Source organism: Tripterygium wilfordii, chromosome 9 (assembly GCF_013401445.1).
Source record: "Tripterygium wilfordii isolate XIE 37 chromosome 9, ASM1340144v1, whole genome shotgun sequence".
In the NCBI taxonomy this organism is placed as follows: Eukaryota; Viridiplantae; Streptophyta; class Magnoliopsida; order Celastrales; family Celastraceae; genus Tripterygium; species Tripterygium wilfordii.
The window spans coordinates 7,583,562-7,655,650 of NC_052240.1; positions in this window are offsets into that span (position 1 = coordinate 7,583,562).

The window sequence follows — 72,089 nt, forward strand, 5'->3', positions numbered from 1 at the left end:
AAAATTGCGCGAAAGGTGAAAAACTTGTCTACACGTGGAATTGAGCATTCCTAAGGCATCAAATTGGACTGTTATACTCTATTTAGTGTTCTTAGAAGTCTTAAGTTGCTAGTTTTGCTTTTGGACAACGTTTCGTTAGGTAAAGAAGCCAATAGACCAATTTAAGTTCAAAATTGGACCAAACGTGAAAAACTTGTCTATGCATCGAATTGAGCATTCCTAAGGCATCAAATTGGACCGTTATACTATAATTAGTGTTCTTAGAAGTCTTAACTTGCTAGTTTAGTTTTTTGACAACGTGTCGTTAGGTAAAGAAGCTAATATACCAAGTTAAGTTTAAAATTGCACGAAACGTGAAAAACTTGTCTATGCATAGAACTGAGCATTCCTAAGGCATCAAATTGGACCGTTATACTCGATTTAGCGTACTTAGAAGTCCTAACTTACTAGTTTAGCTTTTGGACAACGTTTCGTTAGGTAAAGAAGCAAATAGACCAAGTTAACTTTAAAATTGCACGGAACGAGAAAAACTTGCCTATGCATAGAACTGAGCATTCTTAAGGCATCAAATTGGACCGTTATACTCTATTTACTGTTCTTAGAATTCCTAACTTGCTAATTTAGCTTTTGGACAACGTTTCGTTAGGTAAAGAAGCCAATAGACCAAGTTAAGTTCAAAATTGCACAAAATGTGAAAAACTTGTCTATGCATAGAATTGAGCATTCCTAAGGCATCAAATTGGACGATTATACTCTATTTAGTGTTCTTTGAAGTCTTAACTTTCTAGTTTATCTATTGGACAACGTTTCGTTAGGTAAAGAAGCCAATAGACCAAGTTAAGTTCAAAATTGCACGAAACGTGAAAAACTTGTCTATGCAAAGAATTGACCATTCCTAAGGCATCAAATTGGACCATTATACTCTATTTAGTGTTCTTAGAAGTCTTAAGTTGCTAGTTTAGCTTTTGGACAACGTTTCGTTAGGTAAAGAAGCCAATAGACCAATTTAAGTTCAAAATTGCACGAAACGTGAAAAACTTGTCTATGCATCGAATTGAGCATTCCTAAGGCATCAAATTGGACCGTTATACTATAATTAGTGTTCTTAGAAGTCTTAACTTGCTAGTTTAGTTTTTTGACAACGTGTCGTTAGGTAAAGAAGCTAATATACCAAGTTAAGTTTAAAATTGCACGAAACGAGAGAAACAGATCCATGCATAGAACTGAGCATTCCTAAGGCATCAAATTGGACCGTTATACTCTATTTAGTGTTCTTAGAAGTCTTAAGTTGCTAATTTAGCTTTTGGACAACGTTTCGTTAGGTAAAGAAGCCAATAGACTATGTTAAGTTCAAAATTGCACGAAACGTGAAAAGCTTGTCTATGCATAGAATTGAGCATTCCTAAGGCAGAAAATTGGACCGTTATAATCTATTTAGTGTTCTTAGAAGTCTTAACTTGCTAGTTTACCTTTTGGACAACTTTTCGTTAGGTAAAAAAGCCAATAGACCAAGTTAAGTTCAAAATTACACGAAACGTGAAAAACTTGTCTATGCATAGAACTGAGCATTTCTAAGGCGTCAAATTGGACCGTTATACTCTATTTAGTGTTCTTAGAAGTCTTAACTTGCTATTTTAGCTTTTGGACACTGTTTCGTTAGGTAAAGTAGCCAATAGACCAAGTTAAGTTCAAAATTACACGAAACGTGAAAAACTTGTCTATGCATAGAACTGAGCATTCCTAAGGTGTCAAATTGGACCGTTATACTCTATTTCGTGTTTTTAGAAGTCTTAACTTGCTAGTTTAGCTTTTGGACAACGTTTCCTTAGGTAAAGTAGCCCATAGACCAAGTTAAGTTCAAAATTACACGAAACGTGACAAACTTGTCTATGCATAGAACTGAGCATTCCTAAGGTGTCAAATTGGACCGTTATACTCTATTTAGTGTTCTTAGAAGTCTTAACTTGGTAGTTTAGCTTTTGGACAACGTTTCGTTAGGTAAAGAAGCCAATAGACCAAGTTAAGTTGAAAATTGCACGAAACGAGAAAAACTTGTCTATGCATAGAACTGAGCATTCCTAAGGCATCAAATTGGACCATTATACTCTATTTAATGTTCTTAGAAGTCTTAACTTGCTAGTTTAGCTTTTGGACAACGTTTCGTTAGGTAAAGTAGCCAATAGACCAAGTTAAGTTCAAAATTACACGAAACGTGAAAAACTTGTCTATGCATAGAACTGAGCATTCCTAAGGTGTCAAATTGGACCGTTATACTCTATTTAGTATTTTTAGAAGTCTTAACTTGCTAGTTTAGCTTTTGGACAACGTTTCGTTAGGTAAAGTAGCCCATAGACCAAGTTAAGTTCAAAATTACACGAAACGTGACAAACTTGTCTATGCATAGAACTGAGCATTCCTAAGGTGTCAAATTGGACCGTTATACTCTATTTAGTGTTCTTAGAAGTCTTAACTTGGTAGTTTAGCTTTTGGACAACATTTCGTTAGGTAAAGAAGCTAATAGACCAAGTTAAGTTTAAAATTGCAAGAAACGAGAAAAACTTGTCTATGCATAGAACTGAGCATTCCTAAGGCGTCAAATTGGACCGTTAGACTCTCTTTAGTGTTCTTACAAGTCTTAACTTGCTAGTTTAGCTTTTGGACAACGTTTCGTTAGGTAAAGAAGCCAATAGACCAAGTTAAGTTGAAAATTGCACGAAACGAGAAAAACTTGTCTATGCATAGAACTGAGCATTCCTAAGGCATCAAATTGGACCATTATACTCTATTTAATGTTCTTAGAAGTCTTAACTTGCTAGTTTAGCTTTTGGACAACGTTTCGTTAGGTAAAGTAGCCAATACACCAAGTTAAGTTCAAAATTACACGAAACGTGAAAAACTTGTCTATGCATAGAACTGAGCATTCCTAAGGTTTCAAATTGGACCGTTATAATCTATTTAGTGTTCTTAGAAGTCTTAACTTGCTAGTTTACCTTTTGGACAACTTTTCGTTAGGTAAAAAAGCCAATAGACCAAGTTAAGTTCAAAATTGCACGAAACGTGAAAAACTTGTCTATGCATAGAACTGAGCATTTCCAAGGCGTCAAATTGGACCGTTATACTCTATTTAGTGTTCTTAGAAGTCTTAACTTGCTATTTTAGCTTTTGGACAACGTTTCGTTAGGTAAAGTAGCCAATAGACCAAGTTAAGTTCAAAATTACACGAAACGTGAAAAACTTGTCTATGCATAGAACTGAGCATTCCTAAGGTGTCAAATTGGACCGTTATACTCTATTTCGTGTTTTTTGAAGTCTTAACTTGCTAGTTTAGCTTTTGGACAACGTTTCCTTAGGTAAAGTAGCCCATAGACCAAGTTAAGTTCAAAATTACACGAAACGTGACAAACTTGTCTATGCATAGAACTGAGCATTCCTAAGGTGTCAAATTGGACCGTTATACTCTATTTAGTGTTCTTAGAAGTCTTAACTTGGTAGTTTAGCTTTTGGACAACGTTTCGTTAGGTAAAGAAGCCAATAGACCAAGTTAAGTTGAAAATTGCACGAAACGAGAAAAACTTGTCTATGCATAGAACTGAGCATTCCTAAGGCATCAAATTGGACCATTATACTCTATTTAATGTTCTTAGAAGTCTTAACTTGCTAGTTTAGCTTTTGGACAACGTTTCGTTAGGTAAAGTAGCCAATAGACCAAGTTAAGTTCAAAATTACACGAAACGTGAAAAACTTGTCTATGCATAGAACTGAGCATTCCTAAGGTGTCAAATTGGACCGTTATACTCTATTTAGTATTTTTAGAAGTCTTAACTTGCTAGTTTAGCTTTTGGACAACGTTTCGTTAGGTAAAGTAGCCCATAGACCAAGTTAAGTTCAAAATTACACGAAACGTGACAAACTTGTCTATGCATAGAACTGAGCATTCCTAAGGTGTCAAATTGGACCGTTATACTCTATTTAGTGTTCTTAGAAGTCTTAACTTGGTAGTTTAGCTTTTGGACAACATTTCGTTAGGTAAAGAAGCTAATAGACCAAGTTAAGTTTAAAATTGCAAGAAACGAGAAAAACTTGTCTATGCATAGAACTGAGCATTCCTAAGGCGTCAAATTGGACCGTTAGACTCTCTTTAGTGTTCTTACAAGTCTTAACTTGCTAGTTTAGCTTTTGGACAACGTTTCGTTAGGTAAAGAAGCCAATAGACCAAGTTAAGTTGAAAATTGCACGAAACGAGAAAAACTTGTCTATGCATAGAACTGAGCATTCCTAAGGCATCAAATTGGACCATTATACTCTATTTAATGTTCTTAGAAGTCTTAACTTGCTAGTTTAGCTTTTGGACAACGTTTCGTTAGGTAAAGTAGCCAATACACCAAGTTAAGTTCAAAATTACACGAAACGTGAAAAACTTGTCTATGCATAGAACTGAGCATTCCTAAGGTTTCAAATTGGACCGTTATAATCTATTTAGTGTTCTTAGAAGTCTTAACTTGCTAGTTTACCTTTTGGACAACTTTTCGTTAGGTAAAAAAGCCAATAGACCAAGTTAAGTTCAAAATTGCACGAAACGTGAAAAACTTGTCTATGCATAGAACTGAGCATTTCCAAGGCGTCAAATTGGACCGTTATACTCTATTTAGTGTTCTTAGAAGTCTTAACTTGCTATTTTAGCTTTTGGACAACGTTTCGTTAGGTAAAGTAGCCAATAGACCAAGTTAAGTTCAAAATTACACGAAACGTGAAAAACTTGTCTATGCATAGAACTGAGCATTCCTAAGGTGTCAAATTGGACCGTTATACTCTATTTCGTGTTTTTTGAAGTCTTAACTTGCTAGTTTAGCTTTTGGACAACGTTTCCTTAGGTAAAGTAGCCCATAGACCAAGTTAAGTTCAAAATTACACGAAACGTGACAAACTTGTCTATGCATAGAACTGAGCATTCCTTAGGCGTCAAATTGGACCGTTAGACTCTCTTTAGTGTTCTTACAAGTCTTAACTTGCTAGTTTAGCTTTTGGACAACGTTTCGTTAGGTAAAGAAGCCAATAGACCAAGTTAAGTTGAAAATTGCACGAAACGAGAAAAACTTGTCTATGCATAGAACTGAGCATTCCTAAGGCATCAAATTGGACCATTATACTCTATTTAATGTTCTTAGAAGTCTTAACTTGCTAGTTTAGCTTTTGGACAACGTTTCGTTAGGTAAAGTAGCCAATACACCAAGTTAAGTTCAAAATTACACGAAACGTGAAAAACTTGTCTATGCATAGAACTGAGCATTCCTAAGGTTTCAAATTGGACCGTTATACTCTATTTATTGTTCTTAGAAGTCTTAACTTGCTAGTTTAGCTTTTGGACAACATTTCGTTAGGTAAAGTAGCCAATAGACCAAGTTAAGTTCAAAATTACACGAAACGTGAAAAACTTGTCTATGCATAGAACTGAGCATTCCTAAGGCGTCAAATTGGACCGTTATACTCTATTTAGTGTTCTTATAAGTCTTAACTTGCTAGTTTAGCTTTTGGACAACGTTTCGTTTGGTAAAGTAGCCAATAGACTAAGTTAAGTTTAAAATTGCACGAAACGTGAAAAACTTGTCTATGCATAGAACTGAGCATTCCTAAGGCATCAAATTGGACCGTTATACTCTATTTAGTGTTGTTAGAAGTCCTAACTTGCTAGTTTATCTTTTTGACAACGTTTCGTTAGGTAAAAAAGCCAATAGACCAAGTTAAGTTTAAAATTGCACCAAACGAGACAGACTTGCCTATGCATAGAACTGAGCATTTTTAAGGCATCAAATTTGACCGTTATACTCTATTTAGTGTTCTTAGAAGTCTTAACTTTCTAGTTTAGCTTTTGGACAACGTTTCGTTAGGTAAAGAAGCCAATAGACCAAGTTAAGCTAAAAATTGCACGAAACGAGAAAAACTTTTCTATGCGTAGAACTGAGCATTCATAAGGCATCAAATTGGACCGTTATACTCTATTTAGTGTTATTAGAAGTCTTAAGTTGCTAGTTTAGCTTTTCGACAACGTTTCGTTGGGTAAACAAGCCAATAGACCAAGTTAAGTTCAAAATTGCTCGAAACATGAAAAGCTTGTCTATGCATCGAATTGAGCATTCCTAAGGCATCAAATTGGACCGTTATACTATAATTAGTGTTCTTAGAAGTCTTAACTTGCTAGTTTAGTTTTTGGACAACGTGTCGTTAGGTAAAGAAGCTAATATACCAAGTTAAGTTTAAAATTGCACGAAACGAGAGAAACAGATCCATGCATAGAACTGAGCATTCCTAAGGCATCAAATTGGACCGTTATACTCTATTTAGTGTTCTTAGAAGTCTTAATTTGCTAATTTAGCTTTTGGACAACGTTTCGTTAGGTAAAGAAGCCAATAGACTATGTTAAGTTCAAAATTGCACGAAACGTGAAAAGCTTGTCTATGCATAGAATTGAGCATTCCTAAGGCAGAAAATTGGACCGTTATAATCTATTTAGTGTTCTTAGAAGTCTTAACTTGCTAGTTTACCTTTTGGACAACGTTTCGTTAGGTAAAAAAGCCAATAGACCAAGTTAAGTTCAAAATTGCACGAAACGTGAAAAACTTGTCTATGCATAGAACTGAGCATTTCTAAGGCGTCAAATTGGACCGTTATACTCTATTTAGTGTTCTTAGAAGTCTTAACTTGCTATTTTAGCTTTTGAACAACGTTTCGTTAGGTAAAGTAGCCAATAGACCAAGTTAAGTTCAAAATTACACGAAACGTGAAAAACTTGTCTATGCATAGAACTGAGCATTCCTAAGGTGTCAAATTGGACCGTTATAATCTATTTAGTGTTTTTAGAAGTCTTAACTTGCTAGTTTAGCTTTTGGACAACGTTTCGTTAGGTAAAGTAGCCCATAGACCAAGTTAAGTTCAAAATTACACGAAACGTGACAAACTTGTCTATGCATAGAACTGAGCATTCCTAAGGTGTCAAATTGGACCGTTATACTCTATTTAGTGTTCTTAGAAGTCTTAACTTGGTAGTTTAGCTTTTGGACAACGTTTCGTTAGGTAAAGAAGCCAATAGACCAAGTTAAGTTGAAAATTGCACGAAACGAGAAAAACTTGTCTATGCATAGAACTGAGCATTCCTAAGGCATCAAATTGGACCATTATACTCTATTTAATGTTCTTAGAAGTCTTAACTTGCTAGTTTAGCTTTTGGACAACGTTTCGTTAGGTAAAGTAGCCAATAGACCAAGTTAAGTTCAAAATTACACGAAACGTGAAAAACTTGTCTATGCATAGAACTGAGCATTCCTAAGGTGTCAAATTGGACCGTTATACTCTATTTAGTATTTTTAGAAGTCTTAACTTGCTAGTTTAGCTTTTGGACAACGTTTCGTTAGGTAAAGTAGCCCATAGACCAAGTTAAGTTCAAAATTACACGAAACGTGACAAACTTGTCTATGCATAGAACTGAGCATTCCTAAGGTGTCAAATTGGACCGTTATACTCTATTTAGTGTTCTTAGAAGTCTTAACTTGGTAGTTTAGCTTTTGGACAACATTTCGTTAGGTAAAGAAGCTAATAGACCAAGTTAAGTTTAAAATTGCAAGAAACGAGAAAAACTTGTCTATGCATAGAACTGAGCATTCCTAAGGCGTCAAATTGGACCGTTAGACTCAATTTAGTGTTCTTACAAGTCTTAACTTGCTAGTTTAGCTTTTGGACAACGTTTCGTTAGGTAAAGAAGCCAATAGACCAAGTTAAGTTGAAAATTGCACGAAACGAGAAAAACTTGTCTATGCATAGAACTGAGCATTCCTAAGGCATCAAATTGGACCATTATACTCTATTTAATGTTCTTAGAAGTCTTAACTTGCTAGTTTAGCTTTTGGACAACGTTTCGTTAGGTAAAGTAGCCAATAGACCAAGTTAAGTTCAAAATTACACGAAACATGAAAAACTTGTCTATGCATAGAACTGAGCATTCCTAAGGCATCAAATTGGACCATTATACTCTATTTAATGTTCTTAGAAGTCTTAACTTGCTAGTTTAGCTTTTGGACAACGTTTCGTTAGGTAAAGTAGCCAATAGACCAAGTTAAGTTCAAAATTACACGGAACGTGAAAAACTTGTCTATGCATAGAACTGAGCATTCCTAAGGTGTCAAATTGGACCGTTATACTCTATTTAGTGTTTTTTGAAGTCTTAACTTGGTAGTTTAGCTTTTGGACAACGTTTCGTTAGGTAAAGTAGCCTATAGACCAAGTTAAGTTCAAAATTACACGAAACGTGACAAACTTGTCTATGCATAGAACTGAGCATTCCTAAGGTGTAAAATTTGACCGTTATACTCTATTTAGTGTTCTTAGAAGTCTTAACTTGGTAGTTTAGCTTTTGGACAACGTTTCGTTAGGTAAAGAAGCTAATAGACCAAGTTAAGTTTAAAATTGCAAGAAACGAGAAAAACTTGTCTATGCATAGAATTGAGCATTCCTAAGGCGTCAAATTGGACCGTTAGACTCTATTTAGTGTTCTTACAAGTCTTAACTTGCTAGTTTAGCTTTTGGACAACGTTTCGTTAGGTAAAGAAGCCAATAGACCAAGTTAAGTTGAAAATTGCACGAAACGAGAAAAACTTGTCTATGCATAGAACTGAGCATTCCTAAGGCATCAAATTGGACCATTATACTCTATTTAATGTTCTTGGAAGTCTTAACTTGCTAGTTTAGCTTTTGGACAACGTTTCGTTAGGTAAAGTAGCCAATAGACCAAGTTAAGTTCAAAATTACACGAAACGTGAAAAACTTGTCTATGCATAGAACTGAGCATTCCTAAGGTTTCAAATTGGACCGTTATACTCTATTTATTGTTCTTAGAAGTCTTAACTTGCTAGTTTAGCTTTTGGACAACATTTCGTTAGGTAAAGTAGCCAATAGACCAAGTTAAGTTCAAAATTACACGAAACGTGAAAAACTTGTCTATGCATAGAACTGAGCATTCCTAAGGCGTCAAATTGGACCGTTATACTCTATTTAGTGTTCTTATAAGTCTTAACTTGCTAGTTTAGCTTTTGGACAACTTTTCGTTAGGTAAAGTAACCAATAGACTAAGTTAAGTTTAAAATTGCACGAAACGTGAAAAACTTGTCTATGCATAGAACTGAGCATTCCTAAGGCATCAAAGTGGACCGTTATACTCTATTTAGTGTCGTTAGAAGTTCTAACTTGCTAGTTTATCTTTTTGACAACGTTTCGTTAGGTAAACAAGCCAATAGACTTGTTAAGTTTAAAATTGCAAGAAACGAGAAAGACTTGCCTATGCATAGAACTGAGCATTTTTAACGCATCAAATTGTACCGTTATACTCTATTTAGTGTTCTTAGAAGTCTTAACTTTCTAGTTTAGCTTTTGGACAACGTTTCGTTAGGTAAAGTAGCCAATAGACCAAGTTAAGTTCAAAACTACACGAAACGTGAAAAACTTGTCTATGCATAGAACTGAGCATTCCTAAGGAGTCAAATTGGACCGTTATACTCTATTTAGTGTTTTTAGAAGTCTTAACTTGCTAGTTTAGCTTTTGGACAACGTTTCGTTAGGTAAAGTAGCCCATAGACCAAGTTAAGTTCAAAATTACACGAAACGTGACAAACTTGTCTATGCATAGAACTGAGCATTCCTAAGGTGTCAAATTGGACCGTTATACTCTATTTAGTGTTCTTAGAAGTCTTAACTTGGTAGTTTAGCTTTTGGACAACGTTTCGTTAGGTAAAGAAGCTAATAGATCAAGTTAAGTTTAAAATTGCAAGAAACGAGAAAAACTTGTCTATGCATAGAACTGAGCATTCCTAATGCGTCAAATTGGACCGTTAGACTCTATTTAGTGTTCTTACAAGTCTTAACTTGCTAGTTTAGCTTTTGGACAACGTTTCGTTAGGTAAAGAAGCCAATAGACCAAGTTAAGTTGAAAATTGCACGAAACGAGAAAAACTTGTCTATGCATAGAACTGAGCATTCCTAAGGCATCAAAGTGGACCGTTATACTCTATTTAGTGTCGTTAGAAGTTCTAACTTGCTAGTTTATCTTTTTGACAACGTTTCGTTAGGTAAAAAAGCCAATAGACTTGTTAAGTTTAAAATTGCAAGAAACGAGAAAGACTTGCCTATGCATAGAACTGAGCATTTTTAACGCATCAAATTGTACCGTTAGACTCTATTTAGTGTTCTTACAAGTCTTAACTTTCTAGTTTAGCTTTTGGACAACGTTTCGTTAGGTAAAGTAGCCAATAGACCAAGTTAAGTTCAAAACTACACGAAACGTGAAAAACTTGTCTATGCATAGAACTGAGCATTCCTAAGGAGTCAAATTGGACCGTTATACTCTATTTAGTGTTTTTAGAAGTCTTAACTTGCTAGTTTAGCTTTTGGACAACGTTTCGTTAGGTAAAGTAGCCCATAGACCAAGTTAAGTTCAAAATTACACGAAACGTGACAAACTTGTCTATGCATAGAACTGAGCATTCCTAAGGTGTCAAATTGGACCGTTATACTCTATTTAGTGTTCTTAGAAGTCTTAACTTGGTAGTTTAGCTTTTGGACAACGTTTCGTTAGGTAAAGAAGCTAATAGATCAAGTTAAGTTTAAAATTGCAAGAAACGAGAAAAACTTGTCTATGCATAGAACTGAGCATTCCTAATGCGTCAAATTGGACCGTTAGACTCTATTTAGTGTTCTTACAAGTCTTAACTTGCTAGTTTAGCTTTTGGACAACGTTTCGTTAGGTAAAGAAGCCAATAGACCAAGTTAAGTTGAAAATTGCACGAAACGAGAAAAACTTGTCTATGCATAGAACTGAGCATTCCTAAGGCATCAAATTGGACCATTATACTCTATTTAATGTTCTTAGAAGTCTTAACTTGCTAGTTTAGCTTTTGGACAACGTTTCGTTAGGTAAAGTAGCCAATAGACCAAGTTAAGTTCAAAATTACACGAAACGTGAAAAACTTGTCTATGCATAGAACTGAGCATTCCTAAGGTTTCAAATTGGACCGTTATACTCTATTTATTGTTCTTAGAAGTCTTAACTTGCTAGTTTAGCTTTTGGACAACATTTCGTTAGGTAAAGTAGCCAATAGACCAAGTTAAGTTCAAAATTACACGAAACGTGAAAAACGTGTCTATGCATAGAACTGAGCATTCCTAAGGCGTCAAATTGGACCGTTATACTCTATTTAGTGTTCTTATAAGTCTTAACTTGCTAGTTTAGCTTTTGGACACGTTTCGTTAGGTAAAGTAGCCAATAGACTAAGTTAAGTGTAAAATTGCACGAAACGTGAAAAACTTGTCTATGCATAGAACTGAGCATTCCTAAGGCATGAAATTGGACCGTTATACTCTATTTAGTGTTGTTGGAAGTCCTAACTTGCTAGTTTATCTTTTTGACAACGTTTCGTTAGGTAAAAAAGCCAATAGACCAAGTTAAGTTTAAAATTGCACGAAACGAGAAAGACTTGCCTATGCATAGAACTGAGCATTTTTAACGCATCAAATTGGACCGTTATACTCTATTTAGTGTTCTTAGAAGTCTTAACTTTCTAGTTTAGCTTTTGGACAACGTTTCGTTAGGTAAAGAAGCCAATAGACCAAGTTAAGCTAAAAATTGCACGAAACGAGAAAAACTTGTCTATGCATAGAACTGAGCATTCCTAAGGCATCAAATTGGACCATTATACTCTATTTAGTGTTATTAGAAGTCTTAAGTTGCTAGTTTAGCTTTTCGACAACGTTTCGTTGGGTAAACAAGCCAATAGACCAAGTTAAGTTCAAAATTGCTCGAAACATGAAAAGCTTGTCTATGCATCGAGTTGAGCATTCCTAAGGCATCAAATTGGACCGTTGTACTATAATTAGTGTTCTTAGAAGTCTTGACTTGCTAGTTTAGTTTTTGGACAACGTGTCGTTAGGTAAAGAAGCTAATATACCAAGTTAAGTTTAAAATTGCACGAAACGAGAGAAACAGATCCATGCATAGAACTGAGCATTCCTAAGGCATCAAATTGGACCGTTATACTCTATTTAGTGTTCTTAGAAGTCTTAAGTTGCTAATTTAGCTTTTGGACAACGTTTCGTTAGGTAAAGAAGCCAATAGACTATGTTAAGTTCAAAATTGCACGAAACGTGAAAAGCTTGTCTATGCATAGAATTGAGCATTCCTAAGGCAGAAAATTGGACCGTTATAATCTATTTAGTGTTCTTAGAAGTCTTAACTTGCTTGTTTACCTTTTGGACAACTTTTCGTTAGGTAAAAAAGCCAATAGACCAAGTTAAGTTCAAAATTGCACGAAACGTGAAAAACTTGTCTATGCATAGAACGGAGCATTTCTAAGGCGTCAAATTGGACCGTTATACTCTATTTAGTGTTCTTAGAAGTCTTAACTTGCTATTTTAGCTTTTGGACAACGTTTCGTTAGGTAAAGTAGCCAATAGACCAAGTTAAGTTCAAAATTACACGAAACGTGAAAAACTTGTCTATGCATAGAACTGAGCATTCCTAAGGTGTCAAATTGGACCGTTATACTCTATTTAGTGTTTTTAAAAGTCTTGACTTGCTAGTTTAGCTTTTGGACAACGTTTCGTTAGGTAAAGTAGCCCATAGACCAAGTTAAGTTCAAAATTACACGAAACGTGACAAACTTGTCTATGCATAGAACTGAGCATTCCTAAGGTGTCAAATTGGACCGTTATACTCTATTTAGTGTTCTTAGAAGTCTCAACTTGGTAGTTTAGCTTTTGGACAACGTTTCGTTAGGTAAAGAAGCTAATAGACCAAGTTAAGTTTAAAATTGCAAGAAACGAGAAAAACTTGTCTATGTATAGAACTGAGCATTCCTAAGGCGTCAAATTGGACCGTTAGACTCTATTTAGTGTTCTTACAAGTCTTAACTTGCTAGTTTAGCTTTTGGACAACGTTTCGTTAGGTAAAGAAGCCAATAGACCAAGTTAAGTTGAAAATTGCACGAAACGAGAAAAACTTGTCTATGCATAGAACTGAGCATTCCTAAGGCATCAAATTGGACCATTATACTCTATTTAATGTTCTTAGAAGTCTTAACTTGCTAGTTTAGCTTTTGGACAACGTTTCGTTAGGTAAAGTAGCCAATAGACCAAGTTAAGTTCAAAATTACACGAAACGTGAAAAACTTGTCTATGCATAGAACTGAGCATTCCTAAGGTTTCAAATTGGACCGTTATACTCTATTTATTGTTCTTAGAAGTCTTAACTTGCTAGTTTAGCTTTTGGACAACATTTCGTTAGGTAAAGTAGCCAATAGACCAAGTTAAGTTCAAAATTACACGAAACGTGAAAAACTTGTCTATGCATAGAACTGAGCATTCCTAAGGCGTCAAATTGGACCGTTATACTCTATTTAGTGTTCTTATAAGTCTTAACATGCTAGTTTAGCTTTTGGACAACGTTTCGTTAGGTAAAGTAGCCAATAGACTAAGTTAAGTTTAAAATTGCACGAAAGGTGAAAAACTTGTCTATGCATAGAACTGAGCATTCCTAAGGCATCAAATTGGACCGTTATACTCTATTTAGTGTTGTTAGAAGTCCTAACTTGCTAGTTTATCTTTTTGACAACGTTTCGTTAGGTAAAAAAGCCAATAGACCAAGTTAAGTTTAAAATTGCACGAAACGAGAAAGACTTGCCTATGCATAGAACTGAACATTTTTAACGCATCAAATTGGACCGTTATACTCTATTTAGTGTTCTTAGAAGTCTGAACTTTCTAGTTTAGCTTTTGGACAACATTTCGTTAGGTAAAGAAGCCAATAGACCAAGTTAAGCTAAAAATTGCACGAAACGAGAAAAACTTGTCTATGCATAGAACTGAGCATTCCTAAGGCATCAAATTGGACCGTTATACTCTATTTAGTGTTATTAGAAGTCTTAAGTTGCTAGTTTAGCTTTTCGACAACGTTTCGTTGGGTAAACAAGCCAATAGACCAAGTTAAGTTCAAAATTGCTCGAAACATGAAAAGCTTGTCTATGCATCGAGTTGAGCATTCCTAAGGCATCAAATTGTACCGTTATACTATAATTAGTGTTCTTAGAAGTATTAACTTGCTAGTTTAGTTTTTGGACAACGTGTCGTTAGGTAAAGAAGCTAATATACCAAGTTAAGTTTAAAATTGCACGAAACGAGAGAAACAGATCCATGCATAGAACTGAGCATTCCTAAGGCATCAAATTGGACCGTTATACTCTATTTAGTGTTCTTAGAAGTCTTAACTTGCTATTTTAGCTTTTGGACAACGTTTCGTTAGGTAAAGTAGCCAATAGACCAAGTTAAGTTCAAAATTACACGAAACGTGAAAAACTTGTCTATGCATAGAACTGAGCATTCCTAAGGCGTCAAATTGGACCGTTATACTCTATTTAGTGTTCTTACAAGTCTTAACTTGCTAGTTTAGCTTTTGGACAACGTTTCGTTAGGTAAAGAAGCCAATAGACCAAGTTAAGTTGAAAATTGCACGAAACGAGAAAAACTTGTCTATGCATAGAACTGAGCATTCCTAAGGCATCAAATTGGACCATTATACTCTATTTAATGTTCTTAGAAGTCTTAACTTGCTAGTTTAGCTTTTGGACAATGTTTCGTTAGGTAAAGTAGCCAATAGACCAAGTTAAGTTCAAAATTACACGAAACGTGAAAAACTTGTCTATGCATAGAACTGAGCATTCCTAAGGTTTCAAATTGGACCGTTATACTCTATTTATTGTTCTTAGAAGTCTTAACTTGCTAGTTTAGCTTTTGGACAACATTTCGTTAGGTAAAGTAGCCAATAGACCAAGTTAAGTTCAAAATTACACGAAACGTGAAAAACTTGTCTATGCATAGAACTAAGCATTCCTAAGGCGTCAAATTGGACCGTTATACTCTATTTAGTGTTCTTATAAGTCTTAACTTGCTAGTTTAGCTTTTGGACAACGTTTCGTTAGGTAAAGTAGCCAATAGACTAAGTTAAGTTTAAAATTGCACGAAAGGTGAAAAACTTGTCTATGCATAGAACTGAGCATTCCTAAGGCATCAAATTGGACCGTTATACTCTATTTGGTGTTGTTAGAAGTCCTAACTTGCTAGTTTATCTTTTTGACAACGTTTCGTTAGGTAAAAAAGCCAATAGACCAAGTTAAGTTTAAAATTGCACGAAACGAGAAAGACTTGCCTATGCATAGAACTGAGCATTTTTAACGCATCAAATTGGACCGTTATACTCTATTTAGTGTTCTTAGAAGTCTTAACTTTCTAGTTTAGCTTTTGGACAACATTTCGTTAGGTAAAGTAGCCAATAGACCAAGTTAAGTTCAAAATTACACGAAACGAGAAAAACTTGTCTATGCATAGAACTGAGCATTCCTAAGGCATCAAATTGGACCGTTATACTCTATTTAGTGTTATTAGAAGTCTTAAGTTGCTAGTTTAGCTTTTCGACAACGTTTCGTTGGGTAAACAAGCCAATAGACCAAGTTAAGTTCAAAATTGCTCGAAACATGAAAAGCTTGTCTATGCATCGAGTTGAGCATTCCTAAGGCATCAAATTGTACCGTTATACTATAATTAGTGTTCTTAGAAGTCTTAACTTGCTAGTTTAGTTTTTGGACAACGTGTCGTTAGGTAAAGAAGCTAATATACCAAGTTAAGTTTAAAATTGCACGAAACGAGAGAAACAGATCCATGCATAGAACTGAGCATTCCTAAGGCATCAAATTGGACCGTTATACTCTATTTAGTGTTCTTAGAAGTCTTAACTTGCTATTTTAGCTTTTGGACAACGTTTCGTTAGGTAAAGTAGCCAATAGACCAAGTTAAGTTCAAAATTACACGAAACGTGAAAAACTTGTCTATGCATAGAACTGAGCATTCCTAAGGCGTCAAATTGGACCGTTATACTCTATTTAGTGTTCTTACAAGTCTTAACTTGCTAGTTTAGCTTTTGGACAACGTTTCGTTAGGTAAAGAAGCCAATAGACCAAGTTAAGTTGAAAATTGCACGAAACGAGAAAAACTTGTCTATGCATAGAACTGAGCATTCCTAAGGCATCAAATTGGACCATTATACTCTATTTAATGTTCTTAGAAGTCTTAACTTGCTAGTTTAGCTTTTGGACAATGTTTCGTTAGGTAAAGTAGCCAATAGACCAAGTTAAGTTCAAAATTACACGAAACGTGAAAAACTTGTCTATGCATAGAACTGAGCATTCCTAAGGTTTCAAATTGGACCGTTATACTCTATTTATTGTTCTTAGAAGTCTTAACTTGCTAGTTTAGCTTTTGGACAACATTTCGTTAGGTAAAGTAGCCAATAGACCAAGTTAAGTTCAAAATTACACGAAACGTGAAAAACTTGTCTATGCATAGAACTAAGCATTCCTAAGGCGTCAAATTGGACCGTTATACTCTATTTAGTGTTCTTATAAGTCTTAACTTGCTAGTTTAGCTTTTGGACAACGTTTCGTTAGGTAAAGTAGCCAATAGACTAAGTTAAGTTTAAAATTGCACGAAAGGTGAAAAACTTGTCTATGCATAGAACTGAGCATTCCTAAGGCATCAAATTGGACCGTTATACTCTATTTAGTGTTATTAGAAGTCTTAAGTTGCTAGTTTAGCTTTTCGACAACGTTTCGTTGGGTAAACAAGCCAATAGACCAAGTTAAGTTCAAAATTGCTCGAAACATGAAAAGCTTGTCTATGCATCGAGTTGAGCATTCCTAAGGCATCAAATTGGACCGTTATACTATAATTAGTGTTCTTAGAAGTCTTAACTTGCTAGTTTAGTTTTTGGACAACGTGTCGTTAGGTAAAGAAGCCAATAGACCAAGTTAAGTTTAAAATTGCACGAAACGAGAGAAACAGATCCATGCATAGAACTGAGCATTCCTAAGGTATCAAATTGGACCGTTATACTCTATTTAGTGTTCTTAGAAGTCTTAAGTTGCTAATTTAGCTTTTGGACAACGTTTCGTTAGGTAAAGAAGCCAATAGACTATGTTAAGTTCAAAACTGCACGAAACGTGAAAAGCTTGTCTATGCATAGAATTGAGCATTCCTAAGGCAGAAAATTGGACCGTTATAATCTATTTAGTGTTCTTAGAAGTCTTAACTTGCTAGTTTACCTTTTGGACAACTTTTCGTTAGGTAAAAAAGCCAATAGACCAAGTTAAGTTCAAAATTGCACGAAACGTGAAAAACTTGTCTATGCATAGAATGGAGCATTTCTAAGGCGTCAAATTGGACCGTTATACTCTATTTAGTGTTCTTAGAAGTCTTAACTTGCTATTTTAGCTTTTTGATAACGTTTCGTTAGGTAAAGTAGCCAATAGACCAAGTTAAGTTCAAAATTACACGAAACGTGAAAAACTTGTCTATGCATAGAACTGAGCATTCCTAAGGTGTCAAATTGGACCGTTATACTCTATTTAGTGTTTTTAGAAGTCTTAACTTGCTAGTTTAGCTTTTGGACAACGTTTCGTTTGGTAAAGTAGCCCATAGACCAAGTGAAGTTCAAAATTACACGAAACGTGACAAACTTGTCTATGCATAGAACTGAGCATTCCTAAGGTGTCAAATTGGACCGTTATAATCTATTTAGTGTTCTTAGAAGTCTTAAGTTCCTAATTTAGCTTTTGGACAACGTTTCGTTAGGTAAAGAAGCCAATAGACCAAGTTAAGTTCAAAATTGCACGAAACGTGAAAAACTTGTTTATGCATAGAATTGAGCATTCCTCAGGCAGCAAATTTGACCGTTACACTCTATTTAGTGTTCTTAGAAGTCTTAACTTGATAGTTTAGCTTTTGGACAACTTTTCGTTAGGTAAAAAAGCCTATAGACCAAGTTAAGTTCAAAATTGCACGAAACGTGAAAAACTTTTCTATGCATAGAACTGAGCATTCCTAAGGCATCAAATTGGACCGTTATACTCTATTTAGTGTTCTTAGAAGTCTTAACTTACTAGTTTAGCTTTTGGACAACGTTTCTTTAGGTAAAGAAGCCAATAGACCAAGTAAAGTTTAAAATTGCACGAAACGAGAAAAACTTGTCTATGCATAGAACTGAGCATTCCTAAGGTATCCAATTTGACCGTTATACTCTATTTAGTGTTCTTAGAAGTCTTAACTTGCTAGTTTAGCTTTTGGATAACGTTTAGTTAGGCAAAGAAGCCAATAGACCAAGTTAAGTTTAAAATTGCACGAAACGAGAAAAACTTGTCTATGCATAGAACTGAGCATTCCTAAGGCATCAAATTGGACCGTTATACTCTATTTAATGTTGTTTGAAGTTTTAACTTGCTAGTTTAGGTTTTGGACAACGTTTCGTTAGGAAAAGTAGCCAATAGACCAAGTTAAGTTCAAAATGACACGAAACGTGAAAAACTTGTCTATGCATAAAACTGAGCATTCCTAAGGTGTCAAATTGGACCGTTATACTCTATTTAGTGTTCTTAGAAGTCTTAACTTGGTAGTAGCTTTTGGACAACGTTTCGTTAGGTAAAGAAGCCAATAAACCAAAGTTAAGTTTAAAATTGCACGAAACGAGAAGAACTTGTCTATGCATAGAATTGAGCATTCCTAAGGCGTCAAATTGGACCGTTATACTCTATTTAGTGTTCTTAGAAGTCTTAACTTGCTAGTTTAGCTTTTGGAGAACGTTTCGTTAGGTAAAGAAGCCAATAGACCAAGTTAAGTTTAAAATTGCACGAAACGAGAAAAACTTGTCTATGCATAGAACTGAGCATTCCTAAGGCATCAAATTGGACCGTTATACTCTATTTAGTGTTCTTAGAAGTCTTAAGTTGCTAGTTTAGCTTTTCGACAACGTTTCGTTAGGTAGAGAAGCCAATAGACCAAGTTAAGTTCAAAATTGCACGAAACATGAAAAGCTTGTCTATGCATCGAATTGAACATTCCTAAGGCATCAAATTGGACCGTTAGACTATAATTAGTGTTCTTAGAAGTCTTAACTTGCTAGTTTGGCTTTTGGACAACGTTTCGTTAGGTAAAGAAGCCAATAGACTAAGTTAAGTTTAAAATGGCACGAAACGAGAAAAACTCATCCATGCATAGAACTGAGCATTCCTAAGGCATCAAATTTGACCGTTATAATCTATTTAGTGTTCTTTGAAGTCTTAAGTTCCTAATTTAGCTTTTGGACAACGTTTCGTTAGGTAAAGAAGCAAATAGACCAAGTTAAGTTCAAAATTGCACGAAACGTGAAAAACTTGTTTATGCATAGAATTGAGCATTCCTCAGGCAGAAAATTTGACCGTTACACTCTATTTAGTGTTCTTAGAAGTCTTAACTTGCTAGTTTAGCTTTTGGACAACTTTTCGTTAGGTAAAAAAGCCTATAGACCAAGTTAAGTTCAAAATTGCACGAAACGTGAAAAACTTGTCTATGCATAGAACTGAGCATTCCTAAGGCGTCAAATTGGACCGTTATACTCTATTTAGTGTTCTTAGAAGTCCTAAATTGCTAGTTTAGCTTTTGGACAACGTTTCGTTAGGTAAAGAACCAATAGACCAAGTTAAGTTTAAAATTGCACGAAACGAGAAAAACTTGTCTATGCATAGAACTGAGCATTCCTAAGGCATCAAATTGGACCGTTATACTCTATTCAATGTTGTTAGAAGTCTGAACTTGCTAGTTTAGGTTTTGGACAACGTTTCGTTAGGAAAAGTAGCCAATAGACCAAGTTAAGTTCAAAATGACACGAAACGTGAAAAACTTGTCTATGCATAAAACTGAGCATTTCTAAGGTGTCAAATTGGACCGTTATACTCTATTTAGTGTTCTTAGAAGTCTTAACTTGGTAGTTTAGCTTTTGGACAACATTTCGTTAGGTAAAGAAGCCAATAAACCAAAGTTAACTTTAAAATTGCACGAAACGAGAAAAACTTGTCTATGCATAGAACTGAGCATTCCTAAGGCGTCAAATTGGACCGTTATACTCTATTTAGTGTTCTTATAAGTCTTAACTTGCTAGTTTAGCTTTTGGACAACGTTTCGTTAGGTAAAGTAGCCAATAGACTAAGTTAAGTTTAAAATTGCACGAAAGGTGAAAAACTTGTCTATGCATAGAACTGAGCATTCCTAAGGCATCAAATTGGACCGTTATACTCTATTTAATGTTCTTAGAAGTCTTAACTTGTTAGTTTAGCTTTTGGACAACGTTTCGTTAGGTAAAGAAGCCAATAGACCAAGTTAAGTTTAAAATTGCACGAAACGAGAAAAACTTGCCAGTGGATAGAATTGAGCATTCTTAAGGCATCAAATTGGACCGTTATACTCTATTTAGTGTTCTTAGAAGTCTTAACTTTCTAGTTTAGCTTTTGGACAACGTTTCGTTAGGTAAAGAAGCCAATAGACCAAGTTAAGCTCAAAATTGCACGAAACGTGAAAAACTTGTCTTTGCATAGAATTGAGCATTCCTAAGGCATCAAATTGGACCGTTATACTCTATTTAGTGTTCTTAGAAGTCTTAAGGTACTAGATTAGCTTTTCGACAACGTTTCGTTAGGTAAAGAAGCCAAAAGACCAGGTTAAGTTCAAAATTGCACGAAACATGAAAAGCTTGTCTATGCATCGAATTGAGCATTCCTAAGGCATCAAACTGGACCGTTACATTCTACTTAGTGTTCTTAGAAGTCTTAACTTGATAGTTTACCTTTTGGACAACGTTTCGTTAGGTAAAGAAGCCAATAGACCAAGTTAAGTTTAAAATAGCACGAAACGAGAAAAACTGATCTATGCATAGAACTGAGCATTCCTAAGGCATCAAATTGGACCGTTATACTCTATTTAATGTTCTTAGAAGTCTTAACTTGATAGTTTACCTTTTGGACAACGTTTCGTTAGGTAAAGAAGCCAATAGACCAAGTTAAGTTTAAAATAGCACGAAACGAGAAAAACTGATCTATGCATAGAACTGAGCATTCCTAAGGCATCAAATTGGACCGTTATACTCTATTTAGTGTTCTTAGAAGTCTTAACTTGCTAGTTTAGCTTTTGGACAACTTTTCATTAGGTAAAAAAGCCTATAGACCAAGTTAAGTTTAACATTACATGAAACGTGAAAAACTTGTCTATGCATAGAACTGAGCATTCCTAAGAGGTCAAATTGGACCGTTATACTCTATTTAGTGTTCTTAGAAGTCTTAACTTGCTAGTTTAGCTTTTGGACAACGTTTCGTTAGGTAAAGAAGCCAATAGACCAAGTTAAGTTTAAAATTGCACGAAACGAGAAAAACATGTCTATGCATAGAACTGAGCATTCCCAAGGTATCCAATTTGACCGTTATACTCTATTTAGTGTTCTTAGAAGTCTTAACTTGCTTGTTTAGCATTTGGACAACGTTTCGTTAGATAAAGAAGCCAATAGACCAAGTTAAGTTTAAAATTGCACGAAACGAGAAAAACTTGTCTATGCATAGAACTGAGCATTCCTAAGGCATCAAATTGAGCCGTTATACTCTATTTAATGTTGTTAGAAGTCTTAACTTGCTAGTTTGGCTTTTGGACAACGTTTCGTCAGGTAAAGAAGCCAATATACCAAGTTAAGTTTAAAATTGCACGAAACGAGAAAAACTGATCCATGCATAGAACTGAGCATTCCTAAGGCGTCAAATTGGACCGTTATACTCTATTTAGTGTTCTTAGAAGTCTTAAGTTCCTAATTTATCTTTTGGACAACGTTTCGTTAGGTGAAGAAGCCAATAGACCAAGTTAAGTTCAAAATTGCACGAAACGTGAAAAACTTGTCTATGCATAGAATTAAGCATTCCTCAGGCAGCAAATTTGACCGTTATACTCTATTTAGTGTTCTTAGAAGTCTTAAGTTGCTAGTTTAGCTTTTGGACAACTTTTCATTAGGTAAAAAAGCCTATAGACCAAGTTAAGTTCAAAATTGCACGAAACGTGAAAAACTTGTCTATGCATAGAACTGAGCATTCATAAGGCGTCAAATTGGACCGTTATACTCTATTTAGTGTTCTTAGAAGTCTTAACTTGCTAGTTTAGCTTTTGGACAACGTTTCGTTAGGTAAAGAAGCCAATAGACCAAGTTAAGTTTAAAATTGCACGAAACGAGAAAAACTTGTCTATGCATAGAACTGAGCATTCCTAAGTCATCAAATTGGACCGTTATACTCTATTTAATGTTGTTAGAAGTCTTAACTTGCTAGTTTAGCTTTTGGACAACGTTTCGTTAGGTAAAGTAGCTAATAGACCAAGTTAAGTTGAAAATGACACGAAACGTGAAAAACTTGTCTATGCATAGAACTAAGCATTCCTAAGGTGTCAAATTTGACCGTTATACTCTATTTAGTGTTCTTAAAAGTCTTAACTTGCTAGTTTAGCTTTTCGACAACGTTTCGCTAGGTAAAGAAGCCAATAGACCAAGTTAAGTTTAAAATTACACGAAACGAGAAAAACTAATCTATGCATAGAACTGAGCATTCGTAAGGCATCAATTTTGACCGTTATACTCTATTTAGTGTTCTAAGAAGTCTTAACTTGCTAATTTAGCTTTTGGGCAACGTTTCGTTAGGTAAAGAAGCCAATAGACCAAGTTAAGTTCAAAATTGCACGAAACGTGAAAAACTTGTCTATGCATAGGATTGAGCAATCCTAAGGCATCAAATTGGACCGTTATACTCTATTTAATGTTCTTAGAAGTCTTAACTTGCTAGTTTAGCTTTTGGACAACGTGTCGTTAGGTAAAGAAACCAAAAGACCAAGTTAAGTTTAAAATTGCACGAAACGAGAAAAACTTGCCAATGCATAGAATTGAGCATTCTTAAGGCATCAAATTGGACCGTTATACTCTATTTAGTGTTCTTAGAAGTCTTAACTTTCTAGTTTAGCTTTTGGACAACGTTTCGTTAGGTAAAGAAGCCAATAGACCAAGTTAAGTTTAAAATTACACGAAACGAGAAAAACTGATCTATGCATAGAACTGAGCATTCCTAACGCATCAAATTGGACCGTTATACTCTATTTAGTGTTCTTAGAAGTCTTAAGTTGCTAGTTTAGCTTTTCGACAACGTTTCGTTAGGTAAAGAAGCCAATAGACCAGGTTAAGTTCAAAATTTCACGAAACATGAAAAGCTTGTCTATGCATCGAATTGAGCATTCCTAAGGCATCAAATTGGACCGTTATATTCTACTTAGTGTTCTTAGAAGTCTTAACTTGATAGTTTACCTTTTGGACAACGTTTCGTTAGGTAAAGAAGCCAATAGACCAAGTTAAGTTTAAAATAGCACGAAACGAGAAAAACTGATCTATGCATAGAACTGAGCATTCCAAAGGCATCAAATTGGACCGTTATACTCTATTTAGTGTTCTTAGATGTCTTAACTTGCTTATTTAGCTTTTGGACAACGTTTCGTTAGGTAAAGAAGCCAATAGACCAAGTTAAGTTCAAAATTGCACGAAACGTGAAAAACTTGTCTATGCATAGGATTGAGCAATCCTAAGGCATCAAATTGGACCGTTATACTCTATTTAATGTTCTTAGAAGTCTTAACTTGCTAGTTTGGCTTTTGGACAACGTTTCGTTAGGTAAAGAAGCCAATAGACTAAGTTAAGTTTAAAATGGCACGAAACGAGAAAAACTCATCCATGCATAGAACTGAGCATTCCTAAGGCATCAAATTTGACCGTTATAATCTATTTAGTGTTCTTAGAAGTCTTAAGTTCCTAATTTAGCTTTTGGACAACGTTTCGTTAGGTAAAGAAGCAAATAGACCAAGTTAAGTTCAAAATTGCACGAAACGTGAAAAACTTGTTTATGCATAGAATTGAGCATTCCTCAGGCAGAAAATTTGACCGTTACACTCTATTTAGTGTTCTTAGAAGTCTTAACTTGCTAGTTTAGCTTTTGGACAACTTTTCGTTAGGTAAAAAAGCCTATAGACCAAGTTAAGTTCAAAATTGCACGAAACGTGAAAAACTTGTCTATGCATAGAACTGAGCATTCCTAAGGCGTCAAATTGGACCGTTATACTCTATTTAGTGTTCTTAGAAGTCCTAAATTGCTAGTTTAGCTTTTGGACAACGTTTCGTTAGGTAAAGAACCAATAGACCAAGTTAAGTTTAAAATTGCACGAAACGAGAAAAACTTGTCTATGCATAGAACTGAGCATTCCTAAGGCATCAAATTGGACCGTTATACTCTATTCAATGTTGTTAGAAGTCTGAACTTGCTAGTTTAGGTTTTGGACAACGTTTCGTTAGGAAAAGTAGCCAATAGACCAAGTTAAGTTCAAAATGACACGAAACGTGAAAAACTTGTCTATGCATAAAACAGAGCATTTCTAAGGTGTCAAATTGGACCGTTATACTCTATTTAGTGTTCTTAAAAGTCTTAACTTGGTAGTTTAGCTTTTGGACAACATTTCGTTAGGTAAAGAAGCCAATAAACCAAAGTTAAGTTTAAAATTGCACGAAACGAGAAAAACTTGTCTATGCATAGAACTGAGCATTCCTAAGGCGTCAAATTGGACCGTTATACTCTATTTAGTGTTCTTATAAGTCTTAACTTGCTAGTTTAGCTTTTGGACAACGTTTCGTTAGGTAAAGTAGCCAATAGACTAAGTTAAGTTTAATATTGCACGAAAGGTGAAAAACTTGTCTATGCATAGAACTGAGCATTCCTAAGGCATCAAATTGGACCGTTATACTCTATTTAATGTTCTTAGAAGTCTTAACTTGTTAGTTTAGCTTTTGGACAACGTTTCGTTAGGTAAAGAAGCCAATAGACCAAGTTAAGTTTAAAATTGCACGAAACGAGAAAAACTTGCCAGTGGATAGAATTGAGCATTCTTAAGGCATCAAATTGGACCGTTATACTCTATTTAGTGTTCTTAGAAGTCTTAACTTTCTAGTTTAGCTTTTGGACAACGTTTCGTTAGGTAAAGAAGCCAATAGACCAAGTTAAGCTCAAAATTGCACGAAACGTGAAAAACTTGTCTTTGCATAGAATTGAGCATTCCTAAGGCATCAAATTGGACCGTTATACTCTATTTAGTGTTCTTAGAAGTCTTAAGGTACTAGATTAGCTTTTCGACAACGTTTCGTTAGGTAAAGAAGCCAAAAGACCAGGTTAAGTTCAAAATTGCACGAAACATGAAAAGCTTGTCTATGCATCGAATTGAGCATTCCTAAGGCATCAAACTGGACCGTTACATTCTACTTAGTGTTCTTAGAAGTCTTAACTTGATAGTTTACCTTTTGGACAACGTTTCGTTAGGTAAAGAAGCCAATAGACCAAGTTAAGTTTAAAATAGCACGAAACGAGAAAAACTGATCTATGCATAGAACTGAGCATTCCTAAGGCATCAAATTGGACCGTTATACTCTATTTAATGTTCTTAGAAGTCTTAACTTGATAGTTTACCTTTTGGACAACGTTTCGTTAGGTAAAGAAGCCAATAGACCAAGTTAAGTTTAAAATAGCACGAAACGAGAAAAACTGATCTATGCATAGAACTGAGCATTCCTAAGGCATCAAATTGGACCGTTATACTCTATTTAGTGTTCTTAGAAGTCTTAACTTGCTAGTTTAGCTTTTGGACAACTTTTCATTAGGTAAAAAAGCCTATAGACCAAGTTAAGTTCAACATTACATGAAACGTGAAAAACTTGTCTATGCATAGAACTGAGCATTCCTAAGAGGTCAAATTGGACCGTTATACTCTATTTAGTGTTCTTAGAAGTCTTAACTTGCTAGTTTAGCTTTTGGACAACGTTTCGTTAGGTAAAGAAGCCAATAGACCAAGTTAAGTATAAAATTGCACGAAACGAGAAAAACATGTCTATGCATAGAACTGAGCATTCCCAAGGTATCCAATTTGACCGTTATACTCTATTTAGTGTTCTTAGAAGTCTTAACTTGCTTGTTTAGCATTTGGACAACGTTTCGTTAGATAAAGAAGCCAATAGACCAAGTTAAGTTTAAAATTGCACGAAACGAGAAAAACTTGTCTATGCATAGAACTGAGCATTCCTAAGGCATCAAATTGAGCCGTTATACTCTATTTAATGTTGTTAGAAGTCTTAACTTGCTAGTTTGGCTTTTGGACAACGTTTCGTCAGGTAAAGAAGCCAATATACCAAGTTAAGTTTAAAATTGCACGAAACGAGAAAAACTGATCCATGCATAGAACTGAGCATTCCTAAGGCGTCAAATTGGACCGTTATACTCTATTTAGTGTTCTTAGAAGTCTTAAGTTCCTAATTTATCTTTTGGACAACGTTTCGTTAGGTAAAGAAGCCAATAGACCAAGTTAAGTTCAAAATTGCACGAAACGTGAAAAACTTGTCTATGCATAGAATTAAGCATTCCTCAGGCAGCAAATTTGACCGTTATACTCTATTTAGTGTTCTTAGAAGTCTTAAGTTGCTAGTTTAGCTTTTGGACAACTTTTCATTAGGTAAAAAAGCCTATAGACCAAGTTAAGTTCAAAATTGCACGAAACGTGAAAAACTTGTCTATGCATAGAACTGAGCATTCATAAGGCGTCAAATTGGACCGTTATACTCTATTTAGTGTTCTTAGAAGTCTTAACTTGCTAGTTTAGCTTTTGGACAACGTTTCGTTAGGTAAAGAAGCCAATAGACCAAGTTAAGTTTAAAATTGCACGGAACGAGAAAAACTTGTCTATGCATAGAACTGAGCATTCCTAAGTCATCAAATTGGACCGTTATACTCTATTTAATGTTGTTTGAAGTCTTAACTTGCTAGTTTAGCTTTTGGACAACGTTTCGTTAGGTAAAGTAGCCAATAGACCAAGTTAAGTTGAAAATGACACGAAACGTGAAAAACTTGTCTATGCATCGAATTGAGCATTCCTAAGGCATCAAATTGGACCGTTATATTCTACTTAGTGTTCTTAGAAGTCTTAACTTGATAGTTTACCTTTTGGACAACGTTTCGTTAGGTAAAGAAGCCAATAGACCAAGTTAAGTTTAAAATAGCACGAAACGAGAAAAACTGATCTATGCATAGAACTGAGCATTCCAAAGGCATCAAATTGGACCGTTATACTCTATTTAGTGTTCTTAGATGTCTTAACTTGCTTATTTAGCTTTTGGACAACGTTTCGTTAGGTAAAGAAGCCAATAGACCAAGTTAAGTTCAAAATTGCACGAAACGTGAAAAACTTGTCTATGCATAGGATTGAGCAATCCTAAGGCATCAAATTGGACCGTTATACTCTATTTAATGTTCTTAGAAGTCTTAACTTGCTAGTTTAGCTTTTGGACAACGTGTCGTTAGGTAAAGAAACCGAAAGACCAAGTTAAGTTTAAAATTGCACGAAACGAGAAAAACTTGCCAATGCATAGAATTGAGCATTCTTAAGGCATCAAATTGGACCGTTATACTCTATTTAGTGTTCTTAGAAGTCTTAACTTTCTAGTTTAGCTTTTGGACAACGTTTCGTTAGGTAAAGAAGCCAATAGACCAAGTTAAGTTTAAAATTACACGAAACGAGAAAAACTGATCTATGCATAGAACTGAGCATTCCTAACGCATCAAATTGGACCGTTATACTCTATTTAGTGTTCTTAGAAGTCTTAAGTTGCTAGTTTAGCTTTTCGACAACGTTTCGTTAGGTAAAGAAGCCAATAGACCAGGTTAAGTTCAAAATTTCACGAAACATGAAAAGCTTGTCTATGCATCGAATTGAGCATTCCTAAGGCATCAAATTGGACCGTTATATTCTACTTAGTGTTCTTAGAAGTCTTAACCTGATAGTTTACCTTTTGGACAACGTTTCGTTAGGTAAAGAAGCCAATAGACCAAGTTAAGTTTAAAATAGCACGAAACGAGAAAAACTGATCTATGCATAGAACTGAGCATTCCAAAGGCATCAAATTGGACCGTTATACTCTATTTAGTGTTCTTAGATGTCTTAACTTGCTTATTTAGCTTTTGGACAACGTTTCGTTAGGTAAAGAAGCCAATAGACCAAGTTAAGTTCAAAATTGCACGAAACGTGAAAAACTTGTCTATGCATAGGATTGAGCAATCCTAAGGCATCAAATTGGACCGTTATACTCTATTTAATGTTCTTAGAAGTCTTAACTTGCTAGTTTAGCTTTTGGACAACGTGTCGTTAGGTAAAGAAACCAAAAGACCAAGTTAAGTTTAAAATTGCACGAAACGAGAAAAACTTGCCAATGCATAGAATTGAGCATTCTTAAGGCATCAAATTGGACCGTTATACTCTATTTAGTGTTCTTAGAAGTCTTAACTTTCTAGTTTAGCTTTTGGATAACGTTTCGTTAGGTAAAGAAGCCAATAGACCAAGTTATGCTCAAAATTGCACGAAACGTGAAAAACTTGTCTTTGCATAGAATTGAGCATTCCTAAGGCATCAAATTGGACCGTTATACTCTATTTAGTGTTCTTTGAAGTCTTAAGTTGCTAGTTTAGCTTTTCGACAACGTTTCGTTAGGTAAAGAAGCCAATAGACCAGGTTAAGTTCAAAATTTCACGAAACATGAAAAGCTTGTCTATGCATCGAATTGAGCATTCCTAAGGCATCAAATTGGACCGTTATATTCTACTTAGTGTTCTTAGAAGTCTTAACTTGATAGTTTACCTTTTGGACAACGTTTCGTTAGGTAAAGAAGCCAATAGACCAAGTTAAGTTTAAAATAGCACGAAACGAGAAAAACTGATCTATGCATAGAACTGAGCATTCCTAAGGCATCAAATTGGACCGTTATACTCTATTTAGTGTTCTTAGATGTCTTAACTTGCTTATTTAGCTTTTGGACAACGTTTCGTTAGGTAAAGAAGCCAATAGACCAAGTTAAGTTCAAAATTGCACGAAACGTGAAAAACTTGTCTATGCATAGGATTGAGCAATCCTAAGGCATCAAATTGGACCGTTATACTCTATTTAATGTTCTTAGAAGTCTTAACTTGCTAGTTTGGCTTTTGGACAACGTTTCGTTAGGTAAAGAAGCCAATAGACCAAGTTAAGTTCAAAATTGCACGAAACGTGAAAAATTTGTCTACGCATAGAATTGAGCATTCCTAAGGCAACAAATCGAACCGTTCTACTCAATTTAGCGTTCTTAGAAGTCTTAACTTGCTAGTTTAGCTTTTGGACAACTTTTCGTTAGGTAAAGAAGCCAATAGACCAAGTTAAGTTCAAAATTGCACGAAACGTGAAAAACTTATCTATGCATAGAACTGAGCATTCCTAAGGCGTCAAATTGAACCGTTACACTCTATTTAGTGTTTTTAGATGTCTTAACTTGCTAGTTTAGCTTTTGGACGACGTTTCGTTAGGTAAAGAAGCCAATAGACCAAGTTAAGTTTAAAATTGCACGAAACGAGAAAAACTTGCCAATGCATAGAACTGAGCATTCTTAAGGCATCAAAATTGGACCATTATACTCTGTTTAGTGTTCTTAGAAGTCTTAACTTTCTAGTTTAGCTTTTTGACAACGTTTTGTTAGGTAAAGAAGCCAATAGACCAAGTTAAGTTTAAAATTACACGAAACGAGAAAAACTAATCTATGCATAGAACTGAGCATTCGTAAGGCATCACTTTTGACCGTTATACTCTATTTAGTGTTCTTAGAAGTCTTAACTTGCTAATTTAGCTTTTGGGCAACGTTTCGTTAGGTAAAGAAGCCAATAGACCAAGTTAAGTTCAAAATTGCACGAAACGTGAAAAACTTGTCTATGCATAGGATTGAGCAATCCTAAGGCATCAAATTGGACCGTTATACTATATTTAATGTTCTTAGAAGTCTTAACTTGCTAGTTTAGCTTTTGGACAACGTGTCGTTAGGTAAAGAAACCAAAAGACCAAGTTAAGTTTAAAATTGCACGAAACGAGAAAAACTTGTCTATGCATAGAATTGAGCATTCCTAAGGCGTAAAATTGGACCGTTATACTCTATTTAGTGTCCTTAGAAGTCTTAACTTGCTAGTTTAGCTTTTGGATAACGTTTCGTTAGGTAAAGAAGCCAATAGACCAAGTTAAGTTTAAAATTACACGAAACGAGAAAAACTGATCTATGCATAGAACTGAGCATTCCTAACGCATCAAATTGGACCGTTATACTCTATTTAGTGTTCTTTGAAGTCTTAACTTGCTAGTTTAGCTTTTGGACAACGTTTCGTTAGGTAAAGAAGCCAATAGACCAAGTTAAGTTTAAAATTGCTCGAAATGAGAAAAACTGATCCATGCATATAACTGAGCATTCCTAAGGCATCAAATTGGACCGTTATACTCTATTTAGTGTTCTTAGAAGTCTTAAGTTGCTAGTTTAGCTTTTCGACAACGTTTCGTTAGGTAAAGAAGCCAATAGACCAAGTTAAGTTCAAAATTGCACGAAACATGAAAAGCTTGTCTATGCATCGAATTGAGCATTCCTAAGGCATCAAATTGGACCGTTATACTATAATTAGTGTTCTTTGAAGTCTTAACTTGCTAGTTTGGCTTTTGGACAACGTTTCGTCAGGTAAAGAAGCCAATATACCAAGTTAAGTTTAAAATTGCACGAAACGAGAAAAACTGATCCATGCATAGAACTGAGCATTCCTAAGGCATCAAATTGGACCGTTATACTCTATTTAGTGTTCTTAGAAGTCTTAAGTTCCTAATTTATCTTTTGGACAACGTTTCGTTAGGTAAAGAAGCCAATAGACCAAGTTAAGTTCAAAATTGCACGAAACGTGAAAAACTTGTCTATGCATAGAATTAAGCATTCCTCAGGCAGCAAATTTGACCGTTATACTCTATTTAGTGTTCTTCGAAGTCTTAAGTTGCTAGTTTAGCTTTTGGACAACTTTTCATTAGGTAAAAAAGCCTATAGACCAAGTTAAGTTCAAAATTGCACGAAACGTGAAAAACTTGTCTATGCATAGAACTGAGCATTCATAAGGCGTCAAATTGGACCGTTATACTCTATTTAGTGTTCTTAGAAGTCTTAACTTGCTCGTTTAGCTTTTGGACAACGTTTCGTTAGGTAAAGAAGCCAATAGACCAAGTTAAGTTTAAAATTGCACGAAACGAGAAAAACTTGTCTATGCATAGAACTGAGCATTCCCAAGGTATCCAATTTGACCGTTATACTCTATTTAGTGTTCTTAGAAGTCTTAACTTGCTAGTTTAGCTTTTGGACAACGTTTCGTTAGGTAAAGAAGCCAATAGACCAAGTTAAGTTTAAAATTGCACGAAACGAGAAAAACTTATCTATGCATAGAACTGAGCACTCCTAAGTCATCAAATTGGACCGTTATACTCTATTTAATGTTGTTAGAAGTCTTAACTTGCTAGTTTAGCTTTTGGACAACGTTTCGTTAGGTAAAGTAGCCAATAGACCAAGTTAAGTTGAAAATGACACGAAACGTGAAAAACTTGTCTATGCATAGAACTAAGCATTCCTAAGGTGTCAAATTTGACCGTTATACTCTATTTAGTGTTCTTAAAAGTCTTAACTTGCTAGTTTAGCTTTTCGACAACGTTTCGTTAGGTAAAGAAGCCAATAGACCAAGTTAAGTTTAAAATTACACGAAACGAGAAAAACTAATCTATGCATAGAACTGAGCATTCGTAAGGCATCAATTTTGACCGTTATACTCTATTTAGTGTTCTTAGAAGTATTAACTTGCTAATTTAGCTTTTGGACAACGTTTCGTTAGGTAAAGAAGCCAATAGACCAAGTTAAGTTCAAAATTGCACGAAACGTGAAAAACTTGTCTATGCATAGGATTGAGCAATCCTAAGGCATCAAATTGGACCGTTATACTCTATTTAATGTTCTTAGAAGTCTTAACTTGTTAGTTTAGCTTTTGGACAACGTTTCGTTAGGTAAAGAAGCCAATAGACCAAGTTAAGTTTAAAATTGCACGAAACGAAAAAAACTTGCCAATGGATAGAATTGAGCATTCTTAAGGCATCAAATTGGACCGTTATACTCTATTTAGTGTTCTTAGAAGTCTTAACTTTCTAGTTTAGCTTTTGGACAACGTTTCGTTAGGTAAAGAAGCCAATAGACCAAGTTAAGCTCAAAATTGCACGAAACGTGAAAAACTTGTCTTTGCATAGAATTGAGCATTCCTAAGGCATCAAATTGGACCGTTATACTCTATTTAGTGTTCTTAGAAGTCTTAAGGTACTAGTTTAGCTTTTCGACAACGTTTCGTTAGGTAAAGAAGCCAAAAGACCAGGTTAAGTTCAAAATTGCACGAAACATGAAAAGCTTGTCTATGCATCGAATTGAGCATTCCTAAGGCATCAAACTGGACCGTTACATTCTACTTAGTGTTCTTAGAAGTCTTAACTTGATAGTTTACCTTTTGGACAACGTTTCGTTAGGTAAAGAAGCCAATAGACCAAGTTAAGTTTAAAATAGCACGAAACGAGAAAAACTTATCTATGCATAGAACTGAGCATTCCTAAGGCATCAAATTGGACCGTTATACTCTATTTAATGTTCTTAGAAGTCTTAACTTGCTAGTTTAGCTTTTGGACAACGTTTCGTTAGGTAAAGAAGCCAATAGACCAAGTTAAGTTTAAAATTGCACGAAACGAGAAAAACTTGCCAATGGATAGAATTGCAAATTCATAAGGCATCAAATTGGACCGTTATACTCTATTTAGTGTTCTTAGAAGTCTTAAATTTCTAGTTTAGCTTTTGGACAACGTTTCGTTAGGTAAAGAAGCCAATAGACCAAGTTAAGCTCAAAATTGCACGAAACGTGAAAAACTTGTCTTTGCATAGAATTGAGCATTCCTAAGGCATCAAATTGGACCGTTATACTCTATTTAGTGTTCTTAGAAGTCTTAAGGTACTAGTTTAGCTTTTCGACAACGTTTCGTTAGGTAAAGAAGCCAAAAGACCAGGTTAAGTTCAAAATTGCACGAAACATGAAAAGCTTGTCTATGCATCGAATTGAGCATTCCTAAGGCATCAAATTGGACCGTTACATTCTACTTAGTGTTCTTAGAAGTCTTAACTTGATAGTTTACCTTTTGGACAACGTTTCGTTAGGTAAAGAAGCCAATAGACCAAGTTAAGTTTAAAATAGCACGAAACGAGAAAAACTGATCTATGCATAGAACTGAGCATTCCTAAGGCATCAAATTGGACCGTTATACTCTATTTAGTGTTCTTAGAAGTCTTAACTTGCTAGTTTAGCTTTTGGACAAGTTTTCATTAGGTAAAAAAGCCTATAGACCAAGTTAAGTTCAACATTACATTAAACGTGAAAAACTTGTCTATGCATAGAACTGAGCATTCCTAAGAGGTCAAATTGGACCGTTATACTCTATTTAGTGTTCTTAGAAGTCTTAACTTGCTAGTTTAGCTTTTGGACAACGTTTCGTTAGGTAAAGAAGCCAATAGACCAAGTTAAGTTTAAAATTGCACGAAACGAGAAAAACATGTCTATGCATAGAACTGAGCATTCCCAAGGTATCCAATTTGACCGTTATACTCTATTTAGTGTTCTTAGAAGTCTTAACTTGCTAGTTTAGCATTTGGACAACGTTTCGTTAGATAAAGAAGCCAATAGACCAAGTTAAGTTTAAAATTGCACGAAACGAGAAAAACTTGTCTATGCATAGAACTGAGCATTCCTAAGGCATCAAATTGAGCCGTTATACTCTATTTAATGTTGTTAGAAGTCTTAACTTGCTAGTTTAGCTTTTGGACAACGTTTCGTTAGGTAAAGTAGCCAATAGACCAAGTTAAGTTCAAAATGACACGAAACGTGAAAAACTTGTCTATGCATAGAACTGAGCATTCCTAAGGTGTCAAATTTGACCGTTATACTCTATTTAGTGTTCTCAAAAGTCTTAACTTGCTAGTTTAGCTTTTCGACAACGTTTCGTTAGGTAAAGAAGCCAATAGACCAAGTTAAGTTTAAAATTACACGAAACGAGAAAAACTAATCTATGCATAGAACTGAGCATTCCTAAGGCATCAATTTGGACCGTTATACTCTATTTAGTGTTCTTAGAAGTCTTAACTTGCTAATTTAGCTTTTGGACAACGTTTCGTTAGGTAAAGAAGCCAATAGACCAAGTTAAGTTCAAAGTTGCACGAAACGTGAAAAACTTGTCTATGCATAGGATTGAGCAATCCTAAGGCATCAAATTGGACCGTTATACTCTATTTAATGTTCTTAGAAGTCTTAACTTGCTAGTTTAGCTTTTGGACAACGTTTCGTTAGGTAAAGAAGCCAATAGACCAAGTTAAGTTTAAAATTGCACGAAACGAGAAAAACTTGCCAATGCATAGAATTGAGCATTCTTAAGGCATCAAATTGGACCGTTATACTCTATTTAGTGTTCTTAGAAGTCTTAACTTTCTAGTTTAGCTTTTGGACAACGTTTCGTTAGGTAAAGAAGCCAATAGACCAAGTTAAGCTCAAAATTGCACGAAACGTGAAAAACTTGTCTTTGCATAGAATTGAGCATTCCTAAGGCATCAAATTGGACCGTTATACTCTATTTAGTGTTCTTAGAAGTCTTAAGGTACTAGTTTAGCTTTTCGACAACGTTTCGTTAAGTAAAGAAGCCAATAGACCAGGTTAAGTTCAAAATTGCACGAAACATGAAAAGCTTGTCTATGCATCGAATTGAGCATTCCTAAGGCATCAAATTGGACCGTTACATTCTACTTAGTGTTCTTAGAAGTCTTAACTTGATAGTTTACCTTTTGGACAACGTTTCGTTAGGTAAAGAAGCCAATAGACCAAGTTAAGTTTAAAATAGCACGAAACGAGAAAAACTGATCTATGCATAGAACTGAGCATTCCTAAGGCATCAAATTGGACCGTTATACTCTATTTAGTGTTCTTAGAAGTCTTAACTTGCTAGTTTAGCTTTTGGACAAGTTTTCATTAGGTAAAAAAGCCTATAGACCAAGTTAAGTTCAACATTACATGAAACGTGAAAAACTTGTCTATGCGTAGAACTGAGCATTCCTAAGAGGTCAAATTGGACCGTTATACTCTATTTAGTGTTCTTAGAAGTCTTAACTTGCTAGTTTAGCTTTTGGACAACGTTTCGTTAGGTAAAGAAGCCAATAGACCAAGTTAAGTTTAAAATTGCACGAAACGAGAAAAACATGTCTATGCATAGAACTGAGCATTCCCAAGGTATCCAATTTGACCGTTATACTCTATTTAGTGTTCTTAGAAGTCTTAACTTGCTAGTTTAGCATTTGGACAACGTTTCGTTAGATAAAGAAGCCAATAGACCAAGTTAAGTTTAAAATTGCACGAAACGAGAAAAACTTGTCTATGCATAGAACTGAGCATTCCTAAGGCATCAAATTGAGCCGTTATACTCTATTTAATGTTGTTAGAAGTCTTAACTTGCTAGTTTAGCTTTTGGACAACGTTTCGTTAGGTAAAGTAGCCAATAGACCAAGTTAAGTTCAAAATGACACGAAACGTGAAAAACTTGTCTATGCATAGAACTGAGCATTCCTAAGGTGTCAAATTTGACCGTTATACTCTATTTAGTGTTCCCAAAAGTCTTAACTTGCTAGTTTAGCTTTTCGACAACGTTTCGTTAGGTAAAGAAGCCAATAGACCAAGTTAAGTTTAAAATTACACGAAACGAGAAAAACTAATCTATGCATAGAACTGAGCATTCCTAAGGCATCAATTTGGACCGTTATACTCTATTTAGTGTTATTAGAAGTCTTAACTTGCTAATTTAGCTTTTGGACAACGTTTCGTTAGGTAAAGAAGCCAATAGACGAAGTTAAGTTCAAAGTTGCACGAAACGTGAAAAACTTGTCTATGCATAGGATTGAGCAATCCTAAGGCATCAAATTGGACCGTTATACTCTATTTAATGTTCTTAGAAGTCTTAACTTGCTAGTTTAGCTTTTGGACAACGTTTCGTTAGGTAAATAAGCCAATAGACCAAGTTAAGTTTAAAATTGCACGAAACGAGAAAAACTTGCCAATGGATAGAATTGCAAATTCATAAGGCATCAAATTGGACCGTTATACTCTATTTAGTGTTCTTAGAAGTCTTAACTTTCTAGTTTAGCTTTTGGACAACGTTTCGTTAGGTAAAGAAGCCAATAGACCAAGTTAAGCTCAAAATTGCACGAAACGTGAAAAACTTGTCTTTGCATAGAATTGAGCATTCCTAAGGCATCAAATTGGACCGTTATACTCTATTTAGTGTTCTTAGAAGTCTTAAGGTACTAGTTTAGCTTTTCGACAACGTTTCGTTAGGTAAAGAAGCCAAAAGACCAGGTTAAGTTCAAAATTGCACGAAACATGAAAAGCTTGTCTATGCATCGAATTGAGCATTCCTAAGGCATCAAATTGGACCGTTACATTCTACTTAGTGTTCTTAGAAGTCTTAACTTGATAGTTTACCTTTTGGACAACGTTTCGTTAGGTAAAGAAGCCAATAGACCAAGTTAAGTTTAAAATAGCACGAAACGAGAAAAACTGATCTATGCATAGAACTGAGCATTCCTAAGGCATCAAATTGGACCGTTATACTCTATTTAGTGTTCTTAGAAGTCTTAACTTGCTAGTTTAGCTTTTGGACAAGTTTTCATTAGGTAAAAAAGCCTATAGACCAAGTTAAGTTCAACATTACATTAAACGTGAAAAACTTGTCTATGCATAGAACTGAGCATTCCTAAGAGGTCAAATTGGACCGTTATACTCTATTTAGTGTTCTTAGAAGTCTTAACTTGCTAGTTTAGCTTTTGGACAACGTTTCGTTAGGTAAAGAAGCCAATAGACCAAGTTAAGTTTAAAATTGCACGAAACGAGAAAAACATGTCTATGCATAGAACTGAGCATTCCCAAGGTATCCAATTTGACCGTTATACTCTATTTAGTGTTCTTAGAAGTCTTAACTTGCTAGTTTAGCATTTGGACAACGTTTCGTTAGATAAAGAAGCCAATAGACCAAGTTAAGTTTAAAATTGCACGAAACGAGAAAAACTTGTCTATGCATAGAACTGAGCATTCCTAAGGCATCAAATTGAGCCGTTATACTCTATTTAATGTTGTTAGAAGTCTTAACTTGCTAGTTTAGCTTTTGGACAACGTTTCGTTAGGTAAAGTAGCCAATAGACCAAGTTAAGTTCAAAATGACACGAAACGTGAAAAACTTGTCTATGCATAGAACTGAGCATTCCTAAGGTGTCAAATTTGACCGTTATACTCTATTTAGTGTTCTCAAAAGTCTTAACTTGCTAGTTTAGCTTTTCGACAACGTTTCGTTAGGTAAAGAAGCCAATAGACCAAGTTAAGTTTAAAATTACACGAAACGAGAAAAACTAATCTATGCATAGAACTGAGCATTCCTAAGGCATCAATTTGGACCGTTATACTCTATTTAGTGTTCTTAGAAGTCTTAACTTGCTAATTTAGCTTTTGGACAACGTTTCGTTAGGTAAAGAAGCCAATAGACCAAGTTAAGTTCAAAGTTGCACGAAACGTGAAAAACTTGTCTATGCATAGGATTGAGCAATCCTAAGGCATCAAATTGGACCGTTATACTCTATTTAATGTTCTTAGAAGTCTTAACTTGCTAGTTTAGCTTTTGGACAACGTTTCGTTAGGTAAAGAAGCCAATAGACCAAGTTAAGTTTAAAATTGCACGAAACGAGAAAAACTTGCCAATGCATAGAATTGAGCATTCTTAAGGCATCAAATTGGACCGTTATACTCTATTTAGTGTTCTTAGAAGTCTTAACTTTCTAGTTTAGCTTTTGGACAACGTTTCGTTAGGTAAAGAAGCCAATAGACCAAGTTAAGCTCAAAATTGCACGAAACGTGAAAAACTTGTCTTTGCATAGAATTGAGCATTCCTAAGGCATCAAATTGGACCGTTATACTCTATTTAGTGTTCTTAGAAGTCTTAAGGTACTAGTTTAGCTTTTCGACAACGTTTCGTTAGGTAAAGAAGCCAATAGACCAGGTTAAGTTCAAAATTGCACGAAACATGAAAAGCTTGTCTATGCATCGAATTGAGCATTCCTAAGGCATCAATTGGACCGTTACATTCTACTTAGTGTTCTTAGAAGTCTTAACTTGATAGTTTACCTTTTGGACAACGTTTCGTTAGGTAAAGAAGCCAATAGACCAAGTTAAGTTTAAAATAGCACGAAACGAGAAAAACTGATCTATGCATAGAACTGAGCATTCCTAAGGCATCAAATTGGACCGTTATACTCTATTTAGTGTTCTTAGAAGTCTTAACTTGCTAGTTTAGCTTTTGGACAAGTTTTCATTAGGTAAAAAAGCCTATAGACCAAGTTAAGTTCAACATTACATGAAACGTGAAAAACTTGTCTATGCGTAGAACTGAGCATTCCTAAGAGGTCAAATTGGACCGTTATACTCTATTTAGTGTTCTTAGAAGTCTTAACTTGCTAGTTTAGCTTTTGGACAACGTTTCGTTAGGTAAAGAAGCCAATAGACCAAGTTAAGTTTAAAATTGCACGAAACGAGAAAAACATGTCTATGCATAGAACTGAGCATTCCCAAGGTATCCAATTTGACCGTTATACTCTATTTAGTGTTCTTAGAAGTCTTAACTTGCTAGTTTAGCATTTGGACAACGTTTCGTTAGATAAAGAAGCCAATAGACCAAGTTAAGTTTAAAATTGCACGAAACGAGAAAAACTTGTCTATGCATAGAACTGAGCATTCCTAAGGCATCAAATTGAGCCGTTATACTCTATTTAATGTTGTTAGAAGTCTTAACTTGCTAGTTTAGCTTTTGGACAACGTTTCGTTAGGTAAAGTAGCCAATAGACCAAGTTAAGTTCAAAATGACACGAAACGTGAAAAACTTGTCTATGCATAGAACTGAGCATTCCTAAGGTGTCAAATTTGACCGTTATACTCTATTTAGTGTTCCCAAAAGTCTTAACTTGCTAGTTTAGCTTTTCGACAACGTTTCGTTAGGTAAAGAAGCCAATAGACCAAGTTAAGTTTAAAATTACACGAAACGAGAAAAACTAATCTATGCATAGAACTGAGCATTCCTAAGGCATCAATTTGGACCGTTATACTCTATTTAGTGTTATTAGAAGTCTTAACTTGCTAATTTAGCTTTTGGACAACGTTTCGTTAGGTAAAGAAGCCAATAGACGAAGTTAAGTTCAAAGTTGCACGAAACGTGAAAAACTTGTCTATGCATAGGATTGAGCAATCCTAAGGCATCAAATTGGACCGTTATACTCTATTTAATGTTCTTAGAAGTCTTAACTTGCTAGTTTAGCTTTTGGACAACGTTTCGTTAGGTAAATAAGCCAATAGACCAAGTTAAGTTTAAAATTGCACGAAACGAGAAAAACTTGCCAATGCATAGAATTGAGCATTCTTAAGGCATCAAATTGGACCGTTATACTCTATTTAGTGTTCTTAGAAGTCTTAACTTTCTAGTTTAGCTTTTGGACAACGTTTCGTTAGGTAAAGAAGCCAATAGACCAAGTTAAGCTCAAAATTGCACGAAACGTGAAAAACTTGTCTTTGCATAGAATTGAGCATTCCTAAGGCATCAAATTGGACCGTTATACTCTATTTAGTGTTCTTAGAAGTCTTAAGGTACTAGTTTAGCTTTTCGACAACGTTTCGTTAGGTAAAGAAGCCAATAGACCAGGTTAAGTTCAAAATTGCACGAAACATGAAAAGCTTGTCTATGCATCGAATTGAGCATTCCTAAGGCATCGAATTGGACCGTTACATTCTACTTAGTGTTCTTAGAAGTCTTAACTTGATAGTTTACCTTTTGGACAACGTTTCGTTAGGTAAAGAAGCCAATAGACCAAGTTAAGTTTAAAATAGCACGAAACGAGAAAAACTGATCTATGCATAGAACTGAGCATTCCTAAGGCATCAAATTGGACCGTTATACTCTATTTAGTGTTCTTAGATGTCTTAACTTGCTTATTTAGCTTTTGGACAACGTTTCGTTAGGTAAAGAAGCCAATAGACCAAGTTAAGTTCAAAATTGCACGAAAAGTGAAAAACTTGTCTACGCATAGAATTGAGCATTCCTAAGGCAACAAATCGAACCGTTCTACTCAATTTAGTGTTCCTAGAAGTCTTAACTTGCTAGTTTAGCTTTTGGACAACTTTTCGTTAGGTAAAGAAGCCAATAGACCAAGTTAAGTTCAAAATTGCACGAAACGTGAAATACTTGTCTACGCATAGAATTGAGCATTCCTAAGGCAACAAATCGAAATGTTCTACTCAATTTAGTGTTCTTAGAAGTCTTAACTTGCTAGTTTAGCTTTTGGACAACTTTTCGTTAGGTAAAGAAGCTAATAGACCAAGTTAAGTTCAAAATTGCACGAAACATGAAAAACTTGTCTATGCATAGAACTGAGCATTCCTAAGGCGTCAAATTGAACCGTTACACTCTATTTAGTGTTTTTAGAAGTCTTAACTTGCTAGTTTAGCTTTTGGACGACGTTTCGTTAGATAAAGAAGCCAATAGACCAAGTTAAGTTTAAAATTGCACGAAACGAGAAAAACTTGCCAATGCATAGAACTGAGCATTCTTAAGGCATCAAAATTGGACCATTATACTCTATTTAGTGTTCTTAGAAGTCTTAACTTTCTAGTTTAGCTTTTGGACAACGTTTTGTTAGGTAAAGAAGCCAATAGACCAAGTTAAGTTCAAAATGACACGAAACGTGAAAAACTTGTCTATGCATAGAACTGAGCATTCCTAAGGTGTCAAATTTGACTGTTATACTCTATTTAGTGTTCTCAAAAGTCTTAACTTGCTAGTTTAGCTTTTCGACAACGTTTCGTTAGGTAAAGAAGCCAATAGACCAAGTTAATTTTAAAATTACACGAAACGAGAAAAACTAATCTATGCGTAGAACTGAGCATTCCTAAGGCATCAATTTGGACCGTTATACTCTATTTAGTGTTCTTAGAAGTCTTAACTTGCTAATTTAGCTTTTGGACAACGTTTCGTTAGGTAAAGAAGCCAATAGACCAAGTTAAGTTCAAAGTTGCACGAAACGTGAAAAACTTGTCTATGCATAGGATTGAGCAATCCTAAGGCATCAAATTGGACCGTTATACTCTATTTAATGTTCTTAGAAGTCTTAACTTGCTAGTTTAGCTTTTGGACAACGTTTCGTTAGGTAAAGAAGCCAATAGACCAAGTTAAGTTTAAAATTGCACGAAACGAGAAAAACTTGCCAATGCATAGAATTGAGCATTCTTAAGGCATCAAATTGGACCGTTATACTCTATTTAGTGTTCTTAGAAGTCTTAACTTTCTAGTTTAGCTTTTGGACAACGTTTCGTTAGGTAAAGAAGCCAATAGACCAAGTTAAGCTCAAAATTGCACGAAACGTGAAAAACTTGTCTTTGCATAGAATTGAGCATTCCTAAGGCATCAAATTGGACCATTATACTCTATTTAGTGTTCTTAGAAGTCTTAAGGTACTAGTTTAGCTTTTCGACAACGTTTCGTTAGGTAAAGAAGCCAATAGACCAGGTTAAGTTCAAAATTGCACGAAACATGAAAAGCTTGTCTATGCATCGAATTGAGCATTCCTAAGGCATCAAATTGGACCGTTACATTCTACTTAGTGTTCTTAGAAGTCTTAACTTGATAGTTTACCTTTTGGACAACGTTTCGTTAGGTAAAGAAGCCAATAGACCAAGTTAAGTTTAAAATAGCACGAAACGAGAAAAACTGATCTATGCATAGAACTGAGCATTCCTAAGGCATCAAATTGGACCGTTATACTCTATTTAGTGTTCTTAGATGTCTTAACTTGCTTATTTAGCTTTTGGACAACGTTTCGTTAGGTAAAGAAGCCAATAGACCAAGTTAAGTTCAAAATTGCACGAAACGTGAAAAACATGTCTACGCATAGAATTGAGCATTCCTAAGGCAACAAATCGAACCGTTCTACACAATTTAGTGTTCCTAGAAGTCTTAACTTGCTAGTTTAGCTTTTGGACAACTTTTCGTTAGGTAAAGAAGCCAATAGACCAAGTTAAGTTCAAAATTGCACGAAACGTGAAATACTTGTCTACGCATAGAATTGAGCATTCCTATGGCAACAAATCGAACCGTTCTACTCAATTTAGTGTTCTTAGAAGTCTTAACTTGCTAGTTTAGCTTTTGGACAACTGTTCGTTAGGTAAAGAAGCCAATAGACCAAGTTAAGTTCAAAATTGCACGAAACATGAAAAACTTGTCTATGCATAGAACTGAGCATTCCTAAGGCGTCAAATTGAACCGTTACACTCTATTTAGTGTTTTTAGAAGTCTTAACTTGCTAGTTTAGCTTTTGGACGACGTTTCGTTAGGTAAAGAAGCCAATAGACCAAGTTAAGTTTAAAATTGCACGAAACGAGAAAAACTTGCCAATGCATAGAACTGAGCATTCTTAAGGCATCAAAATTGGACCATTATACTCTATTTAGTGTTCTTAGAAGTCTTAACTTTCTAGTTTAGCTTTTGGACAACGTTTTGTTAGGTAAAGAAGCCAATAGACCAAGTTAAGCTCAAAATTGCACGAAACGTGAAAAACTTGTCTATGCATAGAATTGAGCATTCCTAAGGCATCAAATTGGACAGTTATACTCTATTTAGTGTTTTTAGAAGTCTTAACTTGCTAGTTTAGCTTTTAGACAACGTTTCGTTAGGTAAGGTAGCCAATAGACCAAGTTAAGTTCAAAATTACACGAAACGTGAAAAACTTGTCTATTCATAGAACTGAGCATTCCTAGGGCGTCAAATTGAGCCGTTATACTCTATTTAATGTTCTTAGAAGTCTTAACTTTCTAGTTTAGCTTTTGGACAACGTTTCGTTAGGTAAAGAAGCCAATAGACCAAGTTAAGTTTAAAATTGCACGAAACGAGAAAAACTAATCTATGCATAGAACTGAGCATTCTTATGGCATCAATTTTGACCGTTATACTCTATTTAGTGTTCTTAGAAGTATTAACTTGCTAATTTAGCTTTTGGACAACGTTTCGTTAGGTAAAGAAGCCAATAGACCAAGTTAAGTTTAAAATTGCACGAAACGAAAAAAACTTGCCAATGGATAGAATTGAGCATTCTTAAGGCATCAAATTGGACCGTTATACTCTATTTAGTGTTCTTAGAAGTCTTAACTTTCTAGTTTAGCTTTTGGACAACGTTTCGTTAGGTAAAGAAGCCAATAGACCAAGTTAAGCTCAAAATTGCACGAAACGTGAAAAACTTGTCTTTGCATAGAATTGAGCATTCCTAAGGCATCAAATTGGACCGTTATACTCTATTTAGTGTTCTTAGAAGTCTTAAGGTACTAGTTTAGCTTTTCGACAACGTTTCGTTAGGTAAAGAAGCCAAAAGACCAGGTTAAGTTCAAAATTGCACGAAACATGAAAAGCTTGTCTATGCATCGAATTGAGCATTCCTAAGGCATCAAATTGGACCGTTACATTCTACTTAGTGTTCTTAGAAGTCTTAAGTTGCTAGTTTATCTTTTGGACAACGTTTCGTTAGGTAAAGAAGCCAATAGACCAGGTTAAGTTCAAAATTGCACGAAACATGAAAAGCTTGTCTATGCATCGAATTGAGCATTCCTAAGGCATCAAATTTGACCGTTATATTCTACTTAGTGTTCTTAGAAGTCTTAACTTGATAGTTTACCTTTTGGACAACGTTTCGTTAGGTAAAGAAGCCAATAGACCAAGTTAAGTTTAAAATAGCACGAAACGAGAAAAACTGATCTATGCATAGAACTGAGCATTCCTAAGGCATCAAATTGGACCGTTATACTCTATTTAGTGTTCTTAGATGTCTTAACTTGCTTATTTAGCTTTTGGACAACGTTTCGTTAGGTAAAGAAGCCAATAGACCAAGTTAAGTTCAAAATTGCACGAAACGTGAAAAACTTGTCTACGCATAGAATTGAGCATTCCTAAGGCAACAAATCGAACCGTTCTACTCAATTTAGTGTTCTTAGAAGTCTTAACTTGCTAGTTTAGCTTTTGGACAACTTTTCGTTAGGTAAAGAAGCCAATAGACCAAGTTAAGTTCAAAATTGCACGAAACATGAAAACCTTGTCTATGCATAGAACTGAGCATTCCTAAGGCGTCAAATTGAACCGTTACACTCTATTTAGTGTTTTTTGAAGTCTTAACTTGCTAGTTTAGCTTTTGGACGACGTTTCGTTAGGTAAAGAAGCCAATAGACCAAGTTAAGTTTAAAATTGCACGAAACGAGAAAAACTGGCCAATGCATAGAACTGAGCATTCTTAAGGCATCAAAATTGGACCATTATACTCTATTTAGTGTTCTTAGAAGTCTTAACTTTCTAGTTTAGCTTTTGGACAACGTTTTGTTAGGTAAAGAAGCCAATAGACCAAGTTAAGCTCAAAATTGCACGAAACGTGAAAAACTTGTCTATGCATAGAATTGAGCATTCCTAAGGCATCAAATTGGACAGTTATACTCTATTTAGTGTTTTTAGAAGTCTTAACTTGCTAGTTTAGCTTTTAGACAACGTTTCGTTAGGTAAAGTAGCCAATAGACCAAGTTAAGTTCAAAATTGCACGAAACGTGAAAAACATGTCTACGCATAGAATTGAGCATTCCTAAGGCAACAAATCGAACCGTTCTACTCAATTTAGTGTTCCTAGAAGTCTTAACTTGCTAGTTTAGCTTTTGGACAACTTTTCGTTAGGTAAAGAAGCCAATAGACCAAGTTAAGTTCAAAATTGCACGAAACGTGAAATACTTGTCTACACATAGAATTGAGCATTCCTATGGCAACAAATCGAACCGTTCTACTCAATTTAGTGTTCTTAGAAGTCTTAACTTGCTAGTTTAGCTTTTGGACAACTTTTCGTTAGGTAAAGAAGCCAATAGACCAAGTTAAGTTAAAAATTGCACGAAACATGAAAAACTTGTCTATGCATAGAACTGAGCATTCCTAAGGCGTCAAATTGAACCGTTACACTCTATTTAGTGTTTTTAGAAGTCTTAACTTGCTAGTTTAGCTTTTGGACGACGTTTCGTTAGGTAAAGAAGCCAATAGACCAAGTTAAGTTTAAAATTGCACGAAACGAGAAAAACTTGCCAATGCATAGAACTGAGCATTCTTAAGGCATCAAAATTGGACCATTATACTCTATTTAGTGTTCTTAGAAGTCTTAACTTTCTAGTTTAGCTTTTGGACAACGTTTTGTTAGGTAAAGAAGCCAATAGACCAAGTTAAGCTCAAAATTGCACGAAACGTGAAAAACTTGTCTATGCATAGAATTGAGCATTCCTAAGGCATCAAATTGGACAGTTATACTCTATTTAGTGTTTTTAGAAGTCTTAACTTGCTAGTTTAGCTTTTAGACAACGTTTCGTTAGGTAAAGTAGCCAATAGACCAAGTTAAGTTCAAAATTACACGAAACGTGAAAAACTTGTCTATTCATAGAACTGAGCATTCCTAAGGCGTCAAATTGAGCCGTTATACTCTATTTAATGTTCTTAGAAGTCTTAACTTTCTAGTTTAGCTTTTGGACAACGTTTGGTTAGGTAAAGAAGCCAATAGACCAAGTTAAGTTTAAAATTGCACGAAACGAGAAAAACTAATCTATGCATAGAACTGAGCATTCGTAAGGCATCAATTTTGACCGTTATACTCTATTTAGTGTTCTTAGAAGTATTAACTTGCTAATTTAGCTTTTGGACAACGTTTCGTTAGGTAAAGAAGCCAATAGACCAAGTTAAGTTCAAAATTGCACGAAACGTGAAAAACTTGTCTATGCATAGGATTGAGCAATCCTAAGGCATCAAATTGGACCGTTATACTCTATTTAATGTTCTTAGAAGTCTTAACTTGTTAGTTTAGCTTTTGGACAACGTTTCGTTAGGTAAAGAAGCCAATAGACCAAGTTAAGTTTAAAATTGCACGAATTGAAAAAAACTTGCCAATGGATAGAATTGAGCATTCTTAAGGCATCAAATTGGACCGTTATACTCTATTTAGTGTTCTTAGAAGTCTTAACTTTCTAGTTTAGCTTTTGGACAACGTTTCGTTAGGTAAAGAAGCCAATAGACCAAGTTAAGCTCAAAATTGCACGAAACGTGAAAAACTTGTCTTTGCATAGAATTGAGCATTCCTAAGGCATCAAATTGGACCGTTATACTCTATTTAGTGTTCTTAGAAGTCTTAAGGTACTAGTTTAGCTTTTCGACAACGTTTCGTTAGGTAAAGAAGCCAAAAGACCAGGTTAAGTTCAAAATTGCACGAAACATGAAAAGCTTGTCTATGCATCGAATTGAGCATTCCTAAGGCATCAAATTGGACCGTTACATTCTACTTAGTGTTCTTAGAAGTCTTAAGTTGCTAGTTTATCTTTTGGACAACGTTTCGTTAGGTAAAGAAGCCAATAGACCAGGTTAAGTTCAAAATTGCACGAAACATGAAAAGCTTGTCTATGCATCGAATTGAGCATTCCTAAGGCATCAAATTTGACCGTTATATTCTACTTAGTGTTCTTAGAAGTCTTAACTTGATAGTTTACCTTTTGGACAACGTTTCGTTAGGTAAAGAAGCCAATAGACCAAGTTAAGTTTAAAATAGCACGAAACGAGAAAAACTGATCTATGCATAGAACTGAGCATTCCTAAGGCATCAAATTGGACCGTTATACTCTATTTAGTGTTCTTAGATGTCTTAACTTGCTTATTTATCTTTTGGACAACGTTTCGTTAGGTAAAGAAGCCAATAGACCAAGTTAAGTTCAAAATTGCACGAAACGTGAAAAACTTGTCTACGCATAGAATTGAGCATTCCTAAGGCAACAAATCGAACCGTTCTACTCAATTTAGTGTTCTTAGAAGTCTTAACTTGCTAGTTTAGCTTTTGGACAACTTTTCGTTAGGTAAAGAAGCCAATAGACCAAGTTAAGTTCAAAATTGCACGAAACATGAAAACCTTGTCTATGCATAGAACTGAGCATTCCTAAGGCGTCAAATTGAACCGTTACACTCTATTTAGTGTTTTTTGAAGTCTTAACTTGCTAGTTTAGCTTTTGGACGACGTTTCGTTAGGTAAAGAAGCCAATAGACCAAGTTAAGTTTAAAATTGCACGAAACGAGAAAAACTGGCCAATGCATAGAACTGAGCATTCTTAAGGCATCAAAATTGGACCATTATACTCTATTTAGTGTTCTTAGAAGTCTTAACTTTCTAGTTTAGCTTTTGGACAACGTTTTGTTAGGTAAAGAAGCCAATAGACCAAGTTAAGCTCAAAATTGCACGAAACGTGAAAAACTTGTCTATGCATAGAATTGAGCATTCCTATGGCATCAAATTGGACAGTTATACTCTATTTAGTGTTTTTAGAAGTCTTAACTTGCTAGTTTAGCTTTTAGACAACGTTTCGTTAGGTAAAGTAGCCAATAGACCAAGTTAAGTTCAAAATTACACGAAACGTGAAAAACTTGTCTATTCATAGAACTGAGCATTCCTAAGGCGTCAAATTGAGCTGTTATACTCTATTTAATGTTCTTAGAAGTCTTAACTTTCTAGTTTAGCTTTTGGACAACGTTTCGTTAGGTAAAGAAGCCAATAGACCAAGTTAAGTTTAAAATTGCACGAAACGAGAAAAACTTGTCTATGCATAGAACTGAGCATTCCTAAGGCATCAAATTGGACCGTTATACTCTATTTAATGTTCTTAGAAGTCTTAACTTGCTATTTTAGCTTTTGGATAACGTTTCATTCGGTAAAGTAGCCAATAGACCCAGTTAAGTTCAAAATTACACGAAACGTGAAAAACTTGTCTATGCATAGAAGTGAGCATTCCCAAGGTGTCAAATTGGACCGTTATACTCTATTTAGTGTTCTTAGCAGTCTTAACTTACTAGCTTAGCTTTTGGACAATGTTTGGTTAGGTAGAGAAGCCAATAGACCAACTTAAGTTTTAAATTGCACGAAACGAGAAAAACTTGTCTATGCATAGAACTGAGCATTCCTAAGGCATCAAATTGGACCGTTATACTCTATTTAATGTTCTTAGAAGTCTTAACTTGCTATTTTAGCTTTTGGACAACGTTTCGTTAGGTAAAGTAGCTAATAGACCAAGTTAAGTTCAAAATTACACGAAACGTGAAAAACTTGTCTATGCATAGAACTGAGCATCCCTAAGGTGTCAAATTGGACCGTTATACTCTATTTAGTGTTTTTAGAACTCTTAACTTGCTAGTTTAGCTTTTGGACAACGTTTCGTTAGGTAAAGTAGCCAATAGACCAAGTTAAGTTCAAAATTACACAAAACGTGAAAAACTTGTCTATGCATAGAACTGAGCATTCCTAAGGCATCAAATTGGACCGTTATACTCTATTTAGTGTTCTTAGAAGTCTTAACTTTCTAGTTTAGCTTTTGGACAACGTTTCGTTAGGTAAAGAAGCCAATAGACCAAGTTAAGCTCAAAATTGCACGAAACGTGAAAAACTTGTCTTTGCATAGAATTGAGCATTCCTAAGGCATCAAATTGGACCGTTATACTCTATTTAGTGTTCTTAGAAGTCTTAAGGTACTAGTTTAGCTTTTCGACAACGTTTCGTTAGGTAAAGAAGCCAAAAGACCAGGTTAAGTTCAAAATTGCACGAAACATGAAAAGCTTGTCTATGCATCGAATTGAGCATTCCTAAGGCATCAAATTGGACCGTTACATTCTACTTAGTGTTCTTAGAAGTCTTAAGTTGCTAGTTTATCTTTTGGACAACGTTTCGTTAGGTAAAGAAGCCAATAGACCAGGTTAAGTTCAAAATTGCACGAAACATGAAAAGCTTGTCTATGCATCGAATTGAGCATTCCTAAGGCATCAAATTTGACCGTTATATTCTACTTAGTGTTCTTAGAAGTCTTAACTTTATAGTTTACCTTTTGGACAACGTTTCGTTAGGTAAATAAGCCAATAGACCAAGTTAAGTTTAAAATAGCACGAAACGAGAAAAACTGATCTATGCATAGAACTGAGCATTCCTAAGGCATCAAATTGGACCGTTATACTCTATTTAGTGTTCTTAGATGTCTTAACTTGCTTATTTAGCTTTTGGACAACGTTTCGTTAGGTAAAGAAGCCAATAGACCAAGTTAAGTTCAAAATTGCACGAAACGTGAAAAACTTGTCTACGCATAGAATTGAGCATTCCTAAGGCAACAAATCGAACCGTTCTACTCAATTTAGTGTTCTTAGAAGTCTTAACTTGCTAGTTTAGCTTTTGGACAACTTTTCGTTAGGTAAAGAAGCCAATAGACCAAGTTAAGTTCAAAATTGCACGAAACATGAAAACCTTGTCTATGCATAGAACTGAGCATTCCTAAGGCGTCAAATTGAACCGTTACACTCTATTTAGTGTTTTTTGAAGTCTTAACTTGCTAGTTTAGCTTTTGGACGACGTTTCGTTAGGTAAAGAAGCCAATAGACCAAGTTAAGTTTAAAATTGCACGAAACGAGAAAAACTGGCCAATGCATAGAACTGAGCATTCTTAAGGCATCAAAATTGGACCATTATACTCTATTTAGTGTTCTTAGAAGTCTTAACTTTCTAGTTTAGCTTTTGGACAACGTTTTGTTAGGTAAAGAAGCCAATAGACCAAGTTAAGCTCAAAATTGCACGAAACGTGAAAAACTTGTCTATGCATAGAATTGAGCATTCCTAAGGCATCAAATTGGACAGTTATACTCTATTTAGTGTTTTTAGAAGTCTTAACTTGCTAGTTTAGCTTTTAGACAACGTTTCGTTAGGTAAAGTAGCCAATAGACCAAGTTAAGTTCAAAATTACACGAAACGTGAAAAACTTGTCTATTCATAGAACTGAGCATTCCTAAGGCGTCAAATTGAGCTGTTATACTCTATTTAATGTTCTTAGAAGTCTTAACTTTCTAGTTTAGCTTTTGGACAACGTTTCGTTAGGTAAAGAAGCCAATAGACCAAGTTAAGTTTAAAATTGCACGAAACGAGAAAAACTTGTCTATGCATAGAACTGAGCATTCCTAAGGCATCAAATTGGACCGTTATACTCTATTTAATGTTCTTAGAAGTCTTAACTTGCTATTTTAGCTTTTGGATAACGTTTCATTCGGTAAAGTAGCCAATAGACCCAGTTAAGTTCAAAATTACACGAAACGTGAAAAACTTGTCTATGCATAGAAGTGAGCATTCCTAAGGTGTCAAATTGGACCGTTATACTCTATTTAGTGTTCTTAGCAGTCTTAACTTACTAGCTTAGCTTTTGGACAATGTTTGGTTAGGTAGAGAAGCCAATAGACCAACTTAAGTTTTAAATTGCACGAAACGAGAAAAACTTGTCTATGCATAGAACTGAGCATTCCTAAGGCATCAAATTGGACCGTTATACTCTATTTAATGTTCTTAGAAGTCTTAACTTGCTATTTTAGCTTTTGGACAACGTTTCGTTAGGTAAAGTAGCTAATAGACCAAGTTAAGTTCAAAATTACACGAAACGTGAAAAACTTGTCTATGCATAGAGCTGAGCATCCCTAAGGTGTCAAATTGGACCGTTATACTCTATTTAGTGTTTTTAGAACTCTTAACTTGCTAGTTTAGCTTTTGGACAACGTTTCGTTAGGTAAAGTAGCCAATAGACCAAGTTAAGTTCAAAATTACACAAAACGTGAAAAACTTGTCTATGCATAGAACTGAGCATTCCTAAGGCATCAAATTGGACCGTTATACTCTATTTAATGTTCTTAGAAGTCTTAACTTGTGATTTTAGCTTTGGGACAACGTTTCGTTAGGTAAAGTAGCCAATAGACCAAGTTAAGTTCAAAATTACACGAAACGTGAAAAAGTTGTCTATGCATAGAACTGAGCATTACTAAGGTGTCAAATTGGACCGTTATACTCTATTTAGTGTTCTTAGAAGTCTTAACTTGGTAGTTTAGCTTTTGGACAACATTTCGTTAGGTAAAGAAGCCAATAGACCAAGTTAAGTTTAAAATTGCACGAAACGAGAAAAACTTGTCTATGCATAGAACTGAGCATTCCTAAGCCATCAAATTGGACCGTTATACTCTATTTAATGTTCTTAGAAGTCTTAACTTTCTAGTTTAGCTTTTGGACAACGTTTCGTTAGGTAAAGTAGCCAATAGACCAAGTTAAGTTCAAAATTACACGAAACGTGAAAACCTTGTCTATGCATAGAACTGAGCATTCCTAAGTCATCAAATTGGACCGTTATACTCTATTTAGAGTTCTTAGAAGTCTTAACTTCCTAGTTTAGCTTTTGGACGACGTTTCGTTAGTTAAAGAAGCCAATAGACCAAGTTAAGCTCAAAATTGCACGAAACGTGAAAAACTTGTCTATGCATAGAATTGAGCATTCCTAACGCATCAAATTGAACCGTTATACTCTATTTAGTGTTCTTAGAAGTGTTAAGTTGCTAGTTTAGCTTTTCGACAACGTTTCGTTAGGTAAAGAAGCCAATAGACCAAGTTAAGTTCAAAATTGCACGAAACATGAAAAGCTTGTCTATGCATCGAATTGAGCATTCCTAAGGCATCAAATTGGATCGTTATACTCTACTTAGTGTTCTTAGATGTCTTAACTTGATAGTTTAGCATTTGGACAACGTTTCGTTAGGTAAAGAAGCCAATAGACCAAGTTAAGTTTAAAATTACACGAAACGAGAAAAACTGATCTATGCATAGAACAGAGCATTCGTAAGGCATCAAATTGGACCGTTATACTCTATTTAGTGCTCTTAGAAGTCTTAACTTGCTAATTTAGCTTTTGGACAACGTTTTGTTAGGTAAAGAAGCCAATAGACCAAGTTAAGTTCAAAATTGCACGAAACGTGAAAAATTTGTCTATGCATAGAATTGAGCATTCCTAAGGCAGCAAATTGGACCGTTATACTTTATTAAGTATTCTTAGAAGTCTTAACTTGCTAGTTTAGCTTTTGGACAACGTTTCGTTAGGTAAAGTAGCCAATAAACCAAGTTAAGTTCAAAATTGCACGAAACGTGAAAAACTTGTTTATGCACAGAACTGAGCATTCCTAAGGCATCAAATTGAACCGTTGTACTCTATTTAATGTTCTTAGAAGTCTTAACTTGCTATTTTAGATTTTGGACAACGTTTCGTTAGGTAAAGTAGCCAATAGACTAAGTTAAGTTCAAAATTACACGAAACGTGAAAAACTTGTCTATGCATAGAACTGAGCATTCCTAAGGTGTCAAATTGGACCGTTATACTCTATTTAGTGTTTTTGGAAGTCTTAACTTGCTAGTTTAGCTTTTGGACAACGTTTCATTAGGTAAAGAAGCTAATAGACCAAGTTAAGTTCAAAATTGCACGAAACATGAAAAACTTGTCTATGCATAGAATTGAGCATTCCTAAGTTCAAAGTTGCACGAAACGTGAAAAACTTTTCTATGCACAGAACTGAGCATTCCTAAGGCATCAAATTGGACCGTTATACTCTATTTAATGTTCTTAGAAGTCTTAACTTGCTATTTTAGCTTTTGGACAACGTTTCGTTTGGTAAAGTAGCCAATAGACCAAGTTAAGTTCAAAATTACACGAAACGTGAAAAACTTGTCTATGCATAGAACTGAGCATCCCTAAGGTGTCAAATTGGACCGTTATACTCTATTTAGTGTTTTTAGAACTCTTAACTTGCTAGTTTAGCTTTTGGACAACGTTTCGTTAGGTAAAGTAGCCAATAGACCAAGTTAAGTTCAAAATTACACAAAACGTGAAAAACTTGTCTATGCATAGAACTGAGCATTCCTAAGGCGTCAAATTGGACCGTTATACTCTATTTAGTGTTTTTATAAGTCTTCACTTGCTAGTTTAGCTTTTGGACAACGTTTCGTTAGGTAAAGAAGCCAATAGACCAAGTTAAGTTCAAAATTGCACGAAACGTGAAAACTTTGTCTATGCATAGAACTGAGCATTCCTAAGGCGTCAAATTGGACCGTTATACTCTATTTAGTGTTCTTAGAAGTGTTAACGTGCTAGTTTAGCTTTTGGACAACGTTTGGTTAGGAAAAGAAGCCAATAGACCAAGTTATGTTTAAAATTGCACGAAACGAGAAAAACTTGTCTATGCATAGATTTGAGCATTCCTAAGACATCAAATTTGACCGTTATACTCTATTTAATGTTCTTAGAAGTCTTAACTTGCTAGTTTAGCTTTTAGACAACGTTTCGTTAGGTAAAGAAGCCAATAGACCAAGTTAAGATTAAAATTGCACGAAACGAGAAAAACTTGTCTATGCATAGAACTGAGCATTCCTAAGACATCAAATTGGACCGTTATACTCTATTTAATGTTCTTAGAAGTCTTAACTTGCAATTTTAGCTTTGCGACAACGTTTCGTTAGGTAAAGTAGCCAATAGACCAAGTTAAGTTCAAAATTACACGAAACGTGAAAAAGTTGTCTATGCATAGAACTGAGCATTCCTAAGGTGTCAAATTGGACCGTTATACTCTATTTAGTGTTTTTAGAAGTCTTAACTTGCTAGTTTAGCTTTTGGACAACATTTCGTTAGGTAAAGAAGCCAATAGACCAAGTTAAGTTTAAAATTGCATGAAACGAGAAAAACTTGTCTATGCATAGAACTGAGCATTCCTAAGGAATCAAATTGGACTGTTATACTCTATTTAATGTTCTTAGAAGTCCTAACTTGCTATTTTAGCTTTTGGACAACGCTTCGTTAGGTAAAGTAGCCAATAGACCAAGTTAAGTTCAAAATTACACGAAACGTGAAAAACTTGTCTATGCATAGAAGTGAGCATTCCTAAGGTGTCAAATTGGACCGTTATACTCTATTTAGTGTTTTTAGAAGTCTTAACTTGCTAGTTTAGCTTTTAGACAACGTTTCGTTAGGTAAAGTAGCCAATAGACCAAGTTAAGTTCAAAATTACACGAAACGTGAAAAACTTGTCTATGCACAGAACTGAGCATTCCTAAGGCGTCAAATTGAGCCGTTATACTCTATTTAATGTTCTTAGAAGTCTTAACTTTCTAGTTTAGCTTTTGGACAACGTTTCGTTAGGTAAAGAAGCCAATAGACCAAGTTAAGTTTAAAATTGCACGAAACGAGAAAAACTTGTCTATGCATAGAACTGAGCATTCCTAAGGCATCAAATTGGACCGTTATGCTCTATTTAATGTTCTTAGAAGTCTTAACTTGCTATTTTAGCTTTTGGACAACGTTTCATTCGGTAAAGTAGCCAATAGACCAAGTTAAGTTCAAAATTACACGAAACGTGAAAAACTTGTCTATGCATAGAACTGAGCATTCCTAAGGCGTCCAATTGGACCGTTATACTCTATTTAGTGTTCTTAGCAGTCTTAACTTGCTAGCTTAGCTTTTGGACAAAGTTTGGTTAGGTAAAGAAGCCAATAGACCAACTTAACTTTTAAATTGCACGAAACGAGAAAAACTTGTCTATGCATAGAACTGAGCATTCCTAAGGCATCAAATTGGACCGTTATACTCTATTTAATGTTTTTAGAAGTCTTAACTTGCGATTTTAGCTTTGGGACAGCGTTTCATTAGGTAAAGAAGCCAATAGACCAAGTTAAGTTCAAAATTACACGAAACGTGAAAAACTTGTCTATGCATAGAACTGAGCATTCCTAAGGCGTCCAATTGGACCGTTATACTCTATTTAGTGTTCTTAGAAGTCTTAACTTGCTAGTTTAGCTTTTGGACAATGTTTGGTTAGGTAAAGAAGCCAATAGACCAACTTAAGTTTTAAATTGCACGAAACGAGAAAAACTTGTCTATGCATAGAACTGAGCATTCCTAAGGCATCAAATTTGACCGTTATACTCTATTTAATGTTCTTAGAAGTCTTAACTTGCTAGTTTAGCTTTTAGACAACGTTTTGTTAGGTAAAGAAGCCAATAGACCAAGTTAAGTTTAAAATTGCACGAAACGAGAAAAACTTGTCTATGCATAGAACTGAGCAATCCTAAGGCATCAAATTGGATAGTTATACTCTATTTAATGTTCTTAGAAGTCTTAACTTGCGATTTTAGCTTTGGGACAACATTTCGTTAGGTCAAGTAGCCAATAGACCAAGTTAAGTTCAAAATTACACGAAACGTGAAAAAGTTGTCTATGCATAGAACTGAGCATTCCTAAGGTGTCAAATTGGACCGTTATACTCTATTTAGTGTTTTTAGAAGTCTTAACTTGCTAGTTTAGCTTTTGGACAACGTTTCGTTAGGTAAATAAGCCAATAGACCAAGTTCAGTTTAAAATTGCATGAAACGAGAAAAACTTGTCTATGCATAGAGCTGAGCATTCCCAAGGAATCAAATTGGACCGTTATTGTAATGCCCTGCTCTGCGTCATATGAGGTGAGGTGTGGGGGTTACTATTCTGGATGAAATACCACATCGGCCAGGGACGAGTCTTGGGTGCAGAATATAACACGCTGCAGACCTTAAACTATTGTCCAATCTTTTCTGGTATGGGCCAGGAGAGGTTGGGAACTGCCAGGCTGGGCTTGGTATGGGCCAAGTTCAGTGGTTGGTGGGGAGATTGGGCTTTAGTGGGTCGGGCTGTTACAGTTGGTATCGGAGCCGACCTGGTGGGTATGTGGGTTTCGTCCCTCACGTCTAACCGGGGCGCGGTGCCCGTGTCTGGCGTGACCCACGGGGACGTGGGCTCCTAAGGGGGGTCGACTGTAATGCCCTGCTCTGCGTCATATGAGGCGAGGTGTGGGGGTTACTATTCTGGATGAAATACCACATCGGCCAGGGACGAGTCTTGGGTGCAGAATATAACACGCTGCAGACCTTAAACTATTGTCCAATCTTTTCTGGTATGGGCCAGGAGAGGTTGGGAACTGCCAGGCTGGGCTTGGTATGGGCCAAGTTCAGTGGTTGGTGGGGAGATTGGGCTTTAGTGGGTCGGGCTGTTACAGTTATACTCTATTTAATGTTCTTAGAAGTCCTAACTTGCTATTTTAGCTTTTGGACAACGTTTCGTTAGGTAAAGTAGCCAATAGACCAAGTTAAGTTCAAAATTACACGAAACGTGAAAAACTTGTGTATGCATAGAATTGAGCATTCCTAAGGTGTCAAATTGGACCGTTATACTCTATTTAGTGTTTTTAGAAGTCTTAACTTGCTAGTTTAGCTTTTAGACAACGTTTCGTTAGGTAAAGTAGCCAATAGACCAAGTTCAGTTCAAAATTACACGAAACGTGAAAAAGTTGTCTATGCATAGAACTGAGCATTCCTAAGGTGTCAAATTGGACCGTTATACTCTATTTAGTGTTTTTAGAAGTCTTAACTTGCTAGTTTAGCTTTTGGACAACATTTCGTTAGATAAATAAGCCAATAGACCAAGTTAAGTTTAAAATTGCATGAAACGAGAAAAACTTGTCTATGCATAGAACTGAGCATTCCTAAGGAATCAAATTGGACCGTTATACTCTATTTAATGTTCTTAGAAGTCCTAACTTGCTATTTTAGCTTTTGGACAACGTTTCGTTAGGTAAAGTAGCCAATAGACCAAGTTAAGTTCAAAATTACACGAAACGTGAAAAACTTGTCTATGCATAGAATTGAGCATTCCTAAGGTGTCAAATTGGACCGTTATACTCTATTTAGTGTTTTTAGAAGTCTTAACTTGCTAGTTTAGCTTTTAGACAACGTTTCGTTAGGTAAAGTAGCCAATAGACCAAGTTAAGTTCAAAATTACACGAAACGTGAAAAACTTGTCTATGCATAGAACTGAGCATTACTAAGGCGTCAAATTGGGCCGTTATACTCTATTTAGTGTTCTTAGAAGTCTTAACTTTCTAGTTTAGCTTTTGGACAACGTTTCGTTAGGTAAAGAAGCCAATACACCAAGTTAAGTTTAAAATTGCACGAAACGAGAGAAACTTGTCTATGCATAGAACTGAGCATTCCTAGGGCATCAAATTGGACCGTTATACTCTATTTAATGTTCTTAGAAGTCTTAACTTGCTATTTTAGCTTTTGGACAACATTTCATTCGGTAAAGTAGCCAATAGACCAAGTTAAGTTGAAAATTACACGAAACGTGAAAAACTTGTCTACGCATAGAACTGAGCAATTCTAACGCGTCTAATTGGACCGTTATACTCTATTTAGTGTTCTTAGCAGTCTTAACTTGCTAGTTTAGCTTTTGGACAATGTTTGGTTAGGTAAAGAAGCCAATAAACCAACTTAAGTTTTAAATTGCACGAAACGAGAAAAACTTGTCTATGCATAGAACTGAGCATTCCTAAGGCATCAAATTAGACCGTTATACTCTATTTAATGTTATTAGAAGTCTTAACTTGCGATTTTAGCTTTGGGACAGCGTTTCGTTAGGTAAAGTAGCCAATAGACCAAGTTAAGTTCAAAATTACACGAAACGTGAAAAACTTGTCTATGCATAGAACTGAGCATTCCTAAGGTGTCAAATTGGACCGTTATACTCTATTTAGTGTTTTTAGAAGTCTTAACTTGCTAGTTTAGCTTTTGGACAACGTTTCGTTAGGTAAAGTAGCCAATAGACCAAGTTAAGTTCAAAATTACACGAAACGTGAAAAACTTGTCTATGGATAGAACTGAGCATTCCTAAGGCGTCAAATTGGGCCGTTATACTATATTTAGTGTTCTTAGAAGTCTTAACTTTCTAGTTTAGCTTTTGGACAACGTTTCGTTAGGTAAAGAAGCTAATAGACCAAATTAAGTTTAAAATTGCACGAAACGAGAAAAACTTGTCTATGCATAGAACTGAGCATTCCTAAGGCATCAAATTGGACCGTTATACTCGATTTAATGTTCTTAGAAGTCTTAACTTGCTATTTTAGCTTTTGGACAACGTTTCCTTAGGTAAAGTAGCCAATAGACCAAGTTAAGTTCAAAATTACACGAAACGTGAAAAACTTGTCTATGCATAGAACTGAGCATTCCTAAGGTGTCAAATTGGACCGTTATACTCTATTTAGTGTTTTTAGAAGTCTTAACTTGCTAGTTTAGCTTTTGGACAACGTTTCGTTAGGTAAAGTAGCCAATAGACAAAGTTAAGTTCAAAATTACACGAAACGTGAAAAACTTGTCTATGCATAGAACTGAGCAATCCTAAGGCGTCAAATTGGACCGTTATACTCTATTTAGTGTTCTTAGAAGTCTTAACTTGCTAGTTTAGCTTTTGGACAACGTTTCGTTAGGTAAAGTAGCCAAAAGACCAAGTTAAGTTCAAAATTGCACGAAACGTGAAAAACTTGTCTATGCACAGAATTGAGCATTCCTAAGGCATCAAATTGGACCGTTATACTCTATTTAGTGTTCTTTGAAGTCTTAACTTGCCAGTTTAGCTTTTCGACAATGTTTCGTTAGGTAAAGAAGCCAATAGACCAACTTAAGTTTTAATTTGCACGAAACGAGAAAAACTTGTCTATGCATAGAACTAAGCATTCCTAAGGCATCAAATTGGACCGTTATACTGTATTTAATGTTCTTAGAAGTCTTAACTTGTGATTTTAGCTTTGGGACAGCGTTTCGTTAGGTAAAGTAGCCAATAGACAAAGTTAAGTTCAAAATTACACGAAACGTGAAAAACTTGTCTATGCATAGAACTGAGCATTCCTAAGGCATCAAATTGGACCGTTATACTGTATTTAATGTTCTTAGAAGTCTTAACTTTCTATTTTAGCTTTTGAACAACGTTTCGTTAGGTAAAGTAGCCAATAGACCACGTTAAGTTCAAAATTACACGAAACGTGAAAAACTTGTCTATGCATAGAACTGAGCATTCCAAAGGCGTCCAATTCGACCGTTATACTCTATTTAGTGTTCTTAGCAGTCTTAACTTGCTAGCTTAGCTTTTGGACAATGTTTGGTTAGGTAAAGAAGCCAATAGACCAACTTAAGTTTTAATTTGCACGAAACGAGAAAAACTTGTCTATGCATAGAACTGAGCATTCCTAAGGCATCAAATTGGGCCGTTATACTCTATTTAATGTTTTTAGAAGTCTTAACTTGCGATTTTAGCTTTGGGACAGCGTTTCGTTAGGTAAATTAGCCAATAGACCAAGTTAAGTTCAAAATTACACGAAACGTGAAAAATTTGTCTATGCATAGAACTGAGCATTCCTAAGGCGTCCAATTGGACCGTTATAGTCTATTTAGTGTTCTTAGCAGTCTTAACTTGCTAGTTTAGCTTTTGGACAATGTTTGGTTAGGTAAAGAAGCCAATAGACCAACTTAAGTTTTAAATTGCACGAAACGAGAAAAACTTGTCTATGCATAGAACTGAGCATTCCTAAGGCATCAAATTTGACCGTTATACTCTATTTAATGTTCTTAGAAGTCTTAACTTGCTAGTTTAGCTTTTAGACAACGTTTCATTAGGTAAAGAAGCCAATAGACCAAGTTAAGTTTAAAATTACACGAAACGTGAAAAAGTTGTCTATGCATAGAACTGAGCATTCCTAAGGTGTCAAATTGGACCGTTATACTCTATTTAGTGTTTTTAGAAGTCTTAACTTGCTAGTTTAGCTTTTGGACAACATTTCGTTAGATAAATAAGCCAATAGACCAAGTTAAGTTTAAAATTGCATGAAACGAGAAAAACTTGTCTATGCATAGAACTGAGCATTCCTAAGGAATCAAATTGGACCGTTATACTCTATTTAATGTTCTTAGAAGTCCTAACTTGCTATTTTAGCTTTTGGACAACGTTTCGTTAGGTAAAGTAGCCAATAGACCAAGTTAAGTTCAAAATTACACGAAACGTGAAAAAGTTATCTATGCATAGAACTGAGCATTCCTAAGGTGTCAAATTGGACCGTTATACTCTATTTAGTGTTTTTAGAAGTCTTAACTTGCTAGTTTAGCTTTTGGACAACATTTCGTTAGATAAATAAGCCAATAGACCAAGTTAAGTTTAAAATTGCATGAAACGAGAAAAACTTGTCTATGCATAGAACTGAGCATTCCTAAGGAATCAAATTGGACCGTTATACTCTATTTAATGTTCTTAGAAGTCCTAACTTGCTATTTTAGCTTTTGGACAACGTTTCGTTAGGTAAAGTAGCCAATAGACCAAGTTAAGTTCAAAATTACACGAAACGTGAAAAAGTTGTCTATGCATAGAACTGAGCATTCCTAAGGTGTCAAATTGGGCCGTTATACTCTATTTAGTGTTCTTAGAAGTCTTAACTTTCTAGTTTAGCTTTTGGACAACGTTTCGTTATGTAAAGAAGCCAATAGACCAAGTTAAGTTTAAAATTGCACGAAACGAGAGAAACTTGTCTATGCATAGAACTGAGCATTCCTAGGGCATCAAATTGGACCGTTATACTCTATTTAATGTTCTTAGAAGTCTTAACTTGCTATTTTAGCTTTTGGACAACATTTCATTCGGTAAAGTAGCCAATAGACCAAGTTAAGTTGAAAATTACACGAAACGTGAAAAACTTGTCTACGCATAGAACTGAGCAATTCTAACGCGTCTAATTGGACCGTTATACTCTATTTAGTGTTCTTAGCAGTCTTAACTTTCTAGTTTAGCTTTTGGACAACGTTTCGTTAGGTAAAGAAGCTAATAGACCAAATTAAGTTTAAAATTGCACGAAACGAGAAAAACTTGTCTATGCATAGAACTGAGCATTCCTAAGGCATCAAATTGGACCGTTATACTCGATTTAATGTTCTTAGAAGTCTTAACTTGCTATTTTAGCTTTTGGACAACGTTTCCTTAGGTAAAGTAGCCAATAGACCAAGTTAAGTTCAAAATTACACGAAACGTGAAAAACTTGTCTATGCATAGAACTGAGCATTCCTAAGGTGTCAAATTGGACCGTTATACTCTATTTAGTGTTTTTAGAAGTCTTAACTTGCTAGTTTAGCTTTTGGACAACGTTTCGTTAGGTAAAGTAGCCAATAGACAAAGTTAAGTTCAAAATTACACGAAACGTGGAAAACTTGTCTATGCATAGAACTGAGCAATCCTAAGGCGTCAAATTGGACCGTTATACTCTATTTAGTGTTCTTAGAAGTCTTAACTTGCTAGTTTAGCTTTTGGACAACGTTTCGTTAGGTAAAGTAGCCAAAAGACCAAGTTAAGTTCAAAATTGCACGAAACGTGAAAAACTTGTCTATGCACAGAATTGAGCATTCCTAAGGCATCAAATTGGACCGTTATACTCTATTTAGTGTTCTTTGAAGTCTTAACTTGCCAGTTTAGCTTTTCGACAATGTTTCGTTAGGTAAAGAAGCCAATAGACCAAGTTAAGCTCAAAATTATACGAAACGTGAAAAACTTGTCTATGCATAGAACTGAGCATTCCTAAGGCATCAAATTGGACCGTTATACTGTATTTAATGTTCTTAGAAGTCTTAACTTTCTATTTTAGCTTTTGAACAACGTTTCGTTAGGTAAAGTAGCCAATAGACCACGTTAAGTTCAAAATTACACGAAACGTGAAAAACTTGTCTATGCATAGAACTGAGCATTCCAAAGGCGTCCAATTCGACCGTTATACTCTATTTAGTGTTCTTAGCAGTCTTAACTTGCTAGCTTAGCTTTTGGACAATGTTTGGTTAGGTAAAGAAGCCAATAGACCAACTTAAGTTTTAATTTGCACGAAACGAGAAAAACTTGTCTATGCATAGAACTGAGCATTCCTAAGGCATCAAATTGGGCCGTTATACTCTATTTAATGTTTTTAGAAGTCTTAACTTGCGATTTTAGCTTTGGGACAGCGTTTCGTTAGGTAAATTAGCCAATAGACCAAGTTAAGTTCAAAATTACACGAAACGTGAAAAATTTGTCTATGCATAGAACTGAGCATTCCTAAGGCGTCCAATTCGACCGTTATAGTCTATTTAGTGTTCTTAGCAGTCTTAACTTGCTAGTTTAGCTTTTGGACAATGTTTGGTTAGGTAAAGAAGCCAATAGACCAACTTAAGTTTTAAATTGCACGAAACGAGAAAAACTTGTCTATGCATAGAACTGAGCATTCCTAAGGCATCAAATTGGACCGTTATACTCTATTTAATGTTATTAGAAGTCTTAACTTGCGATTTTAGCTTTGGGACAGCGTTTCGTTAGGTAAAGTAGCCAATAGACCAAGTTAAGTTCAAAATTACACGAAACGTGAAAAACTTGTCTATGCATAGAACTGAGCATTCCTAAGGTGTCAAATTGCACCGTTATACTCTATTTAGTGTTTTTAGAAGTCTTAACTTGCTAGTTTAGCTTTTGGACAACGTTTCGTTAGGTAAAGTAGCCAATAGACCAAGTTAAGTTCAAAATTACACGAAACGTGAAAAACTTGTCTATGCATAGAACTGAGCATTCCTAAGGCGTCAAATTGGGCCGTTATACTATATTTAGTGTTCTTAGAAGTCTTAACTTTCTAGTTTAGCTTTTGGAGAACGTTTCGTTAGGTAAAGAAGCTAATAGACCAAATTAAGTTTAAAATTGCACGAAACGAGAAAAACTTGTCTATGCATAGAACTGAGCATTCCTAAGGCATCAAATTGGACCGTTATACTCGATTTAATGTTCTTAGAAGTCTTAACTTGCTATTTTAGCTTTTGGACAACGTTTCCTTAGGTAAAGTAGCCAATAGACCAAGTTAAGTTCAAAATTACACGAAACGTGAAAAACTTGTCTATGCATAGAACTGAGCATTCCTAAGGTGTCAAATTGGACCGTTATACTCTATTTAGTGTTCTTAGAAGTCTTAACTTGCTAGTTTAGCTTTTGGACATCGTTTCGTTAGGTAAAGTAGCCAAAAGACCAAGTTAAGTTCAAAATTACACGAAACGTGAAAAACTTGTCTATGCACAGAATTGAGCATTCCTAAGGTGTCAAATTGGACCGTTATACTCTATTTAGTGTTTTTAGAAGTCTTAACTTGCCAGTTTAGCTTTTCGACAACGTTTCGTTAGGTAAAGTAGCCAATAGACCAAGTTAAGTTCAAAATTAAACGAAACGTGAAAAACTTGTCTATGCATAGAACTGAGCATTACTAAGGCGTCAAATTGGGCCGTTATACTCTATTTAGTGTTCTTAGAAGTCTTAACTTTCTAGTTTAGCTTTTGGACAACGTTTCGTTAGGTAAAGTAGCCAATAGACCAAGTTAAGTTTAAAATTGCACGAAACGAGAGAAACTTGTCTATGCATAGAACTGAGCATTCCTAGGGCATCAAATTGGACCGTTATACTCTATTTAATGTTCTTAGAAGTCTTAACTTGCTATTTTAGCTTTTGGACAACATTTCATTCGGTAAAGTAGCCAATAGACCAAGTTAAGTTGAAAATTACACGAAACGTGAAAAACTTGTCTACGCATAGAACTGAGCAATTCTAAGGCGTCTAATTGGACCGTTATACTCTATTTAGTGTTCTTAGCAGTCTTAACTTGCTAGTTTAGCTTTTGGACAATGTTTGGTTAGGTAAAGAAGCCAATAAACCAACTTAAGTTTTAAATTGCACGAAACGAGAAAAACTTGTCTATGCATAGAACTGAGCATTCCTAAGGCATCAAATTGGACCGTTATACTCTATTTAATGTTATTAGAAGTCTTAACTTGCGATTTTAGCTTTTGGACAGCGTTTCGTTAGGTAAAGTAGCCAATAGACCAAGTTAAGTTCAAAATTACACGAAACGTGAAAAACTTGTCTATGCATAGAACTGAGCATTCCTAAGGTGTCAAATTGCACCGTTATACTCTATTTAGTGTTTTTAGAAGTCTTAACTTGCTAGTTTAGCTTTTGGACAACGTTTCGTTAGGTAAAGTAGCCAATAGACCAAGTTAAGTTCAAAATTACACGAAACGTGAAAAACTTGTCTATGCATAGAACTGAGCATTCCTAAGGCGTCAAATTGGGCCGTTATACTATATTTAGTGTTCTTAGAAGTCTTAACTTTCTAGTTTAGCTTTTGGAGAACGTTTCGTTAGGTAAAGAAGCTAATAGACCAAATTAAGTTTAAAATTGCACGAAACGAGAAAAACTTGTCTATGCATAGAACTGAGCATTCCTAAGGCATCAAATTGGACCGTTATACTCGATTTAATGTTCTTAGAAGTCTTAACTTGCTATTTTAGCTTTTGGACAACGTTTCCTTAGGTAAAGTAGCCAATAGACCAAGTTAAGTTCAAAATTACACGAAACGTGAAAAACTTGTCTATGCATAGAACTGAGCATTCCTAAGGTGTCAAATTGGACCGTTATACTCTATTTAGTGTTCTTAGAAGTCTTAACTTGCTAGTTTAGCTTTTGGACATCGTTTCGTTAGGTAAAGTAGCCAAAAGACCAAGTTAAGTTCAAAATTGCACGAAACGTGAAAAACTTGTCTATGCACAGAATTGAGCATTCCTAAGGCATCAAATTGGACCGTTATACTCTATTTAGTGTTCTTAGAAGTCTTAACTTGCCAGTTTAGCTTTTCGACAACGTTTCGTTAGGTAAAGAAGCCAATAGACCAAGTTAAGCTCAAAATTATACGAAACGTGAAAAACTTGTCTATGCATAGAACTGAGCATTCCTAAGGTGTCAAATTGGACCGTTATACTCTATTTAGTGTTTTTAGAAGTCTTAACTTGCTAGTTTAGCTTTTGGACAACATTTCGTTAGATAAATAAGCCAATAGACCAAGTTAAGTTTAAAATTGCATGAAACGAGAAAAACTTGTCTATGCATAGAACTGAGCATTCCTAAGGAATCAAATTGGACCGTTATACTCTATTTAATGTTCTTAGAAGTCCTAACTTGCTATTTTAGCTTTTGGACAACATTTCGTTAGGTAAAGTAGCCAATAGACCAAGTTAAGTTCAAAATTACACGAAACGTGAAAAAGTTGTCTATGCATAGAACTGAGCATTCCTAAGGTGTCAAATTGGACCGTTATACTCTATTTAGTGTTTTTAGAAGTCTTAACTTGCTAGTTTAGCTTTTGGACAACATTTCGTTAGATAAATAAGCCAATAGACCAAGTTAAGTTTAAAATTGCATGAAACGAGAAAAACTTGTCTATGCATAGAACTGAGCATTCCTAAGGAATCAAATTGGACCGTTATACTCTATTTAATGTTCTCAGAAGTCCTAACTTGCTATTTTAGCTTTTGGACAACGTTTCGTTAGGTAAAGTAGCCAATAGACCAAGTTAAGTTCAAAATTACACGAAACGTGAAAAACTTGTCTATGCATAGAATTGAGCATTCCTAAGGTGTCAAATTGGACCGTTATACTCTATTTAGTGTTTTTAGAAGTCTTAACTTGCTAGTTTAGCTTTTAGACAATGTTTCGTTAGGTAAAGTAGCCAATAGACCAAGTTAAGTTCAAAATTAAACGAAACGTGAAAAACTTGTCTATGCATAGAACTGAGCATTACTAAGGCGTCAAATTGGGCCGTTATACTCTATTTAGTGTTCTTAGAAGTCTTAACTTTCTAGTTTAGCTTTTGGACAACGTTTCGTTATGTAAAGAAGCCAATAGACCAAGTTAAGTTTAAAATTGCACGAAACGAGAGAAACTTGTCTATGCATAGAACTGAGCATTCCTAGGGCATCAAATTGGACCGTTATACTCTATTTAATGTTCTTAGAAGTCTTAACTTGCTATTTTAGCTTTTGGACAACATTTCATTCGGTAAAGTAGCCAATAGACCAAGTTAAGTTGAAAATTACACGAAACGTGAAAAACTTGTCTACGCATAGAACTGAGCAATTCTAAGGCGTCTAATTGGACCGTTATACTCTATTTAGTGTTCTTAGCAGTCTTAACTTGCTAGTTTAGCTTTTGGACAATGTTTGGTTAGGTAAACAAGCCAATAAACCAACTTAAGTTTTAAATTGCACGAAACGAGAAAAACTTGTCTATGCATAGAACTGAGCATTCCTAAGGCATCAAATTGGACCGTTATACTCTATTTAATGTTATTAGAAGTCTTAACTTGCGATTTTAGCTTTGGGACAGCGTTTCGTTAGGTAAAGTAGCCAATAGACCAAGTTAAGTTCAAAATTACACGAAACGTGAAAAACTTGTCTATGCATAGAACTGAGCATTCCTAAGGTGTCAAATTGCACCGTTATACTCTATTTAGTGTTTTTAGAAGTCTTAACTTGCTAGTTTAGCTTTTGGACAACGTTTCGTTAGGTAATGTAGCCAATAGACCAAGTTAAGTTCAAAATTACACGAAACGTGAAAAACTTGTCTATGCATAGAACTGAGCATTCCTAAGGCGTCAAATTGGGCCGTTATACTATATTTAGTGTTCTTAGAAGTCTTAACTTTCTAGTTTAGCTTTTGGAGAACGTTTCGTTAGGTAAAGAAGCTAATAGACCAAATTAAGTTTAAAATTGCACGAAACGAGAAAAACTTGTCTATGCATAGAACTGAGCATTCCTAAGGCATCAAATTGGACCGTTATACTCGATTTAATGTTCTTAGAAGTCTTAACTTGCTATTTTAGCTTTTGGACAACGTTTCCTTAGGTAAAGTAGCCAATAGACCAAGTTAAGTTCAAAATTACACGAAACGTGAAAAACTTGTCTATGCATAGAACTGAGCATTCCTAAGGTGTCAAATTGGACCGTTATACTCTATTTAGTGTTCTTAGAAGTCTTAACTTGCTAGTTTAGCTTTTGGACATCGTTTCGTTAGGTAAAGTAGCCAAAAGACCAAGTTAAGTTCAAAATTGCACGAAACGTGAAAAACTTGTCTATGCACAGAATTGAGCATTCCTAAGGCATCAAATTGGACCGTTATACTCTATTTAGTGTTCTTAGAAGTCTTAACTTGCCAGTTTAGCTTTTCGACAACGTTTCGTTAGGTAAAGAAGCCAATAGACCAAGTTAAGCTCAAAATTATACGAAACGTGAAAAACTTGTCTATGCATAGAACTGAGCATTCCTAAGGTGTCAAATTGGACCGTTATACTCTATTTAGTGTTTTTAGAAGTCTTAACTTGCTAGTTTAGCTTTTGGACAACATTTCGTTAGATAAATAAGCCAATAGACCAAGTAAAGTTTAAAATTGCATGAAACGAGAAAAACTTGTCTATGCATAGAACTGAGCATTCCTAAGGAATCAAATTGGACCGTTATACTCTATTTAATGTTCTTAGAAGTCCTAACTTGCTATTTTAGCTTTTGGACAACGTTTCGTTAGGTAAAGTAGCCAATAGACCAAGTTAAGTTCAAAATTACACGAAACGTTAAAAAGTTGTCTATGCATAGAACTGAGCATTCCTAAGGTGTCAAATTGGACCGTTATACTCTATTTAGTGTTTTTAGAAGTCTTAACTTGCTAGTTTAGCTTTTGGACAACATTTCGTTAGATAAATAAGCCAATAGACCAAGTTAAGTTTAAAATTGCATGAAACGAGAAAAACTTGTCTATGCATAGAACTGAGCATTCCTAAGGAATCAAATTGGACCGTTATACTCTATTTAATGTTCTTAGAAGTCCTAACTTGCTATTTTAGCTTTTGGACAACGTTTCGTTAGGTAAAGTAGCCAATAGACCAAGTTAAGTTCAAAATTACACGCAACGTGAAAAAGTTGTCTATGCATAGAACTGAGCATTCCTAAGGTGTCAAATTGGGCCGTTATACTCTATTTAGTGTTCTTAGAAGTCTTAACTTTCTAGTTTAGCTTTTGGACAACGTTTCGTTATGTAAAGAAGCCAATAGACCAAATTAAGTTTAAAATTGCACGAAACAAGAGAAACTTGTCTATGCATAGAACTGAGCATTCCTAGGGCATCAAATTGGACCGTTATACTCTATTTAATGTTATTAGAAGTCTTAACTTGCGATTTTAGCTTTGGGACAGCGTTTCGTTAGGTAAAGTAGCCAATAGACCAAGTTAAGTTCAAAATTACACGAAACGTGAAAAACTTGTCTATGCATAGAACTGAGCATTCCTAAGGTGTCAAATTGCACCGTTATACTCTATTTAGTGTTTTTAGAAGTCTTAACTTGCTAGTTTAGCTTTTGGACAACGTTTCGTTAGGTAAAGTAGCCAATAGACCAAGTTAAGTTCAAAATTACACGAAACGTGAAAAACTTGTCTATGCATAGAACTGAGCATTCCTAAGGCGTCAAATTGGGCCGTTACACTATATTTAGTGTTCTTAGAAGTCTTAACTTTCTAGTTTAGCTTTTGGAGAACGTTTCGTTAGGTAAAGAAGCTAATAGACCAAATTAAGTTTAAAATTGCACGAAACGAGAAAAACTTGTCTATGCATAGAACTGAGCATTCCTAAGGCAACAAATTGGACCGTTATACTCGATTTAATGTTCTTAGAAGTCCTAACTTGCTATTTTAGCTTTTGGACAACGTTTCCTTAGGTAAAGTAGCCAATAGACCAAGTTAAGTTCAAAATTACACGAAACGTGAAAAACTTGTCTATGCATAGAACTGAGCATTCCTAAGGAATCAAATTGGACCGTTATACTCTATTTAATGTTCTTAGAAGTCCTAACTTGCTATTTTAGCTTTTGGACAACGTTTCGTTAGGTAAAGCAGCCAATAGACCAAGTTAAGTTCAAAATTACACGAAACGTGAAAAAGTTGTCTATGCATAGAACTGAGCATTCCTAAGGTGTCAAATTGGACCGTTATACTCTATTTAGTGTTTTTAGAAGTCTTAACTTGCTAGTTTAGCTTTTGGACAACATTTCGTTAGATAAATAAGCCAATAGACCAAGTTAAGTTTAAAATTGCATGAAACGAGAAAAACTTGTCTATGCATAGAACTGAGCATTCCTAAGGAATCAAATTGGACCGTTATACTCTATTTAATGTTCTTAGAAGTCCTAACTTGCTATTTTAGCTTTTGGACAACGTTTCGTTAGGTAAAGTAGCCAATAGACCAAGTTAAGTTCAAAATTACACGAAACGTGAAAAAGTTGTCTATGCATAGAACTGAGCATTCCTAAGGTGTCAAATTGGACCGTTATACTCTATTTAGTGTTCTTAGAAGTCTTAACTTGCTAGTTTAGCTTTTGGACAACATTTCGTTAGATAAATAAGCCAATAGACCAAGTTAAGTTTAAAATTGCATGAAACGAGAAAAACTTGTCTATGCATAGAACTGAGCATTCCTAAGGAATCAAATTAGACCGTTATACTCTATTTAATGTTCTTAGAAGTCCTAACTTGCTATTTTAGCTTTTGGACAACGTTTCGTTAGGTAAAGTAGCCAATAGACCAAGTTAAGTTCATAATTACACGAAACGTGAAAAAGTTGTCTATGCATAGAACTGAGCATTCCTAAGGTGTCAAATTGGACCGTTATACTCTATTTAGTGTTTTTAGAAGTCTTAACTTGCTAGTTTAGCTTTTGGACAACATTTCGTTAGATAAATAAGCCAATAGACCAAGTTATGTTTAAAATTGCATGAAACGAGAAAATCTTGTCTATGCATAGAACTGAGCATTCCTAAGGAATCAAATTAGACCGTTATACTCTATTTAATGTTCTTAGAAGTCCTAACTTGCTATTTTAGCTTTTGGACAACGTTTCGTTAGGTAAAGTAGCCAATAGACCAAGTTAAGTTCAAAATTACACGAAACGTGAAAAAGTTGTCTATGCATAGAACTGAGCATTCCTAAGGTGTCAAATTGGGCCGTTATACTCTATTTAGTGTTCTTAGAAGTCTTAACTTTCTAGTTTAGCTTTTGGACAACGTTTCGTTATGTAAAGAAGCCAATAGACCAAATTAAGTTTAAAATTGCACGAAACAAGAGAAACTTGTCTATGCATAGAATTGAGCATTCCTAAGGTGTCAAATTGGACCGTTATACTCTATTTAGTGTTTTTAGAAGTCTTAACTTGCTAGTTTAGCTTTTAGACAACGTTTCGTTAGGTAAAGTAGCCAATAGACCAAGTTAAGTTCAAAAGTAAACGAAACGTGAAAAACTTGTCTATGCATAGAACTGAGCATTACTAAGGCGTCAAATTGGGCCGTTATACTCTATTTAGTGTTCTTAGAAGTCTTAACTTTCTAGTTTAGCTTTTGGACAACGTTTCGTTATGTAAAGAAGCCAATAGACCAAGTTAAGTTTAAAATTGCACGAAACGAGAGAAACTTGTCTATGCATAGAACTGAGCATTCCTAGGGAATCAAATTGGACCGTTATACTCTATTTAATGTTCTTAGAAGTCTTAACTTGCTATTTTAGCTTTTGGACAACATTTCATTCGGCAAAGTAGCCAATAGACCAAGTTAAGTTGAAAATTACACGAAACGTGAAAAACTTGTCTACGCATAGAACTGAGCAATTCTAAGGCGTCTAATTGGACCGTTATACTCTATTTAGTGTTCTTAGCAGTCTTAACTTGCTAGTTTAGCTTTTGGACAATGTTTGGTTAGGTAAAGAAGCCAATAAACCAACTTAAGTTTTAAATTGCACGAAACGAGAAAAACTTGTCTATGCATAGAACTGAGCATTCCTAAGGCATCAAATTGGACCGTTATACTCTATTTAATGTTATTAGAAGTCTTAACTTGCGATTTTAGCTTTGGGACAGCGTTTCGTTAGGTAAAGTAGCCAATAGACCAAGTTAAGTTCAAAATTACACGAAACGTGAAAAACTTGTCTATGCATAGAACTGAGCATTCCTAAGGTGTCAAATTGGACCGTTATACTCTATTTAGTGTTTTTAGAAGTCTTAACTTGCTAGTTTAGCTTTTGGACAACGTTTCGTTAGGTAAAGTAGCCAATAGACCAAGTTAAGTTCAAAATTACACGAAACGTGAAAAACTTGTCTATGCATAGAACTGAGCATTCCTAAGGCGTCAAATTGGGCCGTTATACTATATTTAGTGTTCTTAGAAGTCTTAACTTTCTAGTTTAGCTTTTGGACAACGTTTCGTTAGGTAAAGAAGCTAATAGACCAAATTAAGTTTAAAATTGCACGAAACGAGAAAAACTTGTCTATGCATAGAACTGAGCATTCCTAAGGCATCAAATTGGACCGTTATACTCGATTTAATGTTCTTAGAAGTCTTAACTTGCTATTTTAGCTTTTGGACAACGTTTCCTTAGGTAAAGTAGCCAATAGACCAAGTTAAGTTCAAAATTACACGAAACGTGAAAAACTTGTCTATGCATAGAACTGAGCATTCCTAAGGTGTCAAATTGGACCGTTATACTCTATTTAGTGTTTTTTGAAGTCTTAACTTGCTAGTTTAGCTTTTCGACAACGTTTCGTTAGGTAAAGTAGCCAATAGACAAAGTTAAGTTCAAAATTACACGAAACGTGAAAAACTTGTCTATGCATAGAACTGAGCAATCCTAAGGTGTCAAATTGGACCGTTATACTCTATTTAGTGTTCTTAGAAGTCTTAACTTGCTAGTTTAGCTTTTGGACATCGTTTCGTTTGGTAAAGTAGCCAAAAGACCAAGTTAAGTTCAAAATTGCACGAAACGTGAAAAACTTGTCTATGCACGAATTGAGCATTCCTAAGGCATCAAATTGGACCGCTATACTCTATTTAGTGTTCTTAGAAGTCTTAACTTGCCAGTTTAGCTTTTCGACAACGTTTCGTTAGGTAAAGAAGCCAATAGACCAAGTTAAGCTCAAAATTATACGAAACGTGAAAAACTTGTCTATGCATAGAACTGAGCATTCCTAAGGCATCAAATTGGACCGTTATACTATATTTAATGTTCTTAGAAGTCTTAACTTTCTATTTTAGCTTTTGAACAACGTTTCGTTAGGTAAAGTAGCCAATAGACCACGTTAAGTTCAAAATTACACGAAACGTGAAAAACTTGTCTATGCATAGAACTGAGCATTCCTGAGGTGTCAAATTGGACCGTTATACTCTATTTAGTGTTTTTAGAAGTCTTAACTTGCTAGTTTAGCTTTTGGACAACGTTTCGTTAGGTAAAGTAGCCAATAGACCAAGTTAAGTTCAAAATTGCACGAAACGTGAAAAACTTGTCTATGCACAGAACTGAGCATTCCTCAGGCATCAAATTGGACCGTTATACTCTATTTAGCGTTCTTTGAAGTCCTAACTTGCTA